Here is a 68,913-nt window from a genome sequence, read left to right as displayed (position 1 = left end):
AGACAATTTTATCTGTAAAGAAGCTCATAAAGTCATTACAACTGAGGGCTAAAGGTATAGATGGGTCAACAGAGCTGTGGCTGTCTGTCAGCCTGGCTACAGTGCTGAACAGAAACCTGGGATTGTTCTTGTTTTCTTCTATCAATGATGAATAATAGGATGTTCTGGCTTTATGGAGGCTTTTTTTATACGCCAATAGGCTGTCTTTCCAAGCCTTTAGAGATTCTTCCAGGTTAGTAGAACGCCACTTCCTTTCTAGCTTCCTTGAATTTTGCTTTAAAGCTCGTGTTTCTGAGTTGTACCATGGAGCTAGCCTTCTCTGACTCACTACCTTCTTCCTCAGAGGGGCCACAGTGTCTAGAGTTGCACGCAGTGAGGCTACAGTACTGTCAACAAGATCATCAACCTGTGTGGCTGTGAAGTTAAGAGAGCTGTTCCCTACTGCATTGATACATGGCAGTGGGCTAAGTACTGATGGGATTCTTTCTTTAAATTTGCTAATGGTATTGTCAGAGAGACACCTGCTGTAATAGATTTTTTCCCCAGATGCTGTGTAGTCCATGACTGAAAACTCAAATGTTAACAGAGAATGGTCAGACAAAAGAGGGTTTCTGGGGGAAACTGTTAGATATTCAATGTCAGTCCCATAAGTCAGAACCAGATCAAGGGTCTGGTTAAAAGAGTGAGTGGGTTCATTAACATGCTGAGAGAAGCCAATTGAGTCTAATAATGAATTAAATGCAATACTCAGGCTGTAACTTTCAACATCTACGTGAATGTTAAAATCACCCACTATGATAACTTTATCTGTGCTGAGAACTAGCTCAGATAAAACTCTGAGAACTCAGATAAGAACTCAGAGTCAGGAGCAGGAGGACGATATACAGTAACTAGAAGGACTGGTTTTTGTGTCTTCCAGTTTGGGTGAGACAGACTAAGAATAAGGCTTTCAAATGAATTACGATTAACCTTAGGCTTAGGATTTATTAGTAAATTGGAGTGATAGATGGCTGCCACCCCTCCTCCTCGGCCTGTGCTTCGAGGGATATGAACGTTAACATGAGTGGGGGGTGTTGATTCATTCAGACTAACATATTCATCCTGCTGCAGCCAGGTTTCAGTCAGACAGAGCAGATCAATGTGATGATCAGTTATCAGATCATTGACTAGTAGAGATTTAGATGAGAGTGATCTGATATTCAATAATCCACATTTAATTTTCCTGTTATTTGGTTCTGGACTAACAGTTGTGTTAATTTTTTTTAGGTTTTCATGTCTAACTCCTCCTCTGTTCACTTTTGATTTATTATATTTAAATGTAGGTGGTGGGGACAGACACAGTTTTTAGGGGGTGAATGGCAGCGACTGCTCTAAGAGGCACAGAGCAGAGAGTCAGACTGTGACTCTGCCTCCTGGTCTCAGCTCTGGTTTGTCATGGCTTTGGCTTTCTAATAAACTCAGTGAAGTTTCTAGATAAGAGAGCAGCTCCATCCAGCGTGGGATGTTTGCCGTCTCGTCTAATCAGACCAGGTCTTCCCCAGAAAGTCTGCCAGTTATCAACAAAGCCCACATCGTTAGCGGAACACCAGCTGATAACCAGCGGCTGAACGATGACAAGCGGCTGTACATGTCATCGCTGGTCATGAGGTACCTTACTAAAAATTAAACTTCAAATTCACCCATACATCATTTATTCATTTTTATAATTAGTAAAAAGGTCACAGGAATCAAGACCCCTGATAATAGTTAACACATGTTCAGTTTTAATTCATTAAACAGTGTAAACAATCAGGTCTCTTACAGAGTAAAACTTGTAATACTACAGTGTAGAAATCATAGATTTTACTTAACAAAACGTACAAAAATATCAGCATCTAAATATATCTACAGTACCAAAAGTAAAAGAAGGCTACTCATTACACAGATCGGGTCATTTCAGAATAATATAATATGATTTGGTGAGATTGCTGCAAAAGCAGAATCTTTCACAGAGTTTGATACTGAAGCAGATCTGAACTATGAGCCTCTGAGTTACAGCAGTAACATCAACTGAATCTGGCTCATATACAACATCACTGTCAGATGCTACGTCCACATCTGGATCAATCATGGTGCACACAGAAAATCTTGTGGCTGTCAGTCATTACCAGAGGATAACAGCAGGAATCTGCCCAGATGTGGAAGAATGTGGGCAGATGACCCAGACATATGTTGGGCCAAAAAGTATAATTTTATTATTAATTATATGTGAGTTTCCTTTTTTTCTTCACCTGAAGTCAGCTCCGTTTAGGACTCTCCAGGCCTGCAGCGCCCCCTGGTCTGTAGCTCTGTAACTCCAGTCACTGTGTGTGGTCAGAGAGGGTACTACAGCTTCACGGTCACAGTCTGATTTCACAGCATCATCCACCAATCAGCTGCCTCCGGACTGTAAAACTGTAAAACTGAAAAAAAAGAAAAAAAAACAGTGTGAGCACAGCTTGGATACTAATTTGTTAATTTAGTAAGGAGTATACAGTATATACAACAAAAACAGCACCAACAAGAACACAGAACACAAAAGAACAAAGCCAGGGGGGGGTCACAGAGAGAAGATAAAAATATTATCATGTTTACATGTCAATTGTTTGAATAGTTTTTTGTTTTGGGATTTTTTTTGATTGAGTTCATGTATTGTTTGATTTCTTTTTCAAAAATTATGAGAGATGGTTAATGGATAGAAAATTTAGATTTGGGTATGCGAGATTTTGCAAGTAATAATATAGAATAGTTTTGTTTTAGAAGGAGAGTAAGTAAAAAAAGCCAAACAATACATTCTCATAAGAGAGTGAGAAGTCACAGTCAACATGTTGAGAGGTGAAAACACATCCTGCCAAAAACACAGGAGAGAGGACATGACCAAAAGAAATGACTGAGATCTTCTGGAGCCGGATGACAAAGAGATCAGTCGGTATTACTGTCTTTTTTATGTAGTACACAGTAAATACTCGATGAGGATGTAGCAGGCAGTACGTTAGTAACGGCTCCCAACACGGCTAGTGTTTAGCTAGCAGCAATGGCAGGAGGAGATCCGGCGGTAAACAAACAGCAAGTGAAGCGGGATCATTTCACTTGGAACAGTTTGGGTCCGTGTGTTTGGGTTGAGGCAGTTTGGAGTGCGTGGAGAAAAAGAGATGAAGGAAACGTATGTTCACACAAACTCTGGGACTTCCATGATACTGGTCATTTATTAACTTACCACACCTCAGCCTCACCGAGCGGTTTCACGGCTCTATCTCATCACGCAGGAGCAACACGGGAGCCACATGTTCCCTGAACGTTACTCTGGAGCTGAGGAGCGAAAAGAATAAAGAGCTCATCCCACGGATGCATTATTAGACCTTATATAAGGTCTTATGATTATTATTATTAGATTATTATTATTAGACCTTATATAAGGTCTTATGATTATTATTATTAGATTATTATTATTAGACCTTATATAAGGTCTTATGATTATTATTATTAGATTATTATTATTAGACCTTATATAAGGTCTTATGATACATCCGTGGCTCATCCGCTGACATCCGTTTGCATCAAGGTGCGCGGCTCAACTTACACAAAACTAAAGCGCGGGCTGATGACGCAGCGCTTCTTGTAACTAGGTAACGCAGCATGTCTTAAAGGCACAGTTCACAATTTATAGTGCTACAACCGCCTTGAAGGAGAAGAATGGATTTTAAACGACAAACGGTGAGTCAGATGTTTTTTCTGTTTGTGTCTCATTTCACTCAGTTCAGAGCTGAGCAGCAGGTTTGTTTAACAGAAGACTGAATATTGGTTTTTATCCAGTTATTATTGTGGACTAAGTTTGATCCTGGTTTATGTGTTTGTTCTGTCTCAGAATCTGGATTATATTTATCAAAGAAAGAACAGATTCAGGAGAGAAGAGATGTGTAGATAAAAAAAAGCTTTCACACATGTGAGACTTGTTTTAAAGAGTCTTTACCTCCAGCGGTGAATCCAGTCCAGACCAGATGAGTCTACATGGAGGTCTTTGGTCTGCAGACCTGCTCTGATAAAATCAGTGAACTTTTTGTTTCCACTAAGAGAATAAAGTCCAGTCCAGATTCAGGCTCATACAGTTGCACTGTGCACACTGAAGCTGCATTAGTTATTAAAATCAATCCAGTGCATATGTGTGACACCTGAATATCTCTGTGAGGCATCAAGAACAAATACATCCAAGCTGTTTGTTCATGTTTTTATTTCAAAAGAACAAAGTAAACGAGCTGGTCACACATAAAAACTGAACAAAACAGTTTGACAAACTAATTAAAGACACATTTATTGAAGAGCTTGTCATCACACAGCTGTTAGTTTATCTGTGCACTCAGTGAGATGAACAGGCTTTCAAATCAGATCAGACAAATCAAACAACAGAAACCGCCTGAGGCTGAGACTAAATCCTGATGAGAGTCAGAGTAAAACCATCTCAGTCCGGACTAACGGATCAGGAACCAGCTCCGAGTTCAGGTCTCGCCTCTGCTGGTTTGTGCCTCTGCCCGTCCCCCACACTGATCCCACAGTAATAAACCGCGGAGTCACTGTGCTCGGAGCGTCGCAGCAGCAGAGACCCGTCAGCTGCAGCGGAGACTTTCTCAGGACCGACACCGGAGCCGAACTTCACAAGAGAGCTGTTGGAGGACTTCATGGTGAGGAGCAGCTGAGGACTCCGTCCCGCCACCTTCCTGTACCAGCTCAGAGAGGAGGCCGCGGGCGGGGCAGCAGTGGTGGTGGCGTCGGAGTTGTCCAGCAGGGAGCACTGCAGGGTGGCGTCCTCCCCGACTCTCACCTGGACAGTGGAGGCTGGCAGGGCCGAGGCTTGGTGCCCCCACCGGAAACCTTAAAACAGCAGCATTAGAGTTTATAGAGAACATACACCCCCAACATAAAGCTAATGAAACAGGTTTACAGGAACAGTACAAACATAAAACTTCAAATATGATTGGGTCATTACATTACATTTTCTACAATAATACATCACTGATTAAACCTGTACAATACATGTCTGACTATAGAGAGAAATATTTTGAACTTATTGAACTACAGTATGTGCATTATATTTTCCAGTAAATTCTAATAAAAGTTTACTCATCGACACCTCAGAGTCTCAGTCAGAAGTTTTTAATCCTGGAGACAGGAAACTTTAATTTTAGGGGATTTTCAACATAAAATCCCCTAAAATGACAAAGAGTTCCTCAGCCTGCTTTTTAAATAAGCACATTAAAGTTAGAAACATCAGTCAGAGTGAATGAAATAAAGACTCACCGCTGAGAGAGACGAGGATCAGACACACCAGCACAGACTCCATCATCAACTGACGGAGGAAACTGCTGCTGCTGTTAGAACCAGCAGAGCGTTTCAGTCCAAACAGCAGCTGACAGCTTCACTGCAGGGACACGTGGGAGCTGTGGACAGCCTGAGCATCTTCCTCTGACTGTCTCTCAGGGTCGGACTCCTCCTCACTGTCTCCCTCTGCTTCCTGAGTACAACCATGAACATTGAACATTGAGTTTCACGTCTGAGAAAGAAAAGCATCAAATCTTCACATTTGTTTCACATCTTTGCTCAAAAACAACTAAAACTTTTTTCCAATATGAAAATAGTTGCTGATCAATCGACTGATTGCTGCAGCTCTGGATTCATCAATAATGAAGATGATCATCATCGGGTCAGAATGCATAAGAAATGAAACTTCAGATTCTCTGACAAAGAACTGCATTTCAAACATGAAACACATGGGCTGCTGAATCTGAGAGGAAAAAAACAGATTGATGATTTAACACAATAAATCAAAGTCGTCTCATGTTCTTCACAAAGAGTTAAGATGAAGTTCTCAGACTAACATGGACACAAGAGTAACATAAACTAACAAAACCCATGCAAAGGTGAAAAAGAAGGAATATGTGGGAATGAAGTCTTTAAATAACCTTGGAGTGGTCAAGAGCCAATCAGTGATGAGGAAAGGAAGTGAAGTAGGTAGAAGGGAGGAGGAAAAATGACAGAAAGCACTTGCAGCCGAGTAGATCTCTAAATCTGCTCTCAGATCAGGTGTCATAACGCATTCCGTCCTCACGGCGGCGCCACAGTGACCACGGCCAAAAATAACTTCTACATCTGAGGATGTGAGCAAGACACCATGACAGTCCCAGTGATGGGAGGTCAGACTGTTTCAGCTCAGACTGTTTCTGTTCAGACTGTTTCAGCTCAGTGAAACCTTTGTGATGCATCAGTATCAACAGTCACTCCGGTGGTGCTCAGGTCTACAGCTGACACCACTGATCCATAATCAATAACAATTTGATCTGAGGTGACATCTTCACCCAAAGAAAATCAGGTTACTGTCAGAAAGTAACGTGAATATTACTGTGATGGAAACCTGCAGATCTTCTGTCTTAAGCTATCGTCCAGATCAACTCTCAGTCACAAGTGACCAGATGGAAAATATGACAGAATCTTACTTTCTTCCCTTAAACAAACACAATCCACCAGCTGACAGAGTCTTCATCAGTGTCCAGAACAGGATCAGTCTGTTTCCTTTCACATGTTGTTAGAAGAAACTCACTGTTCAGATAATGTGACTGTCAGACCTGTATAAGACACTGGGATCTCCTCCGTCTGAAGATTCTGGATTTAAGGTTCTGTAAACGAGATTTTAAACGACAACACAGCAGCCTGAGCAGAGAATGAAGCCACACCCCCTAACATGTTTCGTTATTGGTCTGGGAATATTTGCATGTTCATGTATATTTGTGTCCTCCCTGCGTTTAAACACACAGGCACCGCCCACACGCGAGCTGACACAGTGCAGTACACAGCGTTCAGGTGAAAACAACCTTCCAGAAAGATGAGACCAGAGCACAGGAGGACTGGACATTGGCACAACTGGCTCAAACTCTAGTCGGCTGGTAGACGGTCAAAACATCCAGAGAGTTTTTGACGGCTCCATCAGTGTCTTTATTAGCTCTTCAGTGTCTTTTGTGCAACCGTGATCCCAGCAGACAAATCCGTGGCCAAATGTCTTTCCCAGTCCCACCGTGGATCCAGTCCTGGTCTGTCCTTAGGTGGAGAACCCTACGAGCTGCTAAAGGCTCCAGCTGGACTCAGAACTGGTTTCCTTCTCCTCCATGTGTCAGATGTGCCGTAGGTCTAGAGCGACATCTAGTGGCAGAACCTTAAATAGACCAGTGATACACGCTGTGAATTCAGCTGTTTGTCATATTTCTGACTGACAGTAGTTTGAGGTGTCCAGGCGGAGGTGTCCAGGTGGAGGTGTTGGCTGGTTATAAATCCACATTTGTCTGCATGTTACCAACAGAGAACAGTCAGTCTGAACACTGCTCCTTTACAGACTGAGAATTATTATCATTCACGTCTTTATCAAAACAACCTGGGTTGGTTTGGCTTGTTGCTTCCCTGTGAGGCTCCACCCTGATGGGGTGTGGTGGGGGCTGGCCTGACCCTGATTCAGGGGCCTGGATCTGGACAAGGCCCCCTGGCTCCTGGCAGGAATTGCAGATGTTTATAGAAACGTTGTTTGGCTGTTTCCAGGAGTCCAGAGACTGTAGCTCTGCCCCCAACATGCTCTGAACCAATCACAGGTCAGACAGGCGGCGGGGCGTGGTGAGATGGGGGGGGCTGTGCCAGCTGTGTGCCAACAGCTGGCCAGAGGTCAGGAAAGAGTGAGAGCTGCTTTCTGACTTTACTTCAGTGGTTCTGTCTTTTCTTTCTCCTCTCTCTCTCTGTCTCTCACTCTCTGTCTCTCTCTCTTTCTCACTCTCTCGGTCTCTCTGTCTCTCACACTCTCTCTCTCTCTCTCTCTCTCTCTCTCTCTCTCTCTCACTCTCTCGGTCTCTCCCTCTCTCTCTCTCTCTCTCTCACTTTCATTTCTCTGCTGCCAGATTCCACATATTTTCAGTTACAGTTCATCCAGGTTCAGGCTGGGAAACAGAAACAGAAAGCGTCAGTGTTCTCCACACACACACACACACACACACACACCTCACACATAAATGAAACTTTCCATGTGAACAGTGTGTGTGTGTGTGTGTGTGTGAGTGTGTGTGTGTGTGTGTGTGTGTGTGTGTGTGTGTGTGGCTTCCCTCTGATGTTGTGACTTTCCTGTTGATCACTGCCTCCTCTCTGGGCGTAATAACTCTGACATGGAGAGGAGGAGGAGGAGGTTTGGGGTGGGGAGGCAGTGGGAGGTGGGGTGGGGGACTCGGGGGGGTGGAGCGGGTGAGGCAGGGGGTGTGGCTGTGGGTTTTCCGTCCTCCTGTCACCCTCTGAGGGAGCCCCTCCCTGCGTTCCTGTCCAGCCTGCAGGGAGTGTCGAGCTCACTTCAACCTGAGAGCCTCACGGAGAGCAGCAGCTCGCTCCACAGCTGGTCCTCATCGTCCTCATCTTCATCTCCATACTCCTCCTCCTCAGGTGTCCTCCCATGGCGGCCCCCTCCAAGTCCTCCCAGAAGGCGAAGAACGTGGTGCTCGGCCTGCTGTTGCTCTGGTCCTTCATCTCGCTCATCATCATCGTGGTGTGGTCGACGTCTCCGTGCAAGGAGGGGAGGGAGGGGTCCAGGGTGGTGTGGAACAAGAGCAAGGAGGCTCTGGAGGAGAAGCTGGAGAGGGAGAAGGAGAAGGTGGAGCGCAAGACAGCTGAGCTCCTGGTGCTGGAGGGACACCTCAACGCCACCAACACCTCGCTGGAGGAGTACCGGCAGGAAAACGTGAGTGACAGTCATTATACGCTGTAAAAAATCAGGTCAGTCTCAGCTTTTCTTAAACTGTGTTGAGAGAATTTTCCCACACATGAGTCGGTTTCCTGTCACAACACAGAAATAACTCCGAGGGTTTGTAGTTGTTTCACCTGTTGTGAATGTGGTCTCGTCTCCGGGTGAACTTTGTTCTGTTTCCTCGTGTCCGTCTCTGTGTTTGTGTTTCAAAGCAAAAAACACACACGGGTCTGTCACAGGGTGAACAGCTGATACAGTCACATGATAAAATCACTTCAGACCTCAGACTGTGAGGTGTGATCGGTCAGGTGAACCCCACCCACCTGGTGCACGCTGACATAGACGCTGTCCAGTCTACATCTGAGTCAGACGTGTGGTCAGTGTCCTCCGGTGCAAAGTGCAAAGGGTCAGACAATCATCTCTAATCAGGAAGCTTTACACTTTGTATTTAATTCATTATTCTCACTGAATTGAGTCTCACTTGGTTACGAAGGGCCACACCTTTGTGGCCCCTGAATTGGGTCTCTCACCACTTCCTGACGTCCCTCCTCTGTCGGTGTCTCTGAGCTTGGAGCTCATTGGTTCCTCCTGAAGATGTAAACCTTTACAAACTGGTCACAGACATAAAGTTTCATTTTAAAGTCTCAGTAATTTACTGAAACAGCTGCTCACTGAAGTTTCTATCAGACGGGGGGAACTAGAGCACTTGTTGGGGACTATTTTCAGATTAACACATTTAGTTCTGTAGGTTTGTTGAAAAGAAGAAAAATGTAGTTTTTAAAGTAAAAAACAGAAGAAGAGACTAAACACATGCTTTTAACATTATTACTGAACTGAAACTGAAAACATTCTCTTTCTACAGTTGAACTGAGACATGTCAAACCAAAGTGGCCCCGCCCTCCTCAAGAAACTCTAACAGCTTCCACATGTCCTCAGAAAAACATGTAAATAACAGTTGATCCAGACTGAGAATCTGGAAACGAACAGAAACCTGTTTCTAACATGACGGTGTCTGTGTGTGAAGCTCTGACATGAACTGATGTGACCTCCTCTTTACTCCGCTCCCTCCTCTGTTTCCATTCTGGGAGCTTTCTGCTTGTGCGTCCTGTGTCAGAGGTTTGAATAGTTTTCCCTCCCAGCAGCCTCAGTATTGAAGCTGTGAAGAGACGTTCAGTTTAGTTTAGCTGCTTCCAACATTTCCAGCTTCATATTCTCTGAGCTGTTGGTTGGAAAAAGTGAGTGTTTGCCTTCACTCTCTCCCTCCTCCTCCTCCTCCTCCTCTCGTGGTTCGCCCTGACTCATTCCTCCTCCTCCTCTCCTTCACCTCTGCTCCTTATTTTTTCTTCAGTCTGACTTCTTCCCACTGGACTCTGACGTTTTCTCTCTGCTCATCCTGTGAAAGCCTCGTTTTGTAGGACACAGTTACATTTACAGAGGAAGAAGACCACACACACCAAGAACAGAAACTATTTTCTAGTTTCCATTACACAGGAGGAAATAAAGCATTTGTTGGGGACTATTTTCAGCAGTGGATTAATTCACATTTAGTGCTGCAGTGAGTGTTTGTGGCAGCAGGATGGTGTGTGAGGGACTGAGACTAAATAAACTACAGTGTGTGTTCATGATAATGCAACAGTGAATATATTATATTATCTATTATTTATCCTTTTTAAACTCTTAGTATTTGATATCGACATTTAGGTTGTTTTCTTTTTTGCACAGTCCACTCTGCTGCTGTAACAAATTTCCCACAGTGGGATTAATAAAGGTCTCATCTCATCTCATCTATCTCATCTCATCTCATTCATCTGTGAAGGGAAACTCTCACATCATGTCTGTGCATTGTGGACCATCTTGAATGTAACCTTTATTTATGGAATCTGACGTGAACAAATACTGAAAACATTTCTTGGTAAAATACTGTTTTCCTGCTCAGAGATGTAACAGACCCTGGCTGTTTGTAAACTGGTACTACAATACCCAGAATTCACTGTGAACACTGGACTCCAGCATCATCACACTGACCAATGGTCGCCCAGCAGCTCATGAGCCAAACCAAATCCTGTGTGTTGCTGTTGTTGCGACACGTCTGTGGTCGAGTCCTGAACCGGGTCCAGGTCAGAGTCCTCAGACCGAACCACAGCCTCTGGGGTTGAAAGCACTGTGACAGCTGGTTTTGCTGTGGTCAGACCTTTGAGGTGAGATTATTCACAGGTGTGTTGAAGTGAGTGAAGGTACTGGGTAGGAAGTCCTGACACCAGACTGAGTCCTTTGAATACTGATGACTGAGAGTCTGATATGTGTATTTACCTGAACGTTGATGAAATATCCTCCACAGACTCAGGATGTTCATTCACACCACACAGGATATTCTCAGAAAAGTCACAAGAGCCCACAGTCAGTTTCCTTCTCACTGCTTCCTGTGTTCAACCTCAAAAACTGTCTGATATCATTTAACCCCTTCAGGCCCTGACGGGCTCTCCACGCTCTGCACTGCAGCAATCCTACAAAATAAAAGCTTTTCCATTGTGTTTTCCATGTCACTTATTGAATCCACCTGAATGTCAGCTGACCTCAGAGCAGCCAATAGTCCTGTTAACCCAATGCATGCTGGGTAGGTACCTTTACCTTTGAGCTTGTAGCTCTGAAAGTATCTTCAGTTCCTGTGACAGAGTCGTGATCAGTGATGAGATCAGACCGGAACCGAGTGTGGAAGCTCTCAGCTGTGAAACATCTGAACCATGTGTGATATTTGCAGGTGCTGTGTGATATTTTGAGGTGTGGGATTTGGTTTTAGGTTTTAGGTCAATGTGTTTTCTCTTTCAGTTTTATTGGTTTTGTTTCAGGTGATGTATTGGAGCAGTTCAGACTGAAACAGTTTTTGTCTTTTAACTTTAACTAACTGACCCTGGACTGTGTCAGTAGGTTTCATCTGAGCTTTATTTTGATTTTGACTTGTATTTTTCCTGAGTGTAAAAGAATGAACTAGTTTCCCTTCTGGAGATGAATAATCAGAAACATGGCCAAAAGTATGTGGACGGCTGTAACTTGGTAGTGAGTGTTTAATCAAGTACAAATTATTTTTACAACATTGAAACTCACTGAGCTCATAATCAACATGTTTTACAGCAAATGTCTTTGGTGGAGACTGTAGAGCTGTGACTGATTTATGGACCAGGCAGTGATGGACGAGGCTGAGGCAGCTGGAGCTACTGATTATTGTCTATATACTTTTGGCCAAATAGTCTGTCTATCTTTCTCAGTCTGTTTTGTAGGAGTCCTGGAGGTCAGAGGTTTTTGAGAGGGTCACTGATAAGGTTATATTGGACCTGGAGGAGGTTCAGCAAACTTTGACTCAGAAACACTGTAGGCATCCTTGGAGAGGTTCCAGGAGTCCTTGAGGGGATTAAAAGGGTAGAAGATAATGTCCTGTTGGTCCTGGTGTATGTTACAGGGGTCCTTGGCAGGGTTCTAGTGGTTATCGAGGATGTTCAAGGAGTCCTTGAAGAGGTTCCTGTAGTCCTTGGGGAGGTTCTAAGGCTCCTTGAGTAGTTTCCAGAAATTCCTCAAGAAGTTGCAAAACAACAAAAAAACCTACACAACATGTATTTGCCTCTTTGTGAACCTACAGACACAATGGGAACCTGTGTTCATCTGATAGATGACTTTATTCATCCCCAAAGGGAAATTAGGTAATCTGTATCTGTATCTGCTTTATATCAGTGTCGACCTTTCAGGACCAGCTCAGCTACAAGTCTCTGGAGGTTCTCAGTCATCAGGTCAAAGTTGAATGATACCTGGTACCTGAAGAGGCTGAACTCAGCTCAGTTCCAGTTTGTGTGTTTGTGTGTGTTCTGCACTAATCAATCATTAACATTAATGTGAGGCGTTAGGTTCAGTGTCAGGAAGAAAGTTCACAGCTGTGGTTTGATGTATTTTTTCGTAGAGCAGAGCAGCTCACAGCCACTGAGGCTGAAGTGATGAGCTCACTGTGGTTTCCTGTACAAAACGTCCTGGTTGAGCAGCTTCAGGTGGTGAGTCAGTTTTTTAGGACTCGATTTCAGAGAAAAACTAAATGTTTAAACCACTGGATGTTTCTCATTTTCAGCTGGATTATCTCACAGGTTCAGGTCAGTTTGTCTTGTTTCTGGAATCTTCTGATCAAGAAAACCTCATATTGATCTGATCTGTTAAAATGTCTCATGTATCATTGAGGCGAGGTCTTTGGGCTTTTGTAGGATTCTCGTGGACCTTGAAGAATGCCCAGAGGTCATTGGGGAGGTTTTGCTGGTCCTTGAGGAGTTTCTTTTGGTCTGCTTTGTGGATTTCCTAGGGGTGTCTGAGGATGTTTGACCAGGTCTAAAGGAGATTCATGTTCCAGGGGTCCTTGAGGAAATTTCAGTGGGCTCTAGTGACCACAGGGGTTTTCGATAGAGTCCCTGGAAAGGTTGCAGAGGTCCTTGAAAAGGTTTGACAGGTATCTAATGTTCCTTGAGGCTGCTTCAGGGATCCTCTGAAATATTCCAAGAGACCTGGAGGTCCTTGAGCAGGTTAAAGGGGTTTGATAGTGTTGTATGGATGGATCCTGGTCCTTGAGGTTGTTCTGGGGGATCGCTCAGAAGATTAATGTTTCAAGAATCCTTCAGGAAGTTTTACAGTTCCTTAAGAAGGTTTTAGAGGTCCTAGAAAATGTACAGGGTCCTTGAAAGAGTTCTAGTTGTTCTTGAGGATTTTCCAGGATTCCTTTCAGAAGATTCTGGGCTAATGAAATGAACGTGTGAGATTCGTGTCTCAGTACCGATGAAGCCCTCACTTCTGAACACCTCAGCTCAGCTCTCACAGCAGAACGGTCCTGTTTACCAGAGTGAGCACTGAGCAGAGCTCCGGGCTTCAACCCTCTCAGGGTGAAGATGTTTGTTTGGACTGTCCCTTGCTCTGCAGGACTCTGCTGGTCTAATTATAACCGCTGCCTTCAATGAAAGGAATGTTTCTAAAAGCTGTTCTCAGCACCGAGTCGACAGACGGAGCCGTCCTGCTTTCAGTCACCACCTCAGCTCTGAGAGTGGACAGCCTGGTCTGGTCTGGTCTGGCTCAGCATGGCTGAGCTCAGGGTCATTTTGAGCAGGTTAGTGTTCCTCGTGTTCAGAAGTGCATTGAAGGTGTGTCCTGTAGTGAAGGTGTGGCCTGTAGTGAAGGTGTGTCCTGTAGTGAAGGTGTGGCCTGTAGTGAAGGTGTGTCCTGTAGTGAAGGTGTGGCCTGTAGTGAAGGTGTGTCCTGTAGTGAAGGTGTGGCCTGTAGTGAAGGTGTGGCCTGTAGTGAAGACATTAAACAGTAAATAATAAAATGACAGAGATCCGACTGAAGGCAGAGCAGGATTCCTGTAAGTTTCTGTCTCAAACATGAGTCAGTGTGAACAGGACTGAGGAGAACCTGGAACCTGTGAATCTCTCAGTAACATGTGTTTTCTCTCGGGTGTGTTTGTTTTGTGCTGCAGGTCATCCTGAACAGGAACATCAGCGTCCTGCTGGAGAACGTGGAGCAGCTCCGAGAGATGGAGGCGAACCTCACGGCTCAGCTCAGCCAGCTGGAAGGTAGGAAAACCTCCGTCACTGCCATGAAAGGAGACTTTCTCAGCCAGGGCGGCGGTATTCTTAGCTGCATTTCCCCCCCTGTTACTATGACAACCTGTGAGTCATAGTAAATAAACACACATGATTGGTCAGTAAAAAAAACTAAAACAGGAGTATTCTGCTCTGAGAGAGAGATGAACAGAGTCAAAGATCAAAAAGCACAAAACTGTGACAAAACGTCCTGCACATAACGTCCAGGTATAAACCTCAGGTGTGAACCTCAGGGATGTAACAAGGAAAGAAGGTAAGAATGAAAAACAGTGAAGTGAAAACAAAGAAGGAATTAAAGTAGGAAAACTTTAATTAAAGAGGGTAGGAGGTGAAAAAAGACATGAAACAACAAATGAAGAGGAAGGAAATACTGAACAAAGGAAGGAAGGGTGCAACAGAACTGATAGAATAAAAAAAAGAAAAGCAAATATATAATAATAATAAAGAGAGAAGAAAGGGACAGAGATAAAAGATGGAAAGAATTTCTGAGGGAAAAAGGTGTGAACAGAAAGAAAACGAGGAAAAGAAGGAAGGAAAGAAGCTGAGGATTAAGGAAATAAGGACAGAAAATGAAAAGAGAGAAACAGGAGTGGTGGAATGAAAGAAAAGCAGTGTGGAGTGTCACCAGCAGCAGCTCGCCACAAACAGCTCGACTCAGTCAGGACGTTGGTATGTGGGTTTCCCTCCACTGATGTCAGGATTGCAGCGCTACGCTAACGCTAACAGCCCAGAGGCAGAGAGGGAGGAGTCCCCGCTGGACTTCACACCACGACTCAACATGGTCACAGAGTCTAGCTGGAAACTTTTCCCTCCCTGGACTCTGCCTCCAAGTTTGTGGCCGTCGCTTCTTCTTCTTCTCCTCCTGAGTCTGTGTCAGATTCAGCTTCAGTCTGGAGGACACAGCATCAGCCTCCTTGTGTCCTGATTGACAGGAAATGAATCTGTCACGGTTCCTGCTCCTCCACTGAGGGATGTTCTTTCTGTGACTGGACACGCTGGACTGCTCAAAGGTCAAAGGTCAACCTCACTGTGACATCATAATGTTCTTCTGGTCATTACTCAACACTGTAACTGAGGAACCGATAAAGAGACTGAGACCAGATCCTGAACACTGTGCTCCAGTTACAGAGACGATGATATATCTATAAACCTAAAGCTCCACACATTCTAAAGGCAGATGTGCATGTGTTCTTGGTTAAGAAGCAGGTCTAGTCTGTAAACGTCCTGTTGGAGGGAGACTGGATAACCTGTAGGTTGTTTCTGTCACAGTGTGTGTTGAGGTGAAGCCTGTTAATGTGGAAAAAGGGTGTTTTCCTTTGCTCATACTCTGCAGAAGCAGCTTGGGCACAAACAGTGGCCTGATGGGAAGTGGAGAAATGTTTTATTGAAGGAGACTTCCTGCTGTGAACAGTCGGGGGGAAACCGTTTGTTCCTGTCTGAGGGAGATATGAGAGCAGCATTGTATGAGTGGGGAGCTGCCGGCCCTGATAAACATCACTCACTGTTTAATGTGAACACATCAGGTCTGCAGCACAGACACACAACTCACCTCAGATCAAGTGTTTGACAACAGTGAGTTCTGATCAACACAGTTCGTTTCTAAAGTGAAATAACTGAGATTATTTCAGAGTTTTAATAGACGACAGAATCAGGTGTGAAAGTTCACTTCGGGTCATTATTTAAACTGAGTCTGATTGAGACCAGGTTTCTTCTTCTAGATGTGGTCCTCACACAAAGAAAACAAGAACAGATACCGGAGGACAGTCCTTCCTCGTCTCCGCTGTAGAGAGGCTCAGGGTCAAACATGTTACAGCTGATGTGAAGACTGAGGCAGCTTCTGTGAGATCGATAAGATCTCACCTGGTCATGTGATGTAACCACGACCAGGTGAGTGAGGAAATAATCCGCTGAGTGATGATGAGTGAAATCCTGTAGCCGTGGAAACGGATCAGCTGTGAGCATTAAGGTTCATAATAAGTTAAATTATTAAGTTTCAAGGACACATGAATATTCACAGTCCAGAGTAATAATCGGCCTCGTCAGAGGGAAGCTGTGACTCTGGGTGGATCACAGCAGTGAGAGCAGGGAGGAGCTGCAGGGCGGAGCTGAAGAGGATCTGCTGAGAGGAGCTGATGAGAGGAGCTGCATCTGCTCCTGAGTCTCTGAGACACTCCTCAGTTTTAGTCTCGGGGTGTGGAGGGGGGCAGTGGGCTGGGACACATTCCATTTAGGTTTGTCAGGATTTAAAACAAGCTGATGTCTGATAAGAGATCTGAAGTGAACTGGTACAGTGAGAGTGAAATGATTCACCTGTTCCTGGGTCAGTTTTTAAACGAGTCAGGATGTTGAGAAGATAAAAACAAGATGGTTATTACAGGAAACAGGTGAAGAAACTTCAGCTCAGTGGCTGACTTCTTCACTTGTTTTAATAAAAATCAGATTGTGGGACTCAGTCCTGGACTCAGGAACTGGTTGAGATGCAGATTTTTTGGCAGCAGTCTCACTGAGTCTGGATCTGATCCAGATCTGCACATAAACAAGCTGAAGCAGAGAAAACATGGAGCTGGCGGGTCCCATGGTTCTCGGCTCAGTGATAAGACGGGACGTGACCTTATAAGTTAATGCAGCCGCAGACCTGAACCAAACCCTGCTCAAATTCTGCTGGATTTAACGTTCATGTTCCACTGCTCTGCAGGGCGTGGTGTCACCAGTTTCCCACACCTCCTCCAGCTCTGATCACCCCCCACCCCCTCCCTACACTCCCCACCACCCCTGGTTACTGTTGCTATGTTGGACAATTTTCCATCCACACTATCACTACATCATAAACAATAGAAAATGGTTGTTACCTAAACAAACCTTTTTTAATTCCACTCTTTGTCTCACGAACAGCTGTTTGTCACAATAATCTGAAATCAAAGTCCACTTACTTGCTTCTTTCAGCCACATCTCATGGTCTTCCTCAGCAGGTGTTTTCTCAGGTACCATCGTGTGGTTATGAAGTCCAACATTAAATCTTCAAATGTTAACGTGTTGATACTTTTTATTTATGACATTGAAAATAGTTATTCTGCTATTTTGGATCCCAAAAGAGAAATGAACCCAAACCAAAGGTGTTAGTTACCTGAACGTCTCCACAGCAAAGCAGGAGCAGCCTCACACATGTTGGGTATAAATAACATGAAGTTCAGTGATGATGATTTTTATGGATGTGTTCCAGAAAAGACAAACACTGAGGTGTGAGCTGCAGATGTGTGAGTCTGTGTGTGTTTGTGTGTTCAGATCACAGCGACGCTCTGCAGAACAACCTGACCCAGGCCTTCCATCAGACCGAGGCCTGCAACAAGCTGAAGGACGCTGCTCACAGTCAGATGCTGGCGGCTAACAGTCAGACCAAAGCCTGCGAGTCCCAGCAGCAGTACCTGCAGAAACGGCTGTAAGTGAACATCATGTTTCCAGCATCACAATCATCACACAATACAGACACACACCTCCTCCATGGTGACAGGTTATGTGGAGGGAAAAAGGTATTTGGAGTCAGGTAGGGTCAGAGGTCAGACAGGTTGGAAACTTAAGGTGCACAAAACACCTTAAATTAAGATTTTCTTTAAAGTCTGAGTTAAGTTTTCCTTAAAATATTCACTTTAGTATTTCAGGGTTTCTCCTTATCTTAGTCTTATACTTAAGGAATCACTTAAAGTCAGTTGAAGCTTAGAGACCAAACTAAGGTGAAATGTAAAGGTTCCTCTGACTCTGAACTCAACATGATGAGTTGATGATAAATGAAGAACATGAAGAAGAGAGTTTCAGACTGAACCTCGGGGACCTGGTTCTGCATCAGATCTGACCCGTGTCAGACTGTCTGCAGCTGGATCGCTGCTCTCTCCACAGTCTTAATGATGAACTACAGTCTTCTGTCAGGGTTGGGTTGCATTCATGTGTGTTTGGAATTTTGAGACTCTCAAAGTCCAGAATGGAGTCACAGATGAATCCAGGGTCTGATCCCTTCAACAGGTGAGCAGCTCTGTCACATGATCAGCATTTTCTTCCTGCTGAAGAACAAAACTGACATGATGAGACCAGAGCTCCAGGCGCCGTCAGCAGCTCTGTGATTGGACAGACTCACTGCTCTGCTGTGACCTAACGAGTCAGTGGTTCATAGATTTCTCTGACCTGCTTTGGTTTGTGTTTCCAGTCTGAAGTGTAAAGGTGGCGACTCTGATGCAGCCCCATCGCCATCACCATTAACGACGCATGACAAGACCCCCGTCCCCTCCATAAAGGACCACTCCGCCCCCCCGCCCCTCGCTGGTATTCCTGCTCTGATGCTGCTCGTCTGCAGCGCTCTGCACCTGATAACCTGTGAGTCCTGACGACGCCTCTGCTCCTCCGCCCCCAGAATCACTCCCACAGGAGTGAATAATAATAGTTATAATAGTAGTGTGTGTGTGTGTGTGTTGTATTAATACGTGTGTTGTGTGTTTTCAGGAGTTCAGCATGGTGATTGGTTGTTTCGGCAGCGAGCACTGTGGTCCAGGATGGGGGTGGAGCCTGGATGGACTTAATGACTGCTGTACAAACTTCCTGTCAACACAACAAACAAACAGGTCGCCACGGAGACGCTCATGCCACGCTGTCGTATGATTAGACACAAACTTTGCTTTAAGTGGAACAGCTGAGACGTTCACTGACCGTTAGAGACTGCTGCCTCACCACTGCTTCCTCCAAGCTTCACAGAGATCAGCGTTTCCACTTCCTGCTGTTGCTTTCTACTTCCTGTTTCTACTTCCTGCTGCTGCTTTCTACTTTGTGTTACTGGTGTTTATTTTGTGTAAGTGGTTTCTAATGTTTTAGTCCGTTAAGACTTCCCTCCAGAGAGTTCATCAGTCTCCAGGTTCGCTCCACATCATCTGGGTGATTCATTTATGACGGATTTACCACTGAAGTAAATATTAACTCCAGCCTCCGTCCTCTGGTCCTGGAACCAGAGAATAAGATAATAAGATAAGATAATAAGATGACTGGAGAAATAATGATACGGCCCTGTACAGTGGGGGCCGGTGGGGGCCCGACAGCAGAGGGACCCTTCGGGAGGTTAATCCGGCCGTGGATTGTTACATCATCATATGGCGACACAGAGGCTGTTGGAAGCTTCCCACAGTGGTGCGTTCAAAGACACTCTGAGTCGTCTGCTGAGCAGAAAGTTTTTAATGAAAAAAATCCTAAATTCACATTTTCCTTCTGGTCAAACGATCTTTGATTATTGATCATCGTCTGTGGCAGATCATCAGCTTCAGTCTGCTCTCACTGCTGGGTGGGGGTGTGGGGGTGTGTATGTTAATGAAATCAATAAACCTGAGGAGTTTGTAACACGACAGTGTTTTCTTTGTCAAAAGTCCAACTTCAGAATGGAGAGAGAGGAGAGAGAGAAAGGGGAGAGAGACAGGACAGAGAGAGAGAGGAGGAGAGAGAGAGAGGGGGAGAGAGAGGATGGAGAAAGAGGGGAGAGGAGAGAGAGAGAGAGGGGAGAGGAGGGGGGGGGGATGTACAGTAAAGAGTCATTTTAAGAACCAGAAACCATCTCAGTGTAGTTTCTCATTTCCTCTCAGACTTCTCTCTGCAGCTCTAGTCAGATAAAACTCTGAGCCTCTCTTCTGATTGGCTGACGGTTTTCTGACAGATCCAATAAAAATATAGCAGATTTCAGGTAAACACTCAGAGAAACCAGATCCTGCAGGTTGGATGGTGGCTCCAGGGGCCAGAAACATAAAACTGTGTAGATTCATGTTCAGGTGTTGACCGGAGACCGGCTGTGGTGGCTGACAGACTGTTTCAGTTCAGGGTCAGTATCAGAGTAAGAAATGATTTTAGTCTCACTTCAAAAGCATCGCACCTTCAGCAGAACGGAGGAGACCAACTTGTCGGTGTCAGGTTGACAGGTTGACTTTGGGATGTGAAGTTGACCAGAGACCAGCGGCAGGTCTGAGCCTGTTCGCTCCAACAGCAGAAGTCAACGTGCTAAAAACCTGCTTTTATTTTGTAGGAACTGTGTGTTTCAGTTCTACAGACACTTGAGGAAGCTGAGGTTACAGACGCTTCCTCCGGGACACACACACACACACACAGACACACACAGACACACACACACACACACAGACAGACAGACACACAGACACACACACACACACACAGACAGACAGACAGACACACACAGACAGACAGACACACACACACACACACACACACACACACACATTAGAGATGAAGACAGTCGTTTCCCTGTGTCTGGACGAGCTCCCTTCGCGCTCCTGTTTTCTCTCCTGTGTTTTCTCTCTAAGTTCAGATGTGAACTGATCATCGTCACAATCACGTGACTGAAACAATGATGGTGACTGATGAGCACAGGACCTTCAGAACAGTCCTCTGCCCCCCTCTAGTGGTCCTGCAGTCTGAGTTCAGTTTGTGCTGCTCAGACCTCGACACGTTTAAAGAGCCTCTGATTAAATCAGCTGGCTCACCTGGTTCACGTCCACATGATGATGAAATAATCAGTCGACACCATGACTGAGTGTTTCCACCTTGAACTGCACTGAACCAGTGACAGTCTCATAAACACAGATCCAGACAGTCAGGGATTCATACGTCATAGAACCTCAGGAACCAATCCTATCAACTTGTGGGGATGGGGGGCGGGGCTAAATACACATGAAACCTTGTCAGTACAGAGCCAGAGTTAGCATTAGCACAACCGCTAACACTGTCAGCCACTGCAACACGTTAAACCAAATATGAATCAGAACAGAGGATTTCACAGAGATTAAAACACGTCTTTCAGAAACAGAGTCTGGCTCTGTGTTTTCACTGTGAGTAGCTCAAACCTTCATCACTGGTCCGGACGACTCGACCAGGGGAACGAGTGAGCTGAGCCTTTAACTTCCTCCATGTGACTTTATAAAAAACTGATGTTCTTACTGAAGGAAGCCAACTGCGTTTCTTCTCTGACGATGGCGGCTGTTTGCTCCTTAACTTCTCCAAAACTTCCTGCAGAGCTTCGATCTGATTTCACCTGAGCTCCGGCTGACAGGTGAGGAGGAGGAGGAGGAGACACCTGAAGACGTTTCAGCGTTTACAAGACATTTTATTTTCACTGCTTCCCATCACATTAAAACACAAACTTCCTGTCACATGCTCCTCCGGCGGCTCGGCCTCACTGCTCATCAGTATTAGTCCTTCACTTTAACGTCATCATCATCATCATCATCACACCTGCTGTACTTCCTGACTCACCAGCTCTTTCTCCTCCTCTGTCTTGATGACATCATCCTCAGGTGACCTCTCCTCCACCAGCAGCAGCCAGCAGGAGGCGCTGAGGAGCAGCATGCCGCCGCTGACCATGGTGCTGGGGGACATGGACTGAGGGAGGCGGGACTCCTCGGCCTGTCCTCTGGACACTGAGCCGAGGCTCAGACATGAGAGTTTATGCGAGCAGCTGTGACGTCACTCTGACAATATTTATTCACAGATAATGAGATGATTGGCTCAGTGACCTCTGAGGTCACAGGGAGAGGAACCTCTGCTCCCTCAGACAGGAAGTGACACAGGACGTCTGTTTACAGTGATTCTGCAGGTTCAACTCCGTCATGTTTGCAGAGTTTCTGCAGCTTCACCACGTTAAATGTTTGAAATGATTTACTGTGAAATGAAGAGACAGTGTCTTTGTTCTCGTGTCTCAGACTCAGTCTGACGCTGAGCAGAGCAGAGACTCTAGCTGCTCAGCTTTGTCCCCGGATTTGTCTCTAAGCCGTCTGACAATGAAAACTGTTGTGATCTGCTAGAAACGCTTCCTGATGATGTAATAATACCTGTTTGCACTAAATCCTTTTAAAAGAGCAAGTCAATGGGAAGAGTCCAACACTCGGTTGACCAGTGGTTTAATTGGGTCACTCAGACATTTGTAAGGCCCGGCTGCTGCTATCTCCATCAGACCAGCGTCAGTGTGGAGCTGGAGAACGTCTCGCCACAGACGCAGCCTCTTACATGAACATCTGTAACTCGTGTCTCCGTCTCCAACCCAAAGGGTCAAAGTTTAGGCTTCTGGTAGTGACATTTAGGACTTTTCAGACCTTTGAAGACCTGCAGGGGGCCGGCGTGATGTCACTGAAACCCACTGACCAACAGAAAACTCAGCCTGAGCCTGACAGGAAGAGACTGTGCCTGTGCAGGGTCTCTGAGTGTCAGCGTTTACGTCAAACCACACAGGAGGCGTTAATCTCTGACTGACGAGGTCACCGTGTAACAAATCTGTTCACCTGTGCAGGCCAATAATCTGCCTTTAGTTTGGTTCAACTTGCAGCTACAGAGATGAAAACCTGTGGTGGTTAAGAACAGCAGGTCCAGACCTGATGAGACCTGCTCAGAGCCTCTGTGGGCCAGAGATCAATCAACTGTAAACACTCACATTATTACAATTATTTACTGTAATAAACTAAGTCGTCATTTTGTCTGGATAAATTTGTAATTTCACAAAAAAGTCAAAAAGAAGAATAGAAAAGAATATATGAATTATAAACAGGAGTCTTATTCTCAAGAATAAAGATATTTGTTTCTATTTTTTTTAACAATCATTCATATTAATTGATAAAACTCAATTGATACCTGACCCTCATCAAAGCTGATTCACAGTGAAATAAAGACGGAAATTGAACAGTCGTCCACTTTCTCTTTAATGACGAAATATCTTGATTTCATTTTCTAACAGCAGAGTCTCAGTGATTCACAGAGCAACACTAAAGCTCCACACAAACCAAAACCAGCTCCAAACATCTGAATGTCAACACAAACTACGTCTGTTGGACGAAACTCGAGCAGCGTCTCCATGGAAACACTCAACTCAGAACAAATACAACCATTTTAAAATATACAAAAGAAAAATGTACAAGTGCCTGAGAAAGAACGATGACAGTTCCAGCAGCGTCTCGTCCCAGAATTCCCTCTGGCTCTACGGCGGGAAATAAAACTGAGTTTAATGTGATGACTGAGCCTGTGACCTCAGGTGAATCTTTGACCTCAGGTGAGGTACCTGTGTGTGTGAATTCTCACCTCAGTCTTTAGAGTTTGACCTGAGCAGCTGCTGAGCCTGAAACACAAACACACACTTCAGAGTTTCTCATGTTAAATGTTTAATTTTTTTTTTGTGTTGTTCATTTATTTAGTTGCTAATTTAATTATCTGCAGTGGGGAAACTGATGAATTCAGTTTCATTTCATAACTACTTTAACGTCTTTGTTCCAGATGTGATGAAACTTCCTGTGTTTTTCCTGATACATCCTGTTCAGAGGAACATGAAGCTGTGACCTTTGACCTTCCCTGTGGGCGTGTTCATGAGAATGTGATGAACATGACAGGAGTAGTGTTAGGCTGATTCTGGTCCTGGTCTGAAGTAAACTCAACAGTTGACACGTTTACACTGTTCTCTCCAGGATGACCATGGACTGAAAGCTCTGACCAGGCTCACTGTGTGTGTGTGTGTGTGTGTGTGTGTGTGTGTCAGACTGACCATGAAGCTGCCGGTGTGGAACCCACACATGTACCAGAGCATCAACATGCTGGAGGTGGAGTCGACTCCTGTGGAGCCTCTGGACTCCTTCCCTCCAAACATCCAGAGAGGAGGAGGAGGAGGAGGAGGGGGCATGAAGGACAGAGGGTCCTGGAGACAGAAACACTGAATGGCTGATCCACAGAGAAAAACAACAATAACCTGGTTCGTAGGTGAGTTTTACCCCTGAGCTCGACTGAGGAGGAGGAGGAAACGGAGGGAAGAGGGAAGAGCTGTGATTGGTCGGTTTCTCTGCTTCACCTCTCTGCTGATTCGCTCTCCTCGTCTGTTCTCTCTCTTTACTCTCCTTCACCTGCTGATGTGAAGATGAGCTGTATGAGATCACTGTCCACAAACCCGTTCCTGAGTGATTGCACGTTCAGTCTGAAGGCAGCGAGAACGTCAAAGCGCTACACCTGCTGGCGGTGCGTCAGAAAAAACTCCAGGAAACTTTATGGCAATGAGCTACGATGCAGTTTGGCAGCAACCAATCAGAATGCAGAGGTGCTCCACTCTGGAGAACACAACCACGTGAACATTTGTTCCCAAACATAACGAGGCAGAAACTGATAACTGCAGATCCAGTTTGTTTACAGGGACTTCCAGATGTGTGACACTGCACTTCATCAGCGTCGCTGGACAGGCAGAACCACCTTCAGTCTGAACGTACAGATACAGCACTGAATAATGTCAGTGAAGTTGACCTTTGACCTTTTGGATTTAAAATGTCATCACTTTTTTATCCTGTCACACATTTGTGTTAAATTGTGTCATAATTAGTGAGTGAATTCTAGAGTTGTGGTCAAAAACCTTTTGTTTTTTGTTCAGTGACCTTTGACCTTTGTTCACCAACATAAGCAGTTCATCCTTGAGTCCATGTGATGTTTATACCAAATGTGAAGAACTTTCCTCCCAGTGTTCCTGAGAGAACACTCAGCTTCAGCCTGTTACTGTGTAACTGTCATGTGTTGTCGTCTTCGTCGTCTCAGTCACTGACTGCACACCTGAATGAATCCCTTCAGGTCTGAAGACGTCTCCTGGGCTCAGTGAAAATATGATGTGTTGTTATTTTCTGTTTCATTCACTTTACACATGAAGAAATTAACCACAACACAAACTGATCAATTGATTAATTCATTCAGAAAATAATCACTAGTCGTGATCATTTTCATCATAGAAACTTTTCTTTCTCGGACAAGTCGTTGTTGTCAATTGTTGTTTTCCAGGACTCTTCCTGACTGGAATTCCAGGACGGTTTTCCAGGATGTGGGACCCTGAGCTCTGGGCTCAGGCTCAGCAGGTGTCACCACTGGGATGTGGTTGGACTCACCCGGGAGCAGCTCTGCTGATCTCTCCTCCTCTCCTCCTGGTTCTCCTCTCTCCTCCCCCTCCTCCTGTCAAAGTGACTGGTTGAAGTGGACTTCCAGCTGCTGCCCTGCAGGAGACGATATGATGAAGGTCTGGTTTAGAGTCAGTCCAGCTGTTTACATCACTGACATCAGAGAGAGTCAGTCCACATGTTTTCATGGCTCCCTCCATCAGGAATCCTTCTCCATGACTACAGATCTGATTTAGTTTCAGGAGGCGTTCAACGTCTCCGTGTTCTGGGGTGTTACAATAGTAAATGGGATTAGACCGACTCTCTCTTATTGGTTTGTTTTCTTCTGTCAGAAAATAAAGCATTAATAATAAAATAATACACAGATACTGAAACACAGAACACACACACAGCATCAAATGTCCAGAGTAAAACCAATCAAGATCCAGATCTGGTTTTTATAGAACTGGTTCAAAATGGTCCAGACCATCAGAACCATGTGTTTCTGACTCACTACACACGTTGCATATGATGATTTAAATCTACCTGATCACAGAGTAATGATGATGGGACAGTTTGATATTTGGTGCTGCAGACACACGTCAGTCAGGTCTGACGTGGTCCAGGTCCCGGTCCAGGTATTTACCTTGGTGGTGGCTCTCAGGGGTCCATGGAGCTCGTCAGGGCTCAGCAGGCTGCTGATGTCCTGTTCCTCCTCGTTGTTGTAGTCATCGAATCGAACGCGGCACCGCTGACCTTTGACCCACAGAACCACGGCTGGGTAAACCACACCGTCCTCTGAATACACCGCCCGACACCGAGAACCAGGACTCCAGTCCTGAGACACAAACATCAACACATTTTACTCGCTGACACTTTCTGCTTTTCTAAATCACTTAAATTACCTTCATGAAAAAATGTCTCATCATGTAAAACGTCTGAACCTCTACCTGACACCTGGACATTACCTGAGCGTTCTGTCTCTGTGTGTGCGGTGCAGCCTTCAGTCTCTGGAGCGCGCTCAGTTCCATGTCCTCCTCATTGCCGTAGCTGTTAAAACAAACTCTGCAGCGCTCTCCGGACAGAGACACCACCGTCGCCGGATACACCAGCCCGTCCTCTGACCACACGGCCTGACACTGATCTCCAACCACCCACTGACAGAGAGACACAGGTGACCTGACAGTTTGGTTCACAGCTTCTTCCACAATGAAATCAGCGGCGAGTGATCTGACGACTTTGTCATGATTGATCTCGACGACGCCTTCGATTGACTTTTCCAGAGACTCGAAGAGTTTATAACATTTTACTATCATACCATCTGTTCGCCGCCTACTCTACAAACATGGATCCACATTCACAAACACAATGATTATTTACTGATTGTACAACATGTATCTGTATCTCTCAAGTTCCCGAAAACAGGTACCACTGAACGATGTTTTAGTGCTATTGAAAATATACAATAAAAGCAGCAAATGATGGAACGAGGTGACTGAGGTGGTCAAGGGTCAGGGGTCAGGGGTGTAGCTAAGGATATGGTGCCGTTCAAAGCTGTGGACAACATGGGTTTAAGACGCTGATGCACAAGACCATGTTGAAAACTCTTGTGAAGGGGTTTTCTAAGTCTTGTTTACTTTTATTTTGAAGGCCACACTAACACTTACACTGTGAGACAATGGCTCAATATTTAAATTCTGTCCAGAAGGCTCCTCTACTACCCACAGTAACCATGACGACCAAGGTCTTACAGATGAGGATGCAGGAAAAGCATAACTCAGTGAGAACTGGATAAACCCAGCTGAGATGAGATGTGCCGGGAGTAAGACATGTAGCAGAAGGTAGGTGAGTCATGTGACTAAGTTTGGGCTTCAGTGACCAATAGAGTCGTCATACATACAGGTGAAGACCATAGACTGGCCTTATTTGGGTGTGGTACACAACATGGTATGGACTGTCACTGTGTATTCGTAAGATTGAGATATGATATTTTGGAAAGATCGCCGACCTTCAGCTGATGTCATCAGTCGGTTGACAGGTTTTACTGGGTGTTAGTTTAATTACAGACACCATTAGAGCCAGAACTTAAAGAAACACTGGTCCTGGTTTCAATCCAGCAGATTAGCCCAGTCTTTCATATTAAAAGTGGTTCTGTAAACCTGCCCTGACCTGTCCTGTCTGTGCAGTCGTTACCTTTGACTCTGTGGTGGAGGTTTCAGCTGCAGGTAGACAGACCGTCTGTTCGTCCTCCAGCTTCTCTCTGCTGTTCGTCTCCTCTGAGGCTGCACACAGCTTAACATCCTGCACAGACAGAGAAACACTGGCAGTCAAAATTAGTGAGTGCAAGATCCAGACTCCATTAAAACAATCTGCCAGTTTTGTGGTTTCCTGCTTGTGGCTGTAAATTTACCACAGTCTGAAACATCATTGAAGTTTATTTAAAGCGTCTTCAGTTCATCATGCAATTACTTATAAGATCATTTTCAGCATTAGCGCCTGCTGAACCTGTAAATCAAAACACACTGAATCACACTGCATCTTTTATTACAAACTGCGCTGCTATAAAGTACTGATTACTGATTTTCTGGACGCAGAACTTTTCAGCATTCCTAACTGGTTTGCTATTAATCTAAAATCATTAAATATCATATATGGGTAATAAGTACTAGGTATAGTGAGTTTAAATTTCCAGAATACTGAAAGCTGTTTTGTTGACCGTTTTCTCTTCCCATGTAAAACTGACAATTTACCAAGTAACTGGTGCCAAGAGACACACTGGGAAGAGCTGCAGTACAATGTTTAGTTATTAGGAGCTAATGTTTGCAGCAAATTAGTTAAAGTTATTCTGCAAAAACATTTTGTTATTTTCTAACAAAGACGAGTGTTTTTAACAGGAGTGTGCCCTTTTAAAATCGCCATATTTTTATATGGAGTACGGTCACATGTCCCCTCTCTCTCTGTCTCTCTCTGTCTCTCTCTCTGTCTCTCTCTCCCCCTCTCTCTCTGTGTCTCTCTCTCTCTCTCTCTCTCCCCCTCTCTCTCTCTCTGTCTCTCTCTGTCTCTCTCTCTGTCTCTCTCTCCCCCTCTCTCTCTGTGTCTCTCTCTCTCTCTCTCTCTCCCCCTCTCTCTCTCTCTGTCTCTCTCTCCCCCTCTCTCTCTCTCTGTCTCTCTCTGTCTCTCTCTCCCCCTCTCTCTGTGTCTCTCTCTCCGTCTCTCTCTCTCTCTGTCTCTCTCTCTCTCTGTCTCTCTCTCCCCCTCTCTCTCTCTCTCTGTCTCTCTCTCTCCCTCTCTCTCTCTCTGTGTCTCTCTCTCTGTCTGTCGCTCTCTCTCTGCCCCCCCCTCTCTCTCCCCCCCCTCTCTCTCTCTCTCTCTGCCCCCCCCCCTCCCTCTGCCCCCCCCCCTCCCCCCTCTCTCTCTCTCTCTCTCTCTCTCCCCCTCCCCCCCCTCTCTCCCTCCCCCCCTCCCCCCTCTCTCTCTCTCTCTCCCCCCCCCCCCCCCCTCCTCTCTTCAGTCATTTCCCGGACGGTTAATGTCCAATGACTGTGCCGATCTAAAATCGCCAAACTTTGGGACAGAGTTTGGTTGAAAGTTCTCTCTTCAGGTAAACACGTTGAAAATGACCGTGTTGTATAAACAGCCCGGGAAAGTTAGAGCTACAGGTGAAAAGTCATTTCCTTATTTCTGTAGCGGAACGTGAATATAAACATTTTTAAACTAACCTGTGATATTTCCAAGGTGTTTTCAAAGGTTTGGACGAGGGAAGTTTCGGCCGCCGGGTCGGGCTCCACCTGCGGGGGGGGGGTGCACGGTGAGCCGGGGAGGGGACTGGTTAGCTCCCAACCAGCTCACCTACACCGACAATCACCGACTAACCTGGAGTAAGTGAGACTAACCGGCGGCTCCGCGTCTTCGCGCCGCAGAACCGTGAAGCCTGAGGCTAGCTAACGCTAGTTGAGGCACTCGGCTAACGAACATTTTCCGTTATTCTCCGTTTTCCTCATGAACTCAAACAGGATTGAAACGTACCGGCCCCGCGGCTCCGTGAAGAACCCCGTGTTCCGTCGGCTCCGACATGGCTGTCGTCAGGAAAACAACCGGTCATTTCACACAGGTAAAGATTTAACCGCCAACCGACAACACCTGTGTCAAGTTAACCTGATATTATCAAGAGTTTCCGGTTAGACCTTTCAAAATAAATCTTATCGTCGGCACTAATCAGACGAGGACCACAGTAGAAATGATGTTATTTGTGATGTATACTGAGGGTAGAACAGAATTAGTTCTTTTTTATTATTATTATTTTATTTGTATAGCGCCAAATCATAATATACATTATCTCAAAACTCTTTACAGGGTCAGGTCAAGACCTGACTTTGTTATAGAGAAAAGGTCAAAGGTCAAGGTTATTGTCACCTCGCAAATCACGTTTTTGGCTATAACTCAAGAATTCACACACTAATTACTGTATGACACAATTTAACAGAAAGGTTTAATGAGTTAAAAGAGTTAAAATGGTGACATTTTATATCCAAAAGGTCAAAAGTCAAATTTCACTGTGACATCATAATGTTCTGCAGAAACACTTGTGGTGATTATTCAACACTGTAAAATAACTGTGACCATATTTTCTGTAACTTCACTGGTTGGTGGAGAATGATGATGCTTTTATTGTTGTCAGGGTGGTGTTATCAAAGTTGATATTTGTTGTTGATGATTTGTTTGGATTGATTTGATTTGAATGTATCGTCCATTTTATTGATTTAATTTCTCTGCCTCTTGGGACATGATGTGTTTCTATATGTTTCTGCTCTGTCTCATCTAGTCTCTGTGCAGGGCGAACGAATTAGCTAAAAAAGCCTGGAGCTTCATCCTGCAGCAGTTCTTCAGTATGAGGTCTCACAAAGACATGAATATGAATTCATTTGATCTTCTCATATGTTTAAGTCTTGTTTAAATCACCTGTGTTTCTGGTCCTGATGCCTGTTAGTGTTTTATATAAGGAACTTTATATCATCATGTATCATCTGAGTTTGTATTAAAGAGACTCTGGTGTGATCCTTCAACATCATCATCCTCTTCTGTTCAGTCTGATTTAAACCTTTCAAACTTTCCTCCCAAAGAAGAAAGCCGTGGCTGAAAGACACAAGCTGCGAAAGTCTGTTCACAGTTTGAATCAGAATCTTTTAATGTCTGTGATGAACAGAAGTGTAATCTGCTGCCAGTTTATTGTTTGACCGAGAAAAAACTAAATGAGGGAGAAGCTGCTGAAAATGCAAAAGACAGACTTCACAGTCACCAACTGAATGTGTCGACTGTTGATGAAGGAGAGGGATGAACCTGACAGAGATCTGCAGAGCAAACAGAGCTGAGCTGTGGATTCTGAGCAGCAGTTTATCAAACCTTTAAATGAACCAGACTGTGGAGGAAAAACGACAGATTTAAGGACGTGTGAGGTGGAAACGAGGCTGAGAGCTGCAGGAAAAACTGCAGACTGAAGATAAGTGTAAACCAGCAGGAGAGCTCACACTGCAGACACACTGCAGACACACACACAGTAACAGCTGATGTGTGTATTGCAAAATTAAAGGTGTAATTAGTCAGTTTGTGGATTCAGTTTATTTGTGAAGTTTGAGTTCAGAGATTTTCTGCAGTGAATTTACAGTAAAAAGAAAAATACACTTTAAAGTTAGGTGGATATTTATATTACATCTTCAGAGTTGTCAAAACTTTAATTTTATTCCTTTCAAATTACATTTACATTTTGTGTCTTAAAAACCTGTTAAACTTAGGTTTTATACCTAAAAAGCTTTAAAAAAGCCTTGAAAAAGTAATTAAATGTCAATGTTATACTTGAAATGTTCCTTTAACTTTAAAGTAATTCTATGACTGAAAGCTACATACATTTGTATTTTATACCTGAAATGGCCTTTAAGCTGTAATTTTATGATCTAAAATCCTGTTAAATTTTAATTTTACACCTGAACCCACCTAAACATACATTTTACAAACTTAAAAACCCCTGAAACGTCATTGTTTTCTCTGAATAGTCCCATAAATCTTTATTTTATTAAGTTTAAGATGCAAAAACTTCAAACTTTATTTGTGCAAACTCACTTAAACTTATTACAGCCAAACATATCTGTGTGTTTTGAAATAAATATCTTCTCTTCTTAAACGTTATGTTAAATTTTGTTAAACGTTATGTTAAAATAAAATAAAGTCCACAATCTGCAGTTTCTGTCTCAATCTGTCCATTAAACTCTGATGATGCTGAAACTTTAATAAATCAATGACCAATGATCAGTCATCAATTAAACATTCAACAACTTATCATGTGATCAGTAGTTTCACATTAAAAGCCCAAAGAGATTAAGGCTGAGGTATCATCAGGTTGATTTCATCAAGGCTGCTAGAGGTCATGTGATCAGTTTAGATCCAATCACCACTTCACACCTTTCATTAATAGCAGCTGTGATTGGCTGCTAACGAGCCTGATTAGCTTCTGATGTCAGTCCTCTCATCAATAATCAATGAGTTTTATTTCTCCATTAAACCCAGGTCGCTCTCCATGTGTGTGACTGTTGAGGGATTCTCTTCAATAATGTGTTTACAATGTGAAAAGACTCAGTGAAGAAACACAAAAGTTCATTATTAACTCATGATTGAATTAATCAAATCAAAGGTTCAGTTTTTTTATCTGCTTAAAAAAACAAAGGACCTGAAAAAGGTCCTTCCACTGAGCCATCGTCTTTTATTTTGAAATACGTGGCGGTTTCCAAACGTTCCTGTTTCCGCCCTTCCATTAATGACTGGCTCATTTTAAAGTCTCATTAATGAGACTGTGACCCTGAGCTCTGTGCGCAGACGTCCCCTCACATGTTCGGCTTACAATCTATGGTCAGTTCGACTTTAGGTTTTGAAATATAATCAATCAGGAAATCAATAAATCGATCAGACAAAGACAAAGCACATAAACACACAATGATGGATTAAATACCAACATAAAGAATCAACAGAGAAAAATACAATGAAAAACTAACACAAAGACAGGAGCTCAGAGGAGGATGTAGCAGCAGTGACCTGTCCCCCACCTGTCCTCCACCTGTCCCCCACCTGTCCTCCACCTGTCCCCTACCTGTCCTCCACCTGTCCCCCACCTGTCCCCCACCTGTCCCCTACCTGTCCTCCACCTGTCCCCCACCTGTCCCCCACCTGTCCTCCACCTGTCCCCTACCTGTCCTCCACCTGTCCCCCACCTGTCCCCCACCTGTCCTCCACCTGTCCCCCACCTGTCCCCTACCTGTCCTCCACCTGTCCTCCACCTGTCCCCCACCTGTCCCCTACCTGTCCTCCACCTGTCCCCTACCTGTCCCCCACCTGTCCCCCACCTGTCCCCTACCTGTCCCCCACCTGTCCTCCACCTGTCCCCCACCTGTCCCCTACCTGTCCTCCACCTGTCCCCTACCTGTCCCCTACCTGTCCTCCACCTGTCCCCCACCTGTCCTCCACCTGTCCCCTACCTGTCCCCTACCTGTCCTCCACCTGTCCCCCACCTGTCCCCCACCTGTCCCCTACCTGTCCCCTACCTGTCCTCCACCTGTCCCCCACCTGTCCCCTACCTGTCCTCCACCTGTCCCCTACCTGTCCCCTACCTGTCCTCCACCTGTCCCCCACCTGTCCTCCACCTGTCCCCTACCTGTCCCCTACCTGTCCTCCACCTGTCCCCCACCTGTCCCCCACCTGTCCTCCACCTGTGCCCCCACCTGTCCTCCACCTGTCCCCCACCTGTCCTCCACCTGTCCTCCACCAGCCGCCGCCTGTCCTCCACCTGTCCCCCACCTGTCCTTCACCTGTCCCCCACCTGTCCTCCACCTGTCCCCCACCTGTCCCCCACCTGTCCTCCACCTGTCCCCCACCTGTCCTCCACCTGTGCCCCCACCTGTCCTCCACCAGCCGCCGCCTGTCCTCCACCTGTCCCCTACCTGTCCTCCACCTGTCCTCCACCTGTCCCCCACCTGTCCCCCACCTGTCCTCCACCTGTCCCCCACCTGTCCCCCACCTGTCCTCCACCTGTCCCCTACCTGTCCCCCACCTGTCCCCCACCTGTCCCCTACCTGTCCCCCACCTGTCCTCCACCTGTCCCCCACCTGTCCCCTACCTGTCCTCCACCTGTCCCCTACCTGTCCCCTACCTGTCCTCCACCTGTCCCCCACCTGTCCTCCACCTGTCCCCTACCTGTCCCCCACCTGTCCTCCACCTGTCCCCCACCTGTCCCCCACCTGTCCTCCACCTGTGCCCCCACCTGTCCTCCACCTGTCCCCCACCTGTCCCCCACCTGTCCTCCACCTGTCCCCCACCTGTCCCCCACCTGTCCCCTACCTGTCCCCCACCTGTCCCCCACCTGTCCCCTACCTGTCCTCCACCTGTCCCCTACCTGTCCCCCACCTGTCCCCCACCTGTCCCCTACCTGTCCTCCACCTGTCCCCCACCTGTCCCCTACCTGTCCTCCACCTGTCCCCCACCTGTCCTCCACCTGTCCCCTACCTGTCCCCTACCTGTCCTCCACCTGTCCCCCACCTGTCCTCCACCTGTCCCCCACCTGTCCCCCACCTGTCCTCCACCTGTGCCCCCACCTGTCCTCCACCTGTCCCCCACCTGTCCTCCACCAGCCGCCGCCTGTCCTCCACCTGTCCTCCACCTGTCCCCCACCTGTCCCCCACCTGTCCTCCACCTGTCCCCCACCTGTCCCCCACCTGTCCCCTACCTGTCCCCCACCTGTCCTCCACCTGTCCCCCACCTGTCCCCCACCTGTCCTCCACCTGTGCCCCCACCTGTCCCCCACCTGTCCTCCACCTGTCCCCCACCTGTCCCCCACCTGTCCCCTACCTGTCCCCCACCTGTCCCCCACCTGTCCCCTACCTGTCCTCCACCTGTCCCCTACCTGTCCCCCACCTGTCCCCCACCTGTCCCCTACCTGTCCTCCACCTGTCCCCCACCTGTCCTCCACCTGTCCCCTACCTGTCCCCTACCTGTCCCCCACCTGTCCTCCACCTGTCCCCCACCTGTCCCCCACCTGTCCTCCACCTGTCCCCCACCTGTCCTCCACCAGCCGCCGCCTGTCCTCCACCTGTCCTCCACCTGTCCCCCACCTGTCCCCCACCTGTCCTCCACCTGTCCCCCACCTGTCCCCCACCTGTCCTCCACCTGTCCCCCACCTGTCCTCCACCTGTCCTCCACCTGTCCCCCACCTGTCCTCCACCTGTCCCCTACCTGTCCTCCACCTGTCCTCCACCTGTCCCCCACCTGTCCCCCACCTGTCCCCCACCTGTCCTCCACCAGCCGCCGCCTCCTCTGAGGATGGACTCAAGATGATCAATATAACAATCATGTATCATTAATCATTTCAAACTGATTCTACAGTTTTTCAGGGCTTGGCTCAAGCTGCACACAGGTGACACCTCCACCCAGGAGCAGGGTCTGAAACCCCGGGCTTTACAGGGACATGAAGTCCGAGCAGCTGATGCTGTTTTTAGGTTTTTTCATCATGAAATCAACTGAAAACTATTTCAACTAAATCTTCACTCATGTCTGGAAACTGTCCCGGACCCGCAGTGATTCCACGACTCCTTAAATAACACAAACCCCCTGAATGACCCCTGAAACCTTCGCAGGGACCCTCAACAATCAGCTTGTCCAGCCCCCCCTGCAGGTGCCCCCGGCCCGGGAACCGGTTTTGCAGAGAGCTCTGGTCTCAGCAGCGCGTTCCACACGTCCCGCCGGTTTCACCGTGCAGCGCCGCCGCATGGCCGCGGGGGGGCGCCGGAGACCGCGAGTCCTGCAGGACCCGCTCACGATGGGTGAGCACGAGTCCCGCCCCAGAATCAGGGTGAGAGTGCGCATGACTGTGAAGGTGATCCGTGTGGTTGTGTCTGCGCCTGCGCCAGCTTCAGTCAGCCTGGTCCAGTTCCCGGGATATTTTTAGCCTGGACTCGGGGGCCGAGGTTCCAGAGCAGGGGGCTGCGGCTGCAGAGCCTCAGACAGTGGAGGGGAGCCCCCCCACCCCCCCTCAAATAAAACAGAACCACAACCATCATCTCAATTCCTCGTGAATCTCCCCTCGTGCTCATCAAAGCGCATTTCCCCACTTTTTATTTTTTTATTTTTAACTCTTTTCCTGTTGCACGAGCACGTTACACAGCACCGGCCCTGGGGGGGTCACCTGCTCCAGCTCCCCCTCTGCACTTCTGCACGAACCAGGCTCCATCCCGCAGCCGTGCGGCTCAATTTGAGTGTTTGTGTCGGGATGTGATGTGAGTGCTGTGATCCAGGTGACCCCCCCCAGCCCGGAGCCCCCCCCCCCCCGGTACCTCAAGAGCAGACTCTGGGAGGAGGATCGAAAAAATTCCTCAGCTCAGAAAGAAAAAGACCCAGTAAACAAACTGGGAGAGTGTGAGGGGGGGGATTCTCCGAAACCACCCACGTGGGATCTCCGCCGTCTGCTGCACCTTCAGCCAATGAGCGCAGAGCACGGAGGCTCTATTGACGGCGGCGGACCAATGAGGGAGCGAGCGGGCGGGCCGGGCTCCGCCCACTGCGGCGGCCCGGATATAAGCGGCAGCTCCGGCGGCAGCGGGCAGAAGTCGCCGCTGTCGCTGCCGGACTCACCTGAGCGCCTGCGCACGGACTCCGGACCGAGCTTTACCTGGATTAACAGTCGTCGGGACTTTATTCCGGGAAGTTAACGGGACAGCAGCTCTCCGCTGTGGATATTTCTGACTATCCTGGATCTGGTGGATTATTTGACTGACTTCAACATGACTCTGGAGGAGGTGGTCGGGTCCAGCAGCACCGGGAAGAAGTGAGTGTCCGGTCGGGCTGCAGGCCGTCCTGCTCACGGTTCATGCTGTCTCATGTGTTTGTCTGTCGGGCTCCCCGGGGCCGCTGTGGGTCACGGTTCTAACCGCCTCCGTGTGTTTGCAGGATGGAGACGGTGAGTCAGGCGCTGGAGGAGCTGCTGGCCGCGGCCCAGCGGCAGGACTGTCTCACTGTGGGGGTGTACGAGTCCGCCAAACTCATGAATGTGTAAGTACGAGCTTTGTTTTTCATTGCGCCGGTTTTTACTCCGACACCGGGCACGGTGACGCGGATGTCTAACCGGGTCTGTCCCCTCCTGTCCCGCAGGGACCCGGACAGCGTGGTCCTGTGCGTCCTCGCCACCGATGAGGAGGATGAAGATGACATCGCGCTGCAGATCCACTTCACGCTGCTCCAGGCTTTCTGCTGCGACAACGACATCAACATCCTGCGGGTGTCCGGCATGAGGCGGCTGGCCCAGCTGCTGGGGGAGGACAGCGAGGACGGCAACGGCAACGAGCCCCGGGACCTGCACTGCATCCTGGTCACTGTAAGTCCAAACGCCCGCGTCCGAACATGAACCGATCGCAGACGTGTTGAATAACGTGAGAACCACGAGTGTGCTCCCGGGTCTCACCGTCCCTCCCGCTCTGTTTTGCAGAACCCTCCGGTGCAGCCGCTGCAGTGCCAGGCCCTGCAGGACGTCGGCAGCTTCTGTGAGGAGAGCCGCTGCAGGAACCAGTGGGTTCCCTGCCTGCAGCTGCAGGACCGCTGAGCCGCGCCGCGCCGAGCCGAGCCGAGCCGCTGCGGAGCGGGGAGAGAGAGCGGAAACAGTCCAAACGGCCGTCCTCCAGCAGGAGAGGAGTCCAGGCGTTTGAGTGAAGACCGGGCCGAACCGGAAGCTTCCCGCCGCCTGATTGGCTGATGGAGTTAGAGGGGGGAGCGTGAGATACCGGTACCGGACGGGTTGTTGGAAGCGGACCGGACCGTGCAGGAGGCTCCGGGTCCTGGAGGGGGAGGGGGGGAGACACCTGAGCTGCAGGTGATCTGCTCACCTGTCTGCTCACACACACACTGATGCAGAGCATGTTTGTTGTTGTTCATGATGAAGTGACGTCATACCTGAGTATTTAAAGTGACCAGAGTTAATATATGAGTGAATCACCTGTGAGCTTTCTACTGATGAATAAATTATTCAATGAGAAAAGACTGATTCCTGAGTGGTTCATCCAGGAGGAGTGTGTGTGTGTGTGTGTGTGTGTGTGTGTGTGTGTGTGTGTGCGCCCTGACTGTGTATCATCAGTAGAACCTCTGAGAGGCTCTGGGTCAGAGTCAGTCTGTGATGGTTCCTGTTGGATGATAAATGTGGGTTTGAGGGCTGGAGGAGGAGCTGTGGACAGACCTGTTCTCTCTTCCTGAATCCAGGGAGGAAATGGTTAAAAATGAATGTTTTAAACCTGCAGACAACACAAACGCCACAGGCAGCGTCTCTGTGGGCCTGTTTCCAGTGAAGGAAACCCTTGATTCTACGGCTCAGTGATGTGTTGGACCTGGCTTTGAGCTGAGACCTGGTCCTGTCCATGGAGTACCACAGGGATCGGGCCTCGGTCCTCCGCCGCTCTGCACACAGCCTCGGTCGAGTGTTTCATCGTTTCAGTTCCAGTTTTGTGCAGACGACTCAGATCTGGAGGTTGATGATGTCATGAAACTAAACACGCTGCAGGTCTGTGTGGAGGGAAAGAAAAAGTGAGCTGAGGTTTGGGTCACAGAACCGTTTCAGTACAAATCCACCCAGCACCTGTAAACTGGAGAATAATCCATGTTGTAATTAGAACCTGAGGAAGTCCACACCCCCCCTCCACACTTCAGACAGGAGTTCAACGTGTCAGGGTGTCCACTTACTTTTGGCCATGTATGAATGTGTGGGAAATGTGCAGAAACGAGACCAGGGCTGGAGGCGGGAAATGGATGGTTACACGAGGAGTGTGTTGGTGGAGATCTTCAGGCCGCCTCGGTTTCCATGGAGACGTGTGTATTCTTGTAGGTCTGTCTTTGTGGGGACATGGGGGGGGTGTGTGAGTGTGTGAGTGTGTGAGTGTGTGTGTGTGTGTGTGTGTGTGTGTGTGTGTGTGTGTGTGTGTGTTACTGCATGTGAACTCTATCTGCAGAAGTGTGTTGACAAAACTGTGACCTTGGAATTAAAGATAAAAACTGAGTCACACACTGGAACGACTGCTGTGTAGTTTCTGCTCAACTTCATCAGAACTTGTCCTGTTCTCAGTCCTGTTCTCAGCAATGTTCTCAGTCATGTTCTCTGTCAGGTCCATCAGATCATCTGAGAGCTGAAGGTTCTCCGTCTCCAAAGCAGAGCAGCAGATCATTATCGAGACAAACTGGCTCCTGTGCTGGACTCAGAGGTCTGAGGAGCTCTGCCAGGTGAGGACGTGATCCTCTCAGTGCACAGGTGTGGTAACAGTCAGAACCATTTCTCTGCTGCTCCAGCTCCACTGGGGACACTTCAGAACAACACAGCCCCTCCCCCACCTGTGCTGTTAGTCTGAGGTGAGGTCAAACACATTTCCTGAATGGAGGTCCTCCACTGAAGGACGGAGATACCTGTGCTCAGTTTCTATAAAACTGAATAAATTTGCACAGTTTCTCTCTCACTTCCTGCTCATCCACAAAACAGTCTTATTTTATTTAGATTCATCTTGAACAGTTTCTGGGCCACGACTGAGTGAGGGCTGGTGTCAGTCTGGTGAAATCAGCAGCTGCAGGTCGGAGTTCAGAAACTGAGAGCAGGTCACATCAGCATGTTTCTGTCAGCTGCACTGAAAAGACAGGTGTGTGTGTGTGTGTGTGTTTGTGTGTGTGTGTGTCTGCTGTTGTCCATGTGAAGACTCAGTCCTCATCAGTCCGGCTGCAGCTGGACAGGACCTGAGTGTCTGAGCACAGAACAGCCTGTGAGTTGTTGTCCTGACCTCTGCAGGTCATTTCTGCTCCTGTCATCTCTAACTGGGGGCTTGAATGTTTCTGTAAGACTCAGAACACTCAGTTCCTCCAGCTGTGTGTGTTTGTGTGAAACCTGCTGGGCTGTAAACTGAAGCTCAGTCTGCAGCCAACTCTGTACAAACAGCCACCGGCCTCTGCCCGTGATGTCACATCCTGATGTCACATCCTGTTGTAACCCCCGCCTCCTCCTCTCTCTGTGGAGGTGATGGGGACTCCACTGCTCCGCTGACGCCACGGGCCTGTTTGTTTTGGCGGCCGGCCCGTCCCTGCCAGGCCTATGGGGTGGACGGGGCCACAACTCCTCTGACAGCAAGAGAAACTCCTGATGGACAGCTCGGCTCAGCCAATCGGCTGCCAGAACAAGGTCTAAATCCTTGGATGTGTTTTAATGGATATGTTTTGGTCTGTGGCTCATCACTGAATCTTTCTGAGGTCCTAGACAGGTGGAGGTCACATGATCACTGCTGTCCACTGAAGATTCCCTGTTTCACCAACTGAAGAAAAACAACAACACTGATGCATGTTCCCAGCATCCACGTGGACGTTTCCCCCCACAGAGATGTGTTAACGTCTCTTATCGTCATGGAGGCTTTGTGACGAAGCTTCTTTCTCACTTCGATTCTGTCACCTGCAGCTCTGACGCTTCCTGTGCTCACACTTCACTTCCTGTCTGTGAAGTTTCACTTTCGAAAGTCCTGATGGGTGATGTGAGATTTGGACCCTCTGGGGGTCTGTATTTAATGACTCTGGACCCTCTGGACCCTCCTCTGCTCAGTTCTCTCTCTTCTTTCTCAGACCTTCAGGGTCACTTCAGGTCAGACAGGTGACAGACTCCAGCAGCTTAGTGGAACAGGTGTGAGTTTCCCCCAGTTCTTGACAGGTAACTCACAAAAACTCAGTTTGCATTGGAATGGATGAGAAGATAGAAGAGAATGTCAGTGATCCATCCATCCATCCATCCCACACACAGTTTAATTAACTTTCCTGCTCAGACACTGAAAGAACTTCATGTGTTTTTTTCAATATTTTGAATATTTATTGTTCTTTTTGTAAATTTGTAATTTAATGATAATAAATCTTCCAATTTGTAGAAATCTTTTATTAGTAAATATATCTCACATCAAACCAGAGGTAAAAGACTCAGTCTCCTCCTCTCTCAGAATATTTTCTCCATCCTCAGAGCAGGACGAGGAGCTTTGGGACGGAGCACTGGAGCCAGATCTGCACCGAGCCAGGAGCCAATCAGAGACCTGAGATCTTCATATATTATACAGAAGGACAGTTTGAGCAACATTCAGTGAGGTCACCTCAGGTGCTGCTTGTTGTGTCGACTGCAGACGCAGTGAGCAGGTACAGAGGAGGAGCATCCATCTGAGAGAAGGTGTTTCCCATGTGGTTAAAGCTTGTAAAAGATGGTTGTCATGGTTACACTACGTAAACATTAACAGTGAGTGTGAGGACAAACAGCTCACACCCAGACTGTACACGGAGCTGAACTGATCTGACATCAGTGAAGAGTCTGCTCTGATGGAAGGAATGTACCTGGTAATCATTTCACACACCCACAATCCTATGCGTGTGTGTGTGTGTGTGTGTGTGTGTGTGTGTGTGTGTGTGTGTGTGTGTGAGAGAGACAGCTGGACTCACTGATCACATTTAAAATATTTAACAAGACATAACTGAGGTTTCCATCAGGTAAAAACCTCTTATCTCCAAACTGCTCTGATACAGTCAAACAGTTTGGTGTCATTAAACATCTGCATATGCAGTGCAGCTCCACACACACACACATAGACACACACACACACACACACACACACACACACACACACACACACACACACTCACACACACACACACACACACACACACACACACACACACTCACACACACACACACACACACACACACACACACACACACACTGTAGTTTACTCTGACTTCACAATCCTGCTGCCCTAAATACTCACTACAGCACCAAATGTGGATTAATCCGCTGCTGGAAATAGTCCCCAACAAACACTCTGTCTGCTCCTATTAGGTCCAGATTAAAGTTTGACTTGGGACTTGGTCTTGGCCTGGGACTTGGTCTTGGCCTGGGACTTGGTCTTGGCCTTTTTTGAGGGCTGGTTAGAAGCTGGTACTTTATTTTAAACCAGTTCTTCTTGTTTTGCCAAAACCTGGGTCTGATCCAGGAAAACTGGTTCGACAGCAGCATCAACCTCAGGCTGTAGTGCTAGTGTACCACTAGAGTCCGGCTCCACACATGCCCCACCTTTTTAGAACCACTTAGGTCAGGGTGTGGGGGGGCGGGGTTATTGTGACGGAGGACATCTTTAAACAAGCAGAGCTGCTGTAACCTCCAGCCTCCATCATCCAAAGAAGAAGAACCAGAGCTTTAAAGACATGTGTGTGTGTGTGTCTGTGTGTGTGTGTGTGTGTCTGTGTGTGTGTGTGTGTGTGTGTGTGTGTGTGTGTGTGTGTGTGTCTGTCGTGTGTATGTGTGTGTGTGTGTGTGTCTGTCGTGTGTGTGTGTGTGTGTGTCTGTCGTGTGTGTATGTGTGTGTGTGTGTGTGTGTGAGTGTGTGTCTGTCGTGTGTGTGTGTGTGTGTGTGTCTGTCATGTGTGTGTGTGTGTGTGTGTCGTGTGTGTGTGTGTCTGTCGTGTGTGTGTGTGTCTATCGTGTGTGTGTGTGTATGTCTATCGTGTGTGTGTGTGTGTGTGTGTGTGTGTGTGTGTCTATTGTGTGTGTGTGTGTGTGTGTCTGTCGTGTGTGTGTGTCTGTCATGTGTGTGTGTGTGTGTGTGTGTGTGTGTGTGTTCTCATCAGATGAGTTCACTCACAGTGACTCTCACACTGTCACAGATCTCAGGAATAGCAGCTTTATTTTTAGTGAGGAGTTAATATCAGCTCAGTGTGTCACTCCAGCAGCTATTTCAGTTCAGCAGCGAGGAGGCTCTCTGCTCTCAGGCCTGCCTCACGTCACCGTGGAAACAGATGGAGCCTGCCGATTGGACGGTTCAGCCGGAGGAGCCCGGAGCTGTGGTTGTCGTTATTAGATAAGGAGCCGAGGCCGAGCGGAGCGACACGTCGACACGTTACGTAGGGAGATCCTGCTGCAGCGTCACTGACCATGTAAGGCTGCTTCAGGATCAGAGGAGAGCATCAGAGATGAGTCACAGAGGAGGAGGAGAGAGGAGAGGAGAGGAGGAGAGGAGGAGGAGAGGAAGACAGATGAAGAATGAGAGGCAGAGATCGCTGCAACATCAGAAAAACACGACTCAGAGGGAGAGAGAGGAAAACGCTGCTGAACATCAGCTTTCTGACTCTGAGCTCAGGCTGTTGAAGGCACCACGAGCATCATGAAAGACTCTGAACGAACCATTTCTCTCATGACAGGTCTCTCACTGCTGTTGAGCAGTGACTGTGCAGTCACACTCACACAGGCAGGATTCTTATGGTTATTTATTGACCTCTGTGCTCTGCAGTTTTAAATAAAGTTGTGTCAGTTTGAATGTCCTGAGGCTGCAGGTGAAACTGGCTCCTGTTTGTCTTCATGTTGTTTTTAATGTTGATCTGATGAACTCATCAGCCTGACTGAACACACAACCAGAAACTACACCACTTCCTGTGTGTGTGTGTGTGTGTGTGTGTGTGTGTGTGTGTGTGTGTGTGTGTGTGTGTGTGTGTGCGTTTGGGGGGGGGGCTGTGTGGGGGGATTTACTGGCAGTCAAACCAGAAGTTCACTTTCTCTCTCACCTCTGCAGACTTTCCTGTTGCTGTGTGTTTATGGTTCCAGTTCAACACAGCTTTGACTCTTCCACTGTCACCTGACCACCTTCGGTCACATGACCTCTGACCTGTCATCAGTTAATTAAAGGTGAGGTGAGGTGGTGCTGCTAACGAGGCTGAAACTCCTAATTAACATGAATGAACCTTTGACAACAGTTTATACAGGGTCTCTCTCTCTCTCTCTCACACACACACACACACACACACACACACACACACAGACTGAATCCAAGGTCTAGTAAGTAAACAGCTGCTAATGCTAATGTTAGCTACGCAACAACAGCAGAACTTTCAGATGGATCCTTTATTGTGTGAATGGAAGCTGATTCAGACTCAGTCCTGCTGTGTCGTCACGTGGACGTTAATGACCCTGGTCTGACTGAGCTCAGACGCGTCCGTTCAAACTGATTCAGTCTGTGCAGCAGTGTAAACGTGGCCGCGGCCGCAGAGTCAGACTGAGGCTGTGAAACACATCTGATGTTGGAGGGAAAAAGAAAAGAGTCATGTTTACATCGCTGCTCCGGCTGGAGGCTCCTGAAGACCTGAAACTGGGTCCATGAAACACAACTGCTGTGATCTCACACACACACACACACACACACACACACACACACAGCTTCCTGTCTGCAGTTTGCTCTAGTTAAACTCTGCAGACTATAAATATATTTTCTTTACTTCAGGCAGTAACATGAGTCAGACCGAGTGTCCCTGAACACAACATGTAGATTTAAAATAAAACACAAACAGCTGTGTCATGTCTTTATTGTTCCGTCCCACAGACGCTGAGCTGGAGAACCAGGAGCTCAGAGAACAGGGAGCCTTTTCTTCTGCAGCTCAAACTGTCGGAACTAAAAATATCTCCTCTGGACGCCGCTGCTTATTTTTATCCCAGCTGAGGCTAAATTTACTGCGCCGGGCGTCTCCCCTCCTGTCCAGCCACAGGGTGGGGGGGGGGGTGGGGTGGGGGGGGAATTCAGAGGCTGTTTAAACTTTCAGAAATGGGTCAAACAGAAGCAAATTATGATTTATGATCTATTGAGGAGAATCTTTTCAATCTGCAGTTTCTCAACTCGTCTCAGTTTTTACTGTTTCACTGAAGCTGAGACAAATCCAGCTAATTAACCGCAGGAGAAAATAAAAGCTGTGAGTTACCTGTTGTTAAGGTTGCTCGGCAACAGGAAACGCACTTTGCAACTTGATGCTAAAGGCGGGAACAGTTGATGACACAAAGAGAAAATCCTCCATGTGGCCCCTGAACTGAGACACAGCCACAGACAAAACATCTGTTTCTCCCTGACAAACGGTGTAATATAATAATAATCATCATCATCATCATCATCATCATCATCATCATAACCATAATAATCATAATAATAATCAGCAGCAGCAGCAGAAAACAATGACAGAGCTGAGGTCTGGACCCTGACCCAGCCTGTTCACACACTCTGGATCTGTGATTGGCTCTCCTCTGTGATTGGCTCTCCTCTGTGATTGGCTCTCCTCTGTGATTGGCTCTCCTCTGTGATCTGAAATAAACTCCTGTGGTTTTTGCACAAACATCATCAGTGAGGAGCCACGCTGCTGATTCACCAGTCAAATCCCTCCTTTCTTTAACCAACCAGAGCTCATCATCTCCAACACAGAGCTTCTCTGTGAGCACGAGCCCACAATTACAGACCGTGTGCTGAGGTAACCCCCCCACCCACCACCAGTCTTACCCCACCCACCCGAACCACACTTTGATCTCAAACCAAACGTCCCCTCCCTCCCTCCGTCCTGCTGGAAAACCTTGCTGCTGTTTCCCACAGACCACAAACCAGAGGGACTCTGAGTCCAGACCTGCACCGTCCGACTGCAGGGACCTCTACCGGCTCTGCAGAGACAGTCCTGGACAGACCTGGAAAGACCTGGAAAAACCTGAAAAAACCTGAAAAAAGTTTTACATTGAAAAATGTTTTTTCAGAACAAACCTCAAAGTTTCAACATGTGACATTAATGTCAGGATGAGATTCCCTCTCTCCACAGTCAGAGGTCAGAGGCAGATTGAGTCTGCTGCTGTTGACAGATCCACACACACACACACACACACACACACACACACACACACACACACACACACACACACACACACACACACACACACACACAGGACCTGACTCTCCAGCTGATTTCTGGTGCTCTATGAAATAAAGGCCATCACCATCAGCAGATTCTGGTCTTTACTCATTGGCTGACTCTAAGGCTCATTTGCATATGATCTTCTGCCTACAAACAGTTTTTTTTTGGGGGGGGGGGGGGGGGGGGGGGGGGTGAGCGAGCCCAGGGGCGTCCTGATCTCAGGTTTTTGTCCCTGCAGGTTTCTGGGGACAACCCAACAACTGAGATTTGCATAATGACAGAAAAGAAAAGAGAGTGTGAGACTAAAGGTTTCATTTCAACTCACCTGTCCGTCAGGTGTGAGCGTCTCCAAAAACCCCTTTTAATTTAAATGACTTTAAGAAAAAAAAAAGCAGATCTAATAGTATAAATATTATCCTGTAATAAAATGAAATAAATGGACTGTGAAATTTTAGTTTGTATGAATTATCTACAGTTTAAATCACTATGGTCACATCAGATAAAAACTCTTCATTTATACCTTAAAATACCCTTAATCTTTAAGTTAAGGTGAAAATTCACAACTTTCCAGCCGTTTCTCACTGAAAAACACGAGTCAGTGTATTACCTACTCATACTGACAACCTGTGTGTGTGTGTTATCTGTTTGTTCAGCCTTTAGTGGAGCTGTACGTCTCTCACCTGTCTCTCAGCTGCCGTGTTATAAATACACCAGCTCAGGAAACCACGTATCCTCCAAAATAAAAGCTCTTTATTGTCTGTTTTCATTGATCATGTTTCATTTACCAGCTTTTATGTTCAGAGTGTGAAACACAGAAATGATGTCACAACTTTTAATTCACCTGAGAAGAAGAAGAAAGATGTCATGGTAGATGTTAGTTTTTTCTCTGACACTGGTGGTTGTGAGTTTTTTTCACTCCACTAGAATCAGTTAATGGAAAACTGATGCTGCCTCTTGATTGGCTGGTGCCCTTAGCAACAGGAAGTCCTTTGGGTTAAATGACCTCCGGCTTCCTGCCTGAGAATCTGTTGTATACACACACACACACACACACACACATTTTTGCATCTTGAAACTGAAGCGATTTCAGAGCGTATTCGCTCCAAAGACAAAATGAACACGAGTGACAGGTTGTGGTTAATGAGCAGTCAGATATAGATCACATGATCACATGATCTGTGACATCACGGTCTCCTCCTGTGAAGCCTGAAGACGTGACATCACAGAAGAAGCTTCACTTCGTGCAGCTCTGCAGCCCAGGTTTCCACAGACAGGGTCACTCTGTGGAAAAGACTGAAGCCCAGACTGTCTTCAGGTGAGCTCAGTCCCCTGAGCCTGGTCTGTCTGCTACCACGACCTGGCAACCCAGACGTTCTTCTTAACAATGACTTATAACTGATAGTAAATGATTAATGAACCATTAATAAAACCATTTATTATTAAAGCATTCAGGTGTTACACTGTGTCAACCTGTGTGCTAATCTTCACCCACCTGGCAGGTAACTCAGTCACATGGTCACTGGTCTGAGCTGAACTCCTGCTGCTTCACTGTGAATGGAGGAGGATCAAAGAGGCCTGCAGAGAGAGAGAGAGAGAGTGTGTGTGTGTGTGTGTGTGTGTGTGTGTGATGAGATCAGCTGATTCTCAGGTGAAGTCACTCTCTGACCACCATGACGCTCACGTTCTCCTTTCACATGACCAATCACAGGAAGCCAGTCAGCTGAACCCAGTGCATCATGGGAGGTCAGATCAAACCTCTTCAAGTGACATTTGTTTAGGCTTCTTCCATTTACTTGTGTTTTTCACATACATATATATTTCTGTCCATTGTGACTATTAATAAACGTATTGATTGAATATTCATAATGATTGACAGATTGATACTTTATTGATATTGAAGGAGATGACACAGAGAAATTCACACTGAGCAGAGAAATTCAGATTCAGAATAAAGTCAAAACGGAAAAAGTAGATTAAAACAATAATCATGAGAATAATAAAATTAAATAAGATCTAAAATAAAAGAATAAAACAGAATTACTCATTATTTCCTGGGACATTTAACAGGAAATCAATTATATAAAAACCAGTTGATGTTGGTCCTTTGAAGTTGTGAAATCTTTTCTCTGATCAATACCCTGAGGTCTGATCACAGCTGATCACAGTCAATCACACGTCACTGATCAGCAGGGAGCTGTGATCAATGAGCAGCTGACGTGAATACGAATGAAGGAAACAAGGACGTTAAAGCAAACAGAGCTGAATGTAAATGTCCGTCAGTCAGCTGATGATGTCACACTGATGCTAATGCTAATGCTACCTGAGACTCCTGCAGTGAGACTAATCTCTTTACAGCAAAGACCTTGTTGGGGGGGGGGCAGACACACACACACACACACACACACAGACAGACAGACACACACACACGCACACACAGTGTCCAACAGCAATTACATTTGTTTAGTTGTTTTCATCACGAGCTGCAGAAATGTTGAAAATGAATCAGTAAAAACTCACTGAATCTGTTTTTCAGCAGAATCTTTGCTCCTGACGACAACGTCCACATGTGGTGACTCCGTCAGCATCTAACTGTTTCATGGCTGTAACATTTCAGTGTTGACACATCTATCAAGTTTTACTGTTGGACTAGTTTATCTTTTCTTAAAGCTCTACACAGTCTAAAGGCAGATGTCCATGTGTTTGTGATTATAAAGCAGGTCTAGGTTCTATATTAATACTGTGAAAGTATCAAAGCCTCAGTCCACAGAGAAATGCACACAGCCTGTATTCAGACACTGAGCCTTAAAACCAGCCGTCAAGACTTCTGGAACTTTGTGATGTCACAACAAAGCAGTCACCGCTCTCACGCCCCAAGCCCCGCCCACCTGGACCCACCATCCAACCCTGCAGGATTTGGTTTCTCTGAGTGTTTACCTGAAATCTGCTGTATTTGTATTGGCTCACTCAGAAAACAGAAAGTTTAAGCTGCATTTATATTGTTCATAGTTTGAGATCACAGGAGACGGACGTGGAATCTCTGATGATGACGACCACCAGGAACAGAAGGAGGATGAAATGTTCACCTGTGCACCACAGACAACAACTGGGGAAACAACTGGAGACGTTTAGTGATATATAGAGTTGATTTCTGGGAGACTGGGCTGGTGTGTGACCCGGAGTGAGTCACCAGCTCCGGAGGAGGCAGACAGGTAGAGCTGCAGGAAAACAACACGAGCACGCTGCTAACATGGTCTGGTCTGGTCCGGTCTGATGTGGTCTGGTCTGGTCTGGTCTGGTCTGGTCCGGTCCGGTCTGGTCTGGTCTGGTCTGGTCCGGTCTGATGTGGTCTGGTCTGGTCTGGTCTGGTCTGGTCCGGTCTGATGTGGTCTGGTCTGGTCTGGTCCGGTCCGGTCCGGTCCGGTCCGGTCTGGTCTGGTCTGGTCCGGTCTGGTCTGGTCTGGTTCCGGTCTGATGTGGTCTGGTCTGGTCTGGTCCGGTCCGGTCCGGTCCGGTCTGGTCTGGTCTGGTCTGGTCTGGTCCGGTCTGGTCTGGTCTGGTCCGGTCTGATGTGGTCTGGTCTGGTCTGGTCCGGTCTGGTCTGGTCCAGTCTGATGTGGTCTGGTCTGGTCTGGTCTGGTCCGGTCCGGTCCGGTCCGGTCTGGTCTGGTCTGGTCTGGTCTGGTCTGGTCCGGTCCGGTCCGGTCTGGTCTGGTCTGGTCTGGTCCGGTCTGATGTGGTCTGGTCTGGTCTGGTCTGGTCTGGTCCGGTCTGATGTGGTCTGGTCTGGTCTGGTCCGGTCCGGTCCGGTCCGGTCCGGTCCGGTCTGGTCTGGTCTGGTCCGGTCTGGTCTGGTCTGGTTCCGGTCCGGTCTGGTTTGGTCTGGTCTGGTCTGGTCCGGTCTGGTCTGGTCTGGTCCGGTCTGATGTGGTCTGGTCTGGTCTGGTCCGGTCTGGTCTGGTCCAGTCTGATGTGGTCTGGTCTGGTCTGGTCTGGTCCGGTCCGGTCCGGTCTGGTCTGGTCTGGTCTGGTCTGGTCTGGTCCGGTCCGGTCTGGTCTGGTCCAGTCTGATGTGGTCTGGTCTGGTCTGGTCTGGTCTGGTCTGGTCCGGTCTGATGTGGTCTGGTCTGGTCTGGTCTGGTCCGGTCCGGTCCGGTCCGGTCCGGTCTGGTCTGGTCTGGTCCGGTCTGGTCTGGTCTGGTTCCGGTCTGATGTGGTCTGGTCTGGTCTGGTCCGGTCCGGTCCGGTCCGGTCTGGTCTGGTCTGGTCTGGTCTGGTCCGGTCTGGTCTGGTCTGGTCCGGTCTGATGTGGTCTGGTCTGGTCTGGTCCGGTCTGGTCTGGTCCAGTCTGATGTGGTCTGGTCTGGTCTGGTCTGGTCTGGTCCGGTCCGGTCCGGTCTGGTCTGGTCTGGTCTGGTCTGGTCCGGTCCGGTCTGGTCTGGTCCAGTCTGATGTGGTCTGGTCTGGTCTGGTCTGGTCTGGTCTGATGTGGTCTGGTCCGGTCTGGTCTGGTCTGGTCTGGTCTGGTCTGGTCTGGTCTGGTCCGGTCCGGTCTGGTTTGGTCTGGTCCGGTCTGATGTGGTCTGGTCTGGTGACAGGTTAACAAGAGTAGTCCAGACCTTCCTGTGGTAGCTTTGTGTCATTTTTGTCTTTCTGTGTCTCCTTGTGGTCGTTGTGTGTCTCTTTGGACCCCTCAGACCTGGTCTGTGTCTGGTGGACCTGTTCAGCGGTCCGTCCCTGGTCCAGTGAACTTTGACCTCTTTGCACTGAAGAGTATTTGTGTGACTGCTGCAGCGTGGATCACGTCTATGAATCCATGATTTTCTGTCGTTTGTTTCTTTGTGTGTCTCTGGATCTGATGGATGTGGTTTCGGAACCATCAGAGGACCCGGATCCTCCAGAGACCTGTGACTGTACTGGCTCTGTGTGAGTGCTCAGCGTTTGAAGGGTGGAGTGGGCGGAAGAGCGCGTGGCAGGAATCACTTGTTGTGGTTAACCCCGCCACAATAAAAGCCCCCTCCCTGTGGTCGGTGAAACGAGACTTTCATCACTTCAGCTGAATCATCCTCCTGAGAAAGTGTCAGTGAGTAACTCCTGTGTGACTCAGATCAGACCGACCCCCCCCCCCGCCAGCTGGGGGTTAATGAGAGGATGAGGCAGAGAGAAGCTGATAAGGAAAAGGCTTCTGTTTCCTGTGATCTGGTTTAGATTCTGGACTCAGATCAGAGTCTGTGGTTTGGTTTCACAAAGACTCAGCGGTGAGTAAAACAACAGCTCTGTCAGTTCATTCCGAACTCCAGTCCTGCTCTTTAATCAGCTAACGAGGTTCAGGGCTTTAAAACGTCACACTGTTGACGCTGGATTTACTGGAAACTTTCCTCAGAGTTTCCTAAAGATTTTTTGGGTGTTTAGTTATAAATTACCAGAATATTTCCAGGAAAGTTTGCTGCTGATTAGAAGGTGAGTGGAGGAAGTTATTGATTACCTGCTCGTTATAACGGCACTCATCAGGGCAAACAATCCCACGTCTGTCTGAGAGGCAGCAGGAAACAGGAAGTAGTCTGATAACATAAACAATTCATCGGTCAGAAAAACAGTCGTACGATCCAGACGGTAAATCCTGAGAAACTGAACATGAAGAAGAATCTGCTCAGTGTTTAAGATGCTGGGTGTGTGGGGTGGGGGTGGGGGGTTCACTGATCAAACCTCTCGCTGGGATTTCTCTCATTTCTGCAGCAGTCACCTCATCACCACACACAGCTCCAGGAGGATGATATGAGGGAAGTGATCAAAGTCTAATTTCACTAAATGTGTGGACTCAGGAGGAAACACAGACGACACACCTGCGCCTCCTGGAACATCCAATCAGGTTTCAGTCACTGCTGCAGTCGCAAAGTCCCACAACTGAAATATCAGACCTTCATTATAAAAGACACGTGTGTAAAAGCCCCAACTGAAAACCTCAGATATTCTCTGTTCTACCATCACAGGTGAGTATAACCACTGCTAACTTAACCCTAACTTAAACCAAACCTAAAGCTAACCTAAACTAAACCCAAACCTGATCTCACCATAACATAAACCTAAGCAGCAGCAGACACTCAGGCTCCGCCCACACAGACCCATTTCAGTTAAAACTCATCTCTTCTTCTGCGTTTTAGTTTTAAACTCGTCTCTTCTTCTCTGTTTCCTCCTCCGTCCACTCTCCTCCAGAGTCTTCAGCCTCTAAAACAGAGACTTTCAGAAACGCTGCTGGACCCGTTTTAGTCTAAAACTCCAGGTTGTGTTGTAGTGTGGACGGAGACAAACAGAGACCTTTGGAAACGATGACGTGGACGCCCACGGTGGCTCCTGATTGGCTCTTATCAGCCTGGACTACCAGTGGTGAAACAACATGGAGAACAGTCTGAACACAGACTCATGTCCCCTGCGACAGTTTGCTGAGCCTGAGGAGCTCATTGCTGTGATTTGTGATTTAAAGGTCGATCCGTGTGGTTTCTGTGGCAGTGAACCTCTGAGCTGAGTCTTTGTTCCTGCAGCAGAGTTTCTTCTTCTCCTCCTCTGACAGTTCAGCCTCATGCAACAGTGAACGTCTGCTGGCTCAGACCAGGTTCGTCTGTCCAGATGTTGTTTATCTGTGTCTGTGTGTGTGTGTCTGTGAGTGTGTGTGTGTGTGTTTGTGTGTTTGTGTGTGTGTGTGTGTGTGTGTGTCTGTGTGTGTGTGTGTGTGTGTGTGTGTGTGTGTGTGTGTGTGTCTGTGTGTGTGTGTGTGCACTCTGTTGTGCAGACAGGAGAGGAGGACGGTGTGTGTGATGAAAACTGAGCTGTGTTCCTGGGTGTGTTGTGTCTGTGAGCTCGGGCTTGTCCCTCTGACTCACTGTTACTCTGCTGATGAATCTTTTCTCCTTTTATCAGGAAAACTTCACACTGATCAACAGTTTTCATTATCAATCATGTGAGAATTGAGTCAAACTTTATCTCACAGCCTGTAGATGTTGCACATGAGCAGATCAGGGACATGTGTGTGTGTGTGTGTGTGTGTGTGGGGTGGGGGGGGGGGGGGAGGGGGGGGGGGAGCTGAATCCACACAGCATCACTTTATTATCTGAGATGAGATGTCTTAACCCCCCCCCCCCCCACCACCACCACCACCACCACCACCACCACCCGTCAGCTGCTGTGAATAAGAACCAGGCTGCATCTGGTTTCAGGTGCAGAGTGGAGACGACAGACAGAAGAATCAGGAAGGTGTCTCCTCATGCAAATCACATGCAAACGTCATGTAAATGAGCTGATTAATGACAGAGAGAAAACAACAGACTGACGAGTCTGAGCAGGACCAGACTGTCCCTCATCAGCCCGCTGCAGGGCATCATGGGTGTTCTAGTAAATGTAATGATGTGCAGTTCCCGTTGATGCAGACGATTTAAAAAGGTTCAGGTCAGTTTCTGACCTGCTGCAGATTTGACTTGGGTCTGGACTCAGTGAGAGGCCTCACATGTTGCCTCACTGAGAGATCCTGAAGTCCTGGATCAACCAGAGCTGAAAAACAGAAAAAGTCATATTAGGTCTGGTCCTATCAGACCGAGCTGTGTGCGGCTGTTCCACCTCAGCTCCACGTTGGCTCCACCCGTCTCTGCCTAAATGAGGCTTTTCTGGCTCCAGACATGTGGTAAACCCAAACTGCAGACTTTAATCCGTCCCTTCAGAGACCAGAGGGGGACCACACAGAGTCTGCAGACTGGATTCACAAAGTGTGACTCCCACACAACATTTACAGACAATGATTCAAGCGTCTGAGAAGTGTTTCCACCACCAGACCTCACTCAGAAATCAGACACTTTTACAATATCTTCAGTTTCAGACTGTTTCAGACAGACCCTGTTGTCCTACGTCTGCACAGATCTAGAGTCAGTTTTCTGTCAGTCAGCGCTGTTGAACCAAACATCAAACACATCCCAGGCTGCAGGCTTCATCACCCATCAGACCTTTTCCATAAATGGATTTCTCTCCAGGGCCCAGCTGCAGGCGGCTGCGGCGGCGGGATGGTTTTCTGGGTGTTGCCGCCGTGCTGCGTTCCTGCTGAGCAGCCGGAGAGGAATGTGAGGAATGCTGCAGGCATGTGACAACACTGACAGTCCAGGAGCGTCCCGGGCCACAGACACAACACTCAGACACGCAGCAGGGATTCAAATGTGTTAGATACAGTTGGCTCCTCCTCTGATCTGTGCAACACAAACATAAATCTGTGGCTCTCAAACTGTGGCTCAGGGCCCACTGAGGGGTCACAGGAGAAATCAGTGAGACCCTGAGCTGAGAAGCAGCTTTTAGTTCCTGGGCTCCTCACCTGTGGAACCAGCTTCCTGAACACCTGAGGCTCTGCAGCTCAGTCATCACACACTGATCTAACATCTGTTTGTATCTCAGCTGAGTTCATGTCATCTTGATGTGACTCATTTACATATTGTTATTTATTCTAATGTGTTGTTATTGTTTTAAATGTTCTTAATGTTCTGTTGTTAATGTCCATGTCTCTGTAAAGCTCTGGCTGAATGAAGCTGCAGCTGAGCTCAGCCTGGTTTAACACCAATGTGAGTGTGAGGATGTTGAAATTAACAAAAAACAAAAAATCATCTTGTAAAGTTGATTTTTATTGAAAATAATAAAAAAAGATAGTGATGAGAAATAATCCTTCAGGACTCATTTCACTGGAAGCTTCAGTCTTCAGACTCTGACTGAGTTCATCTGTAATTAGAGATAAACTGTGTTTGACATTAATTAACAGGACATCATTTGAAACTGTAGCTGCTACATTAACCTGTTAATGGGGTCAGGACACAGAGTTAGCAACCCCCCCCCCCCCCCCCACCCCCACCCCCCCACAATCCCACACCCACCCCCACGCCCACCCAACCCCCACCTCTGTGAATCCATTTCCAATGCAAATCATCTTCTTTCAACACAATAATTACACAAATCAAGTGTCTTTGTTGTGGATTGTGTAGCAGCAGCCTGCAACCAACACCCTGTTTACATTAGTGTGTGTGTGTGTGTGTGTGTGTGTGTGTGTGTGTGTGCGTGTGTCTTATCCTCTCACATCACCACTGGATGAGTTTACCTGTTTACCTGTCAGGAAACAGTAGACAGCAGCAGCGCAGCCTGTTACCGCGGTGACGCCTGGTGTCCACCCAGGTGTGATGGAGCTAAACACCTGTGACCACTGCAGAGTCACTTCAGCCAGATGTTGGTGGGTGTTTATGTCCAGTGTGGGAGGGGCTCTCGTGTCCCCCGGGGCCCTGAAACTCCCAGAGTCCCGGGCCAATCAGAAACAGGCTTACTCCCAAGTGTCATCACATCAGGGGCTGTAAATATCAAACAGCAATCAGCTGGGGGGGTTTCAGACAGTGTAGTCCTGAACTCTGGTTCTCTGTGGTCTGGTTCTGGTTCTGATGCTTCAGATCTGAGGCAGATCAGTTTCCCCTCTGACCCCTCTGACCCCCCCTCAGCAGGGTCGGCAGCTGGAGGCAAAATCACACCTCAAGTCCTTCAGAGACTTAAAACTCGGAGGTGTTGACTCTGAGACAGGAGGAGACCCCCCCCAAAGAGAGAAAGAGAGAGAGAGAGGGAGTGAGAGAGAGACAGAAAGAGAGAGTGAGAGAGAGAGAGAGAGAGAGAGTGAGAGAGAGAGAGGGAGAGAGAGAGAGTGAGAGAGAGAGAGTGAGAGAGAGAGAGGGAGTGAGAGAGAGGGAGTGAGAGAGAGAGAGTGAGAGAGAGAGAGAGAGGGAGTGAGAGAGAGTGAGAGATAGAGAGAGAGGGAGTGAGAGAGAGAGAGAGTGAGTGAGGGGGAGTGAGAGAGTGAGAGCGAGAGTGAGAGAGTGAGATAGAGAGAGAGAGAGTGAGAGAGAGAGGGAGAGAGAGAGAGTGAGAGAGAGAGAGGGAGTGAGAGAGAGGGAGTGAGAGAGAGAGAGTGAGAGAGAGAGAGAGAGGGAGTGAGAGAGAGTGAGAGATAGAGAGAGAGGGAGTGAGAGAGAGAGAGAGTGAGTGAGGGGGAGTGAGAGAGTGAGAGCGAGAGTGAGAGAGTGAGATAGAGAGAGAGAGAGTGAGATAGAGAGAGAGAGTGAGAGAGAGAGAGGGAGAGAGAGATCTTGCCATCCTCTACCTGAGGCCTTAAACCGACTGTGACTCGGTTTAAGGCCTTGATTTTGAGATCAATAATCAATAATCGTTTTAGTCACAACAAGCAACTCCTCAATGGTTTTCATCTGTTTTATGTCAAATTAGAAGACGTCATCATCATCATCTCTCTTCTTTAGAGACAAAAATATAAATGAAGATAATCAGTTTAATCAATAATGAAAATAACTTCATAAAAAATAATAGAACTTGAGCTGAGGCAGTTTCCCATCATGCACCACTGACGAACCAGCAGACAGGACATGGCCTCTGTGTGTGTGTGCATGTGTGTGTGTGTGTGTGTGTTAGATGGTGACAGGTGAGCAGTGTCTGCTCAGCATGCTGGGAGTTCTGGGGGTCATGACCTCTCTGACCTCTGTGCTGTCTCTGACTGTTTCACACCTCCTCAGGTAAACGAGCACAGGTGTTCGGTCTGAGCACGGAAAGGTTGCGTCCCTCAGATGACCCAGGTCAACATGAGACCGGTCCAAAGACCTGGACTGGACCTGGACTGGACCTGAGCCCTCACTGCACCCACAGGACTCAGACTGAAGCAGAAGTGAAGGAACGTGAGAAACGATGTGAGTCACAGTGAATCTGCTCCAACAGAAACTAAAGTGTTTCATTGTTCGACAGAACAGAAGCGACGTTTTCATTCAGTCACCGCAGCAGCTGAAAACCTCAGACTTATTCCTCTGAGGCTCTGTGCAGCCTCACCTTCCTCCAGGTGGACTAGAAAGAAGAACAACTGCACACGTGTGCAGGAGGGCAGAGAGACCAAGGCCGGCAGCCTCCCAGCAGCTGCAGCTCTCAGTGTGGCTGCTGCAGCTCTGCAGCTCTCTGGGTGGGCCTGTGTGGGAAACAGAGCTCTGACTCAGAGCCAAACTGCAGCCAGGAGTGATGTTTCTGTCCCTGATGATGACAGTGATTCGTGAAGCTTTACCTGCAGCTCAGGTGAACTCAGACAGATCCTCCTTACACTGTGTTCTTCTTCTACCCTCATACTGAAATACCTGCTCTGACCAGCAGGAATCTTCCTTCAGGCATCATCAGATATCACTTGTGTAACTTAGTTGCTGTGAGACAGAGCCAGTTTATTAGGAACACTCAGTGACATCAGTCAGTCCTGCAGTGAATGAAGGTCGTAATGTGTTCAGGTGTTGATTCACCTGTAGGATCATGTTGCTGGATGGAGTTTGTTGTTAATCCTAAAGTCACCTGAGAGCAGCTCCGTTTTTCCCTCATCAACAGCTTTAAAACGGTTTTTGAACTGAGGGTAAACCTGCTGAATCCTTTTACACTGCCAGACGAGTTCAGTGATTGTTTGTTTTTGAAACTTATCTCAGGGCTGCAGCTCACTCTCAGCTGAAGGTGTAGCTGTGGTTTCTCTGGTGTAACAGCACCTGGACAGGTGACAGGGTCTCTGCTCTAAATAAGATTAGGATGTTCCCCTGGGTGTTGTGTTTACATCACTGCTGGTTGGAGCTGGAGCTGGTAAATACCTGTGACCACTGCAGTCATGTGACCCGGGTGTGGATGTTGATCGGAGCCTTTTCCTGATGTCAGCAGGCCTCAGCAGGTTTCTGACCAGTGGAAAAGACAGAGGCTGCATCAGGTTCAGCCTGGGGTCCTCACAAACTGCAGGTAGCTTTTTGTTTATGTACGAACTTGTTTTCTAGTGAAGGTTTCTTCACACACGTGCAGAGACAAGGGGAGTGAGATGTTTAGTCTGGTTGAGCTCAGACTGCCAGCTCAGCTCTGACACACTCTCAGTTTTCCCGCCTCAGTGGCTGCAGACGTGAAGATGGAGCTCCCTGTCTGACGGTGGCTCTCCTCTGTCTGGCGTCAGACCACGCTGACATTTGGACCCGGGCTATTTAAAGCTGACTGAAGCGGGTCAGCTCTGGTCTGAGTCAGGGCTCTGAGTGTCGTCTGTCCGCTGTGTGTGTGTGTGTGTTTGCGTCTGTCGGCTGCAGGGCGAAGCCTGAAGTCTGCTGTGGGAGTTTTCTGACTTAACACTCGACTGTGTGTGATGAAACCAGCATGAGTCACTCTGAGGCTGTGTGTGTGTGTTCCTGCAGGTCTTGTTTTTTTGGGACATATTTTTGGATCACATGTTTTTGTGTTGCACGCTATCCACACATTTTCTTCTTCCCACTGAGGGACAGGCCTCATCATGTGTGCTTTCCCAACACACTGTGTGTGTGTGTGTATGTGTGTGTGTGTGCTGTTGTCTGTGCAGCTCTGCAGGTTGTTGTGTTGATGTCCCACAGGTTCATGTTTGAACGACAGTGAATCAGTCTGAACCTGATCCTGATCCTGATCCTGATCCTGATCCTGGTCCTGATCCTGATCCTGATCCTGATCCTGATCCTGATCCTGATCCTGAACCTGAACCTGATCCTAATCCAGGTCCTGGTCCTGGTCCTGAACCTGATCCTGATCCTGATCCTGATCCTGATCCTGAACCTGATCCTGGTCCTGATCCTGATCCTGGTCCTGAACCTGAACCTGATCCTAATCCTGGTCCTGGTCCTGGTCCTGGTCCTGGTCCTGATCCTGGTCCTGGTCCTGGTCCTGATCCTGATCCTGGTCCTGGTCCTGGTCCTGATCCTGGTCCTGAACCTGAACCTGAACCTGAACCTGATCCTGATCCTGGTCCTGGTCCTTGTCCTGGTCCTGGTCCTGATCCTGATCCTGATCCTGAACCTGGGCAGAGCTGAACAGGTAAAACAAGGGAAGGGGGGGTTGAGGTTGAAACAGGTTTCAAAGATACAGGGCTGGACTGAGACTGACTGTGAGAACTGAGTCCAGGATCTGGTGTGAGGCTGAAGTCCAATATTTACAGCTGAGCAGCTACCACCTGGTGACTGCACACCTGAGCCCCCTCCTCCTCCCCTCCACACACACACACACACACACACACACCTGTAGTCATATCTTTGTGAGGACACTCACTGATTCCCTGACTCTGACCTAAACCTAATTCTAACCCTCAAAATGCTGTTGGAAGTGAGAAGCTCTGCTCCCCAGCAGCAGCCACAGTCAGTCAGGTAACCCCCAGGTAACTCACCTCACCTGTGGACCCACAGGTTAATTAAAGCCGGGTCCTGATTCTCTGTTTCCCAATGAAACTGATCGATCATGTTCAAACCAACATCATGACTTCTCCTCTTCCTCTCTTCTTATTTTCTTCTGTTTAAGCCCCCCCCCCTCAAAAGTGTATTTTGGTGACACAGTGATGGAGGCCTCCCTCAGGGGATCCAGTGGTGAACTGTGGTCGGAGCCCCTCCCCCTGAAATGGCAGCAGCGTGCAGGGTGGGGTCTGTGGTGGTGGTTTGAGGAAGGTCTTCAGGGGTTCAGTTAGGAGAGCTGCTGCTGGTCAGGCAGGGGCGTGTGTTGGGATGGGCTGGGGGCTGTTGTGGTGGCAGCCGGGGTCTATTATAGTCTATATTTAGTTAAGTCTTCCCCAACATCCAAACCCACAGAGTGAAAATAAAAAGAGGGGCTGACTGTGGTGAGGTGGAGGAGCAGAAACAGGGGTGGGGGGTGGGGGGGAGGGGTGGATGGGAGGGGCTCAGTTGGATGTTGGTGGTTGGTTGGTTGAGTGATGGACAGAAGGTGATGGACCTGGACCTGCAGCAGATCCTAAGCTGCTTCTAGATTTATACAACTGAACAACTGTAAATCACAGACTGAACAATAAAGTTTTCAATAAAGTCTTTGTTTTTTTCTTTTAAGGTTTTAGATGCATTTGTCAAGTTTGACTTAGTGTTTTAAGGTTTTCAGCTTTGGCTATGTCTCCATAAAGTTTTACTGTTGGACTAAGCGCCAAAGCTCCACCCAGTCTAAAGGTAGATGTCCATGTGTTTGTGATTATAAAGCAGGTCTAGGTTCTATATTAATACTGTGAAAGTATCAAAGCCTCAGTCCACAGAGAAATGCACACAGCCTGTATTCAGACACTGAGCCTTAAAACCAGCCGTCAGGACTTGTGCAACTTTGTGATGTCACAACAAAGCAGTCACCGCTCTCAGCCAAGCCCCGCCCACCTGGACCCTCCATCCAACCTTGCAGGATTTGGTTTCTCTGAGTGTTTACCTGAAATCTGCTGTATTTTTATTAGGTCACTCAGAAAACAGTCAGCCAATCAGAGGAGAGGCTCAGATCCTCTCTTCTGACTGGCTCACCGACCTGTTGTTACTAGAGCTCCAGAGAGAAGCCTGAGAGAGGAGATGTAAAACTACACTGAGATGGTTTTTGGTTGGTTGGTTTGGACGTCAACACTTCAATAAAACACTGGAGAAATTAAAATCTGGAGCTTTAATGATTTTAGTTGTTTGTGTTGTGTCAGCTGCACAGACAGACACACACTGACTCACACTGCAGTTACTGTAAATGCAAACACACAGGAGCAAACAGTAAGTGAAAGTAAATTATACCTGTGGGCTGTACACACACACACACACACACACACACACACTGTCGCGAGGTGTAATGTGACAGATGAGGACGTGTCCAGTGCGTTTTGAGCTGTTTTCATCTCGTTGTGTGTTGTTGTGTTGTCTGTGTGTTATCACTGTGTTGAAGCTGCAGCTGGTCTGCTACACCTGAACAGCGCAGATTGGGCTGCACTGGTTCAAACCTAATCCTTCTTCACCTCCTCGTCACTGTCAGAGACACCAGCACAGACAGAAGACACACAGGTGGGTGGGGGCGAGGCGTGGTCAGTGACCCCCCCCCCCAAAGTTGCTCTGTGTGTGCTTTCAGGGAGGAGGCTAATGCTAATGCTAATGCTGAGAGTCATTATTGTTGCAAACAACAGGAGGCACACACAAACACAGATATCACAACTGTCTCCTAATACACTCCATCATTGGCATGTTAGCCTAGCAGTTGATGCTCCAGGCCGAGTGGTGATAAATATTTACACTCATATTTTAGGCCTCATGTCAACGAGCAGAGAACAGATGTGTTTTCTATTTTTAACCTGTCGCTACGTCAACACGGCCAACCTGTTCTCACCTGTGTGTGTGTGTGTGTGTGTGTGTGTGCGTGTGTGTGTGTTTTCAATGGTGAACGTCTGTCTGTGAGATTTAAAGGAGCAGTTCAACACTTTGGGAAACACACACATTAACAATACTCACATCTGATTACATGACATCTGAGCCAAACCTGTCAGAAGAGCAGTCAGCTGATTGGTTGAATAAAGAACATGCATCACTGTGTTAATGTTTTGCTGACAGGAGCAAGTGAAACAGGCTGGGTGGAGTCTGACGGAGCCACACTTGCAGACCTGCTCACTCACTGTGTCACCAGTCTGTCAGTCTGCACCAGCGGCTCCTCTGTCAGCGTGACGTGCTCTCAGGGTTAAACAGGTATGTGGATGCTGTCAGGTACGTCCACAGACAGAGTGGTGTCTCACCTGAGGTCACCTGAGGCCTGTCCACATGTAAACAAACAGACCGGTGTGCAGGCGTGACGTCAGAGACACATCAGCTGTCAGTGATGTGGAGGCAGATGACGATGGTGTTTGTCAGTCAGTGCACAGACACACACAGTGAAACACCAGCACGAACATGTGAAACTTTTCTAATGTGGTGATGAAGCAGAGACAGCGAGCTCTGTCACAGAGACACGTGCTGTTCACTCTGCACAGTCTGAACCAGCTCCAGCTGTAAACAGACCGTCTCTGTCTGATCCAGGTCCAGATCCTGGAGGCCTCGTTTCCCAGAAGTCTGCAGGGCGGAGAGGCTGCAGAGGGAAGAGACTAGCAGCCCTACATGGTCAGTGTTTGTGAGTGTGCACTATTTCAAATATGCAGGAAATTTTAAGCATTAAAAACAGATATTCTATGAAACTTGTTTGGATCCTGCAGAGACACATAAGATCCAGTCCTCCAGTCTCGGTCCTGTGAGGGTCTGTTCAGGCTGCAGAGTCAGAACCTGAAGCTGTTCTCTCTGCTCCATGTGGAGACCTGTGTGACATCTCCTCCTCAGGTGTGTGTGAACCCCTCTAACCTCTCCTCTGGGAGGACGCACGGCTCCGTTCAACCTGCTGCTGCAGCTCGCTGCGTCACCATGGCAACCACACAAACTACAACGAGGGGGAGTCATGGACTAAAATTCATCCTGGGCTCCTGAGGCCACTGTTGTAAAACATGTGTGTTAATTGTGTTATGTTAATGTTGTGTGTGTTAAAAAAGAGCTGCACTTGGCGAAGCAGCAGAAAGGGCGGGAACAGCAAAGCAAAAATCCTCCGTAGACCAGACCAGACCGGCCACACCCTCGTAGACCAGGTCCACACCCACACTCAGGTTTCCACTGGAGAAACTATAAAAACTGTGGCGTGTAAACAGACCAGCTCAGCACAGTGTTGTGGTGTTTTTCACGTCACACAACAAACATGACATTTCATTTTCCCCGGGTCCTGTGAAACAGGCTGGAAGACAGTGTGTGTGTGTGTGTGTGTGTGTGTGTGTGTGGTTTGTATCAGAGAATAAAACAATGCTGTGAATGTTGAACAGAGGACGTCAGGCGGCTCATTCCTCCTGATGGAAAAGAAAAGTGATGAGATGATTGTGGACCATTTCAATTCTGCAGCTCATTGTCGGTTTTCAGCCGTTTTGACTTTTGTCCCAGTTTGTCTCAGTTTTTTTCCCATTCGTCAGCAGGACGTTTGTGCTGCAGCATCTGGATGATAAGGACACGGAGGAGGAGAGGAAGTGTCCACTGTTTCCAGGACAAAAGACCATTGTGACTCTGAGTCGACCTGAGAAAGGCTGCGACGAGCGGCGGCGAGCATTCACATCAGGACAACAATGCACCGCCTGAACAGCAGCGCCAGCAAACTGGGAGGAGAATAGAAGAGAGCAGACTGTGAGGAGAGATCAGAGTCAGAGTCAAGGCTGCTGCACGCTCACTTCTCCCCAGGACAAAGGCAGGAAGACATTAGGACCTGAGACGGAGCTGGGAGAACTGGGAGAGTGTTGTCTCTCACCAGTGTCCTCACACACCTGGACAAATGGGATCCAGTCGGCTCCGTTTGTGACCTCAGCCCTCAGTGACTCTGCCTCATGTTGTTGTTGATGGAAACATTATGGGGGGGTGACGTCTGTGTCAGTCTGTCTGACACTGCGTTCATTAGCATGTTGATGAATCACAGGTGAGTCCCTGCAGAGCTGAGGGTGAGACACAGATACTGTCAGGGATCAGCAACTTACCTGAAAACGTCAGGTTTGTATTGAGGGATGGCTTCTGGGAGTTTTTAATTTAGTTGAATAAGACCTTCATATAATTGATTTGTATATTAATACCTCGTCCTCAATAAATGATCCCCACAGAACGCAATTAAAATGCTTCATTTACAACATTATTAATGGGCAGATGAGGGATGCAGCTTGATGGGGAACAGAACAACAGTGAGACTCACTGATGTGTTTCATGTTTGTGGGGTCAGAGGAACCAGGTCTGTCGGGGTCAGTGGGAGATGCTCAGTGTAGGTTTGGGGCTGATGATAAAGCTTTTCCTGTGTTGCTTGGAGTCTGATCACTGTCTGTTTATCCACCAGCAGAGACCAGGAAGCTGGGAGCAGCCAAAACATCGAGCTCTGGCTGTCATGACGTCTCCCAGGAGGAGGAGGAGGAGTCAGGTACCACCACACTCCTCTTTTACTCAGTGACATGGAGGATGTGGACCAAGAGTGGAATCTGAGCAGATATTTGGTCATCCACTGAAATGACGTCCTCCAGAATTCTGTTTCTGAACGTCAGACTGAGACAGATTCACCAAAGAAATGTGGGTTTAACCTGATATGAACAGTATCAGACACATGCACAGAAAACAGCATCAGATAAAGAAGAAGAAGTGTCTCAGGAGGTTTTTTTTAACATTTAGAACTTCTGTGGACTAAAATCTAAGACTGAGTATTTGGCTGAATAAAGAAAGTAGTTTTAAGAGTAGCAGTGGTAACTAGTGCTTCACTGTGGTAACTCTCTGCAGGCCGCCTCTGACTCTAGTGAAGAAAACTTTGTGTTTGCTTCTCGTTATTCTTCAGATTGTGCTCACCTGTGTCTCTCACACTCACCTTTCACCTCCACGCTGCAAACTCACCAGACCACCCTCACTGGATTCATCTGTGCCCAAACCCCTGAGCCCCTAACCCAAATCCTGAAGGACTCATACTCTCTCATATTTCCTGTGGTGTTTGTTAATAAAAGCATCTTTATTATATCTCACCATCTGTTCCTGAGTCTGTGTGAATCTGCTCCGGATCCAGTTTTTACTGTTACATTATGAAACAATAGCATCATCAGAATAAAGTGAGAACATTATCAGAAGTGGAGTTTTTACAAGAGAAAAGTTGTAACTTTGACTTATTGCAACATGTTTTTTAAATGTCTGTCTTCTGTTAAACTTCATACTTTATCCAACACTCAGACTTGGTTCCTCTGCAGCGGGAACAGAGCGAGGTTAATGCTCTTCTTCTGTCACAGCAGATGGTTGAACGAGTGAAAGGCTGAAAAACAAATCACCTCCAGTGTGTTTATCCTATTTAGTGATAATGAGGGAGGCCAGAGCTGCACAGGACTGATGGGAGATATGGTCTGAATGTATAGAAACATGAACAATAACAATACAAAGAGCAGTGGTTTGCAGTCTGAAGCATCCCACTGACAGATGTTAAAGCTGAAGCTCTGAGCAGTTTCCAAACTCCTCCTGACCACTTGCAGCTCTGCAATCTGTCCTCAACACACAGACCCAGGCTGCTTGATTAAAAACATAGGACTGGCTGCTAATTGGGTGTCTTCAGCCTCCCATCCCCCCACGTCCCAATCAGCCCCCCATCTTGTCAAGGTCTGCTGAGCCTCGCTGGGCCAGCTGCTGCCTGTCTGAGACTCCCACAGCCTGAACACATGGAGCATCAACAGCAGAGAAGTTTCCCTGGAGAACAATGACAGTAACACTCTGACAGAAAACCCTGTATTGTTTGGTTGTATGTCATTTATTATGTGTTGTTGGAGCACAGTGTTTTTGGCTGTGTACTGTATTTCAGTTGATTGCAGATATGTGGAGCACGATTGCACTCATCTTATTATAGTAACTATTATTATTATTATTACTATTACAGTATTTAATGCTGGACAGATTCTTAGCCTTATTGGCTTTAACCCTGCAAAAAAATTACTTTGAAAAACCTGTAGGTTATGTGACAAACATTATACAGTGTTTTCTTCATATCAAAACTTAAAATGTTAAACTGTAATTATGGTTGAATTTAGTATCTCATACTAAAATTATAAGATCAGCAAATGGCTTGTATGACTGGTAAAATGCTATGTTAGCCATGAGCTAATCCAAATTTAACAGTTCAACTGTTAAACTAAGCCATTAACCAAACTGGACCAAAGAGTTTTAGCTGCTTGAAGGAGCCATTATCTCTCCAGAACTAAACTGTGAGCTCACCCAAACTAAACAGTTACAGCGGGTAATGAGTCACTAAACCATGAACTAACCTGTACCTGTAGCACCTGAACTGAGCCTGAACTGAAAACCTGAACTAAGCTGTTAGTTAACCTGAACCCAGTGGAATTGGTCACTATATTTAGTCAATTAACTAATTAACTAAATCACCTTAACTGCTAAACTGAGCTATTAGTTTTTGATCAGGTTGGCTATTAGCAGCTTAAACTGTCAGTTCAGGCTAGCTAAGGGTTTAAATTAGGTTAGCTAACACTTGATTTGACAGCTAAAATAGTTAGCGGTTAGCTAAAGGCTACTGCCAAGGCGATAAAACAGCTTGATTTAACTTAGAAATGTTTCAGTTCAGCAGCTAGTTAAGGTTAGTTAATGACTCAATTAACCAATGAAACGGTTTTAATCCAGGTTAACCCACTGTTCACTTCAGCTAAGAAACAGTAAAATAGTTTTTACTCCAGTTTATATTCCAACAGCCTCCTCACTTTTATCTCTGACCACTGTGTTTCTGTCCTGCTAACGGCAGGAGCTCAGTTTCACACTCACACACCTGATGTTTTGATGTTACCTGTAGAGACCGGACAGGTCACAGGTGAACCAACAGGTCAGGGAACTGAGCAGGTCCGGTGGGGCTGTGTGTCATTATGGCTAATAGAGATGATCCAAGCTGACCCTCTATCAGCTGTGATCACATGCTGCACCATCATCATCATCATCATCATCATCATGGCAGGAGAAATGTGTTTATTGAGGCAGACGGTGTGAACCGTGAAATGCAGGAAAAATTATTCATTGCTCCTTGTTTCTGGGTCAGCTTATGTATTCATGTATCAGCTTTTTTTTTTTGATCAACAATTGTGTGAGACACAATGATGCTGACCTTGGACTTAAGGAGACGAAGGTTCGGGTTGTGGCCTTCATCAGGTTTGACCTCTGGAAGCAGCAGGTGAAGCTGTGCCAGAAACCTTCATCTGAAACTGTGTAAACCAGGTCTCTGGTGTCAGGAGCCTCAGGAAACTGGACGACGTGTCAGGACGGTTCGCTCCTGGTCAGTGACGTGAATTTATACCTGAATATTCAGTAAAAGTTGAACCTGACCAGGAGAATGAGTGTAGATGAGATGCTGATTACACAGCTGCAGCAGCTCAGAGCCTTCAGAGGACTGATTATCAGTCCTGCCTGCTTTCAACACACCATAAATAAAATGTGGTTTCTGCCTCCTGGTTCACAGACTCATGGTCTGATCTGATCTGATTTTCTGTTTCCCAGCGTTCAGACTGGGTCAGTGTGAGGACGCCGAGGTCAGACCGGGTCCTCGTGTCCTCACAGCAGGATTAACAAGGACGAGTTTGTGTCATCAGTTCTTCTCAGGACATCAGAGGACAAAGATGTCTTTATTCTGTCCTCTACTTCACGTCTCTCTTTTTTCCTCCTCATCCTCAGCAGCTTCACAGTTATCAGTCAGTAATCTGCTGTTTAACTGACCTGAACTTTGACCTCTACAGGACAGGCTGCTCCAGCATCACACTGTGAAACACATTCTCATTTCCTTTATCTTTCTGCTACATGACATGCTATGTGCTACATGAGTATTACTGTTAGAATTTCACTCATAGTCGTGTTTTCATTAAAATGAAGCCTTTTCCCATTTTAATCATATTTTCCTGTTTTCAAAAGCATGAAATTATCACTGTGTCCTGTTCTAAACACTGATTATTACACAACAACATATTAATGAAGGAGTTTTTCTGGCCTTGTTTGAAGCAACATGAAACTTTTCCTGCCTCCACATCAGGATAGAAAATGTAAATGTTATCATTAACTCACCATTATTCTTAGTTTAATGACTCCGTTTCCTCTGTTATGTTTTAGCATAGATTCAATGTGAATTGAATGGGGTGGGGGGGGTGGCGTCTCTCTCTCTTCCCGCCTCTCTCTCTCTTTGCTCCACACAGGATCTCTGCAGCTCAGCCAGAGTCACCATCAGGGTTCTGGTCTCCTTCTCCCTGATGTCTCAGTTAGTCCAGGTCCAGGTCTGGAAGAGTTCTGGCTGTTCTTGACTTCTTCATGTCAGAATGATGGAGACCACTGAGCTCTTGAACCTTCACTGAGCCTCCACACAATCCTGTCTCTGAGCTCTGCAGCAGCTCCTTCCTCCTTATAGAGACAGGTGTGTGTCCAGTCAGCTGATTGGCCACAGGTGGCCTCCAGTCCAGGTGTAGAAACATCTCAGAGATGATCCAGAGAAATGGAGGAAGCTGAGCTTAATTCAAGTGTCTGAAAACTTCTGTCAGTGAAACTGATCTTACTCTGTGACGAGCTTTGACATCATGTTGTGATTTGATGCTTTATGAATAGAACTGAATAGAAAATGGAAATAAAGTACAAGTATCTCAAACACTGCCGTACTTGGGTAAATGTACCTGGTTCCTCTCCACCACTGTGTATTTTAACATGTTCCTGGTTCTTGGTTGAGGTTCAGGAAAGAGTCGACAGTGTCAGTGGGGACTTCTCCTCGTGGTGCAGGGTTACCGTCAGAGGGTGGGTGACGTCTGGGCGACGTCTGGTGGTCTCCCCGTCTGTGTCGGCTGCTCTCCTATTGGTTCACAGCTCTGGATTCCTGTGTGATGACATGATGGATTTCCAGCACACACAGTCCTCAGGTCAGTGTTTCACAGGAACACAGAGCTGCAGAGAGGAAGGGGCAGGAGACACTGGAGGAAAGGTCATGGAGGGAAGTGTGTGTGCGTGTGTGTGTGTGTGTGTGTGTGTGGGTGGGTGGGTGTGTGTGTGTGTGTGTGTGTGTGTGTGTGTGTGTGTGTTTTTTCAGTCGTACCTTTTTGTTTTTGTCAAACACAGATTTAGTTTGAACTGATTCCAGATGATGTCCTGTCCCTGCCTGCGCAGTTATTGTTGTTGTGGGTGTATGTCTCTGTGTGTGTGTCTGTGTGTGTGTCTGTGTGTGTCTGTGTGTGTGTCTGTGTGTGTCTGTGTGTGTGTCTGTGTGTGTGCAGGAACAGGCCAGCTCGTCCTGTGCTCTCTGTCTGGTCCCGGTCTGACTCGTGCCTGTTGGATCCACCATCTGCTGCTCTGATTGGCTGTTACTGTTTCCCAGACAGTGTCATCATCCTTGCCCATATATGGAGTTGTTGTTTTACAGTTTTTCCCCCTGCAGTTTTCAGTAAGTCTCCTTGTTTCAGTGTTTCCAGCAGATGTTGGACCTGCTGCAGGGATTCAGACACAGCAGCTTCAGTGAGGTCCAGGTCCTGTGTGGGGAGAAGGTCTGACTCACAGTCTGTGACCAGGTTCTCCTGAAGGTTCTGGATGGAGCTGAGCTGCTTGAGTCCTGACACTGTCCTGTTGAAACAGGAAAGAGGCAAACACAGACTGTCCACATATTTCTGACCATATACTGTGTTTATATCAGTGGTTTCTGATCTACACACTCATGTAGCCAACAAAATCATATTCTGTTATAATTTAATGTTACTGTAAAAAAACCAACTTGATTCATTCTGTAACTTATTTAAGGTAAATCTGTAATTTAAACTGTTGGTAGCAGCAGAACATCCCACACTTTTATTCATTTCATAAAGTAGTTTTCAGTAGAGACAAAGGCCTAATTGACTAATCGATTAATCAACTTATCATTGATCAGTTTTCAGTTACTCTGCACCATTTACATTTACTCAGGTCTATGAAGTAAAAGTAGTGATACTTAACAGTTCAAAAAGTACTGACATCAAAACAGTTGTAAAATACTAACAGTACCTGCGAACTGTGCAGAACGGCTCATTTTAAAATCATAGATATTCTTTTATCATGGTTATTGATGCATTAATGTGTCCATCACTTTAGACGGAGCTAATATAATGACTCTATGCAGCGCTGGGATCAATAAAGTCTGATCTTAACCTATAATAAAACATTAAATTTATTACATTAAGTTTTATTAATGTGAAGCAAAGTAAATAAATAAATGAGGCACAGAAATATAAAAAATAAATGAGAATACTCACATAAAGTACAAATACCTCAAAACTGAGTACATGTATAAATGTGCATCGTTGCTGACACCACTGATGCGATGTAACTGATTTTTACTTTATCTGATCGGTGTAGTGATTGTTCTGATCAACTCTCATGAACAGTGTCCACAGCTGCAGTCAGAGGCTACAGCTTT

The 68,913-nt window shown here is 47.1% G+C and overlaps 4 protein-coding genes and 3 long non-coding RNA genes across 14 annotated transcripts; 4 read left to right on the top strand and 3 right to left on the bottom strand.

The window, feature by feature from the left end:
• Window positions 1–3,594: 3,594 nt before the first annotated feature.
• Window positions 3,595–12,554, bottom strand: sid1 (secreted immunoglobulin domain 1). 5 transcript variants are annotated; one of them, XM_071472861.1, is made up of 3 exons: window positions 11,084–12,554; window positions 5,311–5,524; window positions 3,595–4,884 (listed from the first exon to the last, which is right to left on the bottom strand). In XM_071472861.1, exons 2-3 carry the CDS (start codon window positions 5,354–5,356, stop codon window positions 4,493–4,495), a joined length of 438 nt encoding a protein of 145 aa, XP_071328962.1. In that variant the 5' UTR covers window positions 5,357–5,524; window positions 11,084–12,554; the 3' UTR covers window positions 3,595–4,492. The 5 variants fall into 5 exon arrangements, with proteins under 5 accessions (XP_071328962.1, XP_071328958.1, XP_071328959.1 ...); XM_071472857.1 differs by lacking the exon at window positions 11,084–12,554 and adding an exon at window positions 6,504–8,309; XM_071472858.1 differs by lacking the exon at window positions 11,084–12,554 and adding an exon at window positions 6,608–8,309.
• LOC139615052 (tropomyosin-1, isoforms 33/34) lies at window positions 8,355–19,766 on the top strand. The gene is made up of 5 exons (XM_071472856.1): window positions 8,355–8,767; window positions 14,268–14,364; window positions 17,677–17,830; window positions 18,590–18,756; window positions 18,883–19,766. Coding segments are annotated over exons 1-5 (705 nt in total). The 5' UTR covers window positions 8,355–8,482; the 3' UTR covers window positions 18,885–19,766.
• Window positions 19,767–23,093: 3,327 nt separating this feature from the next.
• Window positions 23,094–29,491, bottom strand: LOC139615046 (survival motor neuron protein-like). Of its 4 annotated transcripts, none has more exons than XM_071472846.1 (10): window positions 29,334–29,491; window positions 29,027–29,095; window positions 27,501–27,608; window positions 26,276–26,464; window positions 25,954–26,145; window positions 25,320–25,424; window positions 24,174–24,305; window positions 23,951–24,100; window positions 23,494–23,530; window positions 23,094–23,392 (listed from the first exon to the last, which is right to left on the bottom strand). In XM_071472846.1, exons 1-9 carry the CDS (start codon window positions 29,379–29,381, stop codon window positions 23,495–23,497), a joined length of 1,029 nt encoding a protein of 342 aa, XP_071328947.1. In that variant the 5' UTR covers window positions 29,382–29,491; the 3' UTR covers window positions 23,094–23,392; window position 23,494. The 4 variants fall into 4 exon arrangements, with proteins under 4 accessions (XP_071328947.1, XP_071328948.1, XP_071328950.1 ...); XM_071472847.1 differs by having other exon boundaries at window positions 24,174–24,302; XM_071472849.1 differs by lacking the exon at window positions 24,174–24,305.
• LOC139615048 (uncharacterized) lies at window positions 28,830–30,375 on the top strand. The gene is made up of 3 exons (XR_011687206.1): window positions 28,830–29,185; window positions 29,321–29,418; window positions 30,130–30,375. It is a non-coding gene; the product is annotated as an uncharacterized lncRNA (long non-coding RNA).
• Window positions 30,376–35,934: 5,559 nt separating this feature from the next.
• LOC139615047 (growth arrest and DNA damage-inducible protein GADD45 beta-like) lies at window positions 35,935–37,368 on the top strand. Its single transcript, XM_071472850.1, has 4 exons — window positions 35,935–36,165; window positions 36,288–36,389; window positions 36,489–36,711; window positions 36,823–37,368. Exons 1-4 carry the CDS (start codon window positions 36,122–36,124, stop codon window positions 36,934–36,936), a joined length of 483 nt encoding a protein of 160 aa, XP_071328951.1. The 5' UTR covers window positions 35,935–36,121; the 3' UTR covers window positions 36,937–37,368.
• A 23,127-nt stretch (window positions 37,369–60,495) lies between these two features.
• On the top strand, window positions 60,496–61,263 carry LOC139615060 (uncharacterized). The gene is made up of 3 exons (XR_011687209.1): window positions 60,496–60,632; window positions 60,960–61,040; window positions 61,133–61,263. It is a non-coding gene; the product is annotated as an uncharacterized lncRNA (long non-coding RNA).
• A 1,041-nt stretch (window positions 61,264–62,304) lies between these two features.
• LOC139615059 (uncharacterized) lies at window positions 62,305–67,643 on the bottom strand. The gene is made up of 3 exons (XR_011687208.1): window positions 66,558–67,643; window positions 62,686–65,823; window positions 62,305–62,434 (listed from the first exon to the last, which is right to left on the bottom strand). It is a non-coding gene; the product is annotated as an uncharacterized lncRNA (long non-coding RNA).
• Window positions 67,644–68,913: the final 1,270 nt, after the last annotated feature.

This window comes from Trachinotus anak, unplaced genomic scaffold (assembly GCF_046630095.1).
Source record: "Trachinotus anak isolate AG129_WGS33_773 ecotype Australia unplaced genomic scaffold, CSIRO_AGI_Tana_v1 ptg000040l, whole genome shotgun sequence".
In the NCBI taxonomy this organism is placed as follows: Eukaryota; Metazoa; Chordata; class Actinopteri; order Carangiformes; family Carangidae; genus Trachinotus; species Trachinotus anak.
Note: the sequence above shows the minus strand (reverse complement) of the source record. Positions and strands in the feature narration are given on the sequence as shown.

What these genes read in the sequence shown, in the direction of transcription:
- sid1 (XM_071472861.1), bottom strand. Translation starts at nt 5,356, where the DNA reads ATGATGGAGTCTGTGCTGGTGTGTCTGATCCTCGTCTCTCTCAGCG. An exon ending in GATCCTCGTCTCTCTCAGCG is followed by an intron (nt 4,885 to 5,310) that starts GTGAGTCTTTAT and finishes TGCTGTTTTAAG; the next exon opens with GTTTCCGGTGGGGGCACCAA.
- LOC139615052 (XM_071472856.1), top strand. Translation starts at nt 8,483, where the DNA reads ATGGCGGCCCCCTCCAAGTCCTCCCAGAAGGCGAAGAACGTGGTGCTC. An exon ending in AGGAGTACCGGCAGGAAAAC is followed by an intron (nt 8,768 to 14,267) that starts GTGAGTGACAGT and finishes TTTGTGCTGCAG; the next exon opens with GTCATCCTGAACAGGAACAT. An exon ending in CAGTACCTGCAGAAACGGCT is followed by an intron (nt 17,831 to 18,589) that starts GTAAGTGAACAT and finishes TTGTGTTTCCAG; the next exon opens with TCTGAAGTGTAAAGGTGGCG.
- LOC139615046 (XM_071472846.1), bottom strand. Translation starts at nt 29,381, where the DNA reads ATGTCGGAGCCGACGGAACACGGGGTTCTTCACGGAGCCGCGGGGCCG. An exon ending in TTCACGGAGCCGCGGGGCCG is followed by an intron (nt 29,096 to 29,333) that starts GTACGTTTCAAT and finishes CCCCCCCCGCAG; the next exon opens with GTGGAGCCCGACCCGGCGGC. An exon ending in CCCTGAGAGCCACCACCAAG is followed by an intron (nt 25,425 to 25,953) that starts GTAAATACCTGG and finishes CGTCTCCTGCAG; the next exon opens with GGCAGCAGCTGGAAGTCCAC.
- LOC139615047 (XM_071472850.1), top strand. Translation starts at nt 36,122, where the DNA reads ATGACTCTGGAGGAGGTGGTCGGGTCCAGCAGCACCGGGAAGAA. An exon ending in TCCGCCAAACTCATGAATGT is followed by an intron (nt 36,390 to 36,488) that starts GTAAGTACGAGC and finishes CCTGTCCCGCAG; the next exon opens with GGACCCGGACAGCGTGGTCC. An exon ending in TGCACTGCATCCTGGTCACT is followed by an intron (nt 36,712 to 36,822) that starts GTAAGTCCAAAC and finishes TCTGTTTTGCAG; the next exon opens with AACCCTCCGGTGCAGCCGCT.